Source organism: Nesoenas mayeri, assembly GCF_963082525.1.
Source record: "Nesoenas mayeri genome assembly, chromosome: 1".
Lineage (NCBI taxonomy): Eukaryota > Metazoa > Chordata > Aves > Columbiformes > Columbidae > Nesoenas > Nesoenas mayeri.
In genome coordinates, this window is record NC_137541.1 from 156,445,929 (window position 1) to 156,498,569 (window position 52,641).

A 52,641-nucleotide genomic window follows, 5' to 3' on the forward strand; every position below is an offset into this window, starting at 1 on the left:
GCACTGATATTCTGGGCTGCACTGAACTTCTGTTGTTTGTAAGGTATTTTCTTCCAGCAACTTTCATTTCTGTACTCTTTCAGACACCAATACGATTTTTAGTTTAATTATTTGTTTTTATTAATTATAAAATCTTTTAAAGTATCAGAGTGCGCATGGTGTTTTTTGATCTTCAACTTTGCACATTTATTCTGCTGTGTTTTACATTTTTGACATTATTAAACATATATGTATAGCTTTACAATACCTGATCAAGATTTAACTGTCTGGCACCTTTATACATGTATTAGCCTGTCCTGATACTCAACTTCACATGGATTTTCAAGTTTGCCTGAAATCACTCCAAAATGAAGATTTACAAGAGCACCTATGCATCAGCAATTCCAAGTTACACATTGTAACAATTTGAGAGGTTGAATTTTTCTTAAAAAAAATTAAATGTAAACTCTTGCAAACAATACAGGTAATGATGTCCCGTTACTTTAGTCTAATAAATAAGTTTTTAGCTACTCTTGCAGTAGCTTTAAGGCCTTCATACAATTGAAATAAAGATCAAACATGTTAAAATTCAGTTTACTGTAAAAAATACAGAGCTTTTACAGGTTTGTCGTTAAAAGTAACAGTTAAGAACCTAACATGCATGCAGGAAGCCTTTCCAGCCTAATTCCAAATCCTTGGTGTTGGCAGTTCTGGCACATCCATTGCCAGCAATGGGATGCACAATAAGGAAACCCCTTGATGACAGGAGTTGGGTTGACAGGTATTAAGCCTTACCCAGGTACCTTTACTGATAAATACACACAATTTAATAATCAGCATTCAGTAACGAAAGCATGCGTTCCAATAAAAAGTCAAACTTATATTTTCATGTCCTGCCCCATATAAAAATCACTTGAAGATTACAATTGTTGATATTCTAGAATACACAATAATCAGGTGGATACATGACAGGAAGCCAGTTTTCAGTGAAAGTTGCACAATGAGTCCATCCAAGCAACTTCATTAGCTGAAATAAAGAAAGCTAACATTAAAAAAAGAGAGAAGCTCTAGGGTCATATTTTAAAAATCTTAATGCTTCCAACAAACACTCCATTGATATCAACATCTTACTAGAAATGTCTTATCAGAAAGATAACAGATATGGAGAACTGGTGATCTTTGAATTACTTAGTCCTGAAGGGAAAAAGAAAAACATTCTGTACGATCTACAGGGACTCCAGTGGTGGGCTACAAAGATGATGAGGGGCCTAGAGCACCTTTCTTAAGAAGAGAGAATGAGAGCTGAGTCTGTTCAGCCTAGAAAAGAGAAGGCTGAGAGAAGATCTCAATGTTTATAAATATCTCAAGGGTGGATGTCAAGAGGATGGGACCAGACTCCTTTCAGTGGTGCCAGACAATAGAATGAGGGGCAACGGGCACAGACTGAAGCACAGGAGGTTCATCTGAATATGAGGAGAAACTTCTTCACTGTGAGGGTGCCAGAGCACTGGAACAGGCTGCCCAGAGAGGTTGTGGAGTCTCCTTCTCTGGAGACATTCAAACCCCACCTGGACACATTCCTGTGAGATCTGCTCTGGGTGAACCTGCTTTAGCAGGTGGGGTGGACTAGATGATCTCCAGAGGTCCCTTCTAACCCCAACCATTTTGTGATTCTTTGATACAGTCTTTCAATTCAATGCACAAAAATGTCCTAGGAGTTACAGTAATTTCCATTAATTCTCCATCTATATTCTACTAACAATATTTGTGATTAATAATAGTAAAAATAAGTGATTAAACAGCAACATAATGGGACTTTATACATTCAGAAGATCTTTGGCTAAAGCTGTCTCTACTTTCTTTATGCCCCAAAGTAAGTTTCAGAAAGTAAATCTGCTAAAAATGACAGTTACTCAAAAACTAGCTATTGTAGAAAAAGAAAGAAGAAATCACTATTAAAAATGGAGGCCAACCCACCAAAGCCTGGATAAAGTTAAAATGTTAAGTTTAGTGAGTTCTACAATGTAAGAGGTATAAAAAATTAAAAAATACTTCTTATACCTTACTTTTAAAAGCTTACTCAGCATGAACATAGTCCATTACTTTACACCTTACCTGAATGCAGTTTTTCAAATTGTCTTTCGTTGGCTTTTCTTCTGCAAGTTTTGTGGCAAATTTCAGACCTCTCCCATACATTTTATTTACCAATGCGTGCTTATAGGCAAAAGTCAAAACCTACAATGCAAAAACCAAAAAGAAATTAAGTATTTAAATATTTTAATCTTACCAGGCTTAACAAGTAACAGCAGATTCTGTTCAGGTAGCAGAAGTGATTTAAACAAAGCAAAACATTTACACAAGATAGCTTGCATTTTTCTTTGCAGTAAAACAGATGATTCACAGTAGAAGTTGTGAACGTGAACTTGCTAGAGACTATTTCTGACTTCATGAACATATTTAACTTCAGAACATCTCATGTAACACAGATGTTACTATTCTGATTTTTTTATTCACTACATTTCTAGCTTCTTTGGATTTTCATTCTCTAGAGGCAACTGTATAGTACATATTAAAAATAATGAAAAAAAATCAAGAACATGGCTGGTATATTTTTTTGACCCATAGAAACAAAGACTCAATTGAGAGTTTTGATTCCTCGAAAGTCACAAACTTACTGCAGAAACAAGTATGAATGTACATAGTAAATGAGACATTTCTATATATACACACACACACAGACAAATGCACTTAAGTACAAACAAGCAATGAAGACAGGTAAGCATGAAGACAAGACACAGGTTTTGGGTCAGTTCCTCACTACTGGCAATTTATTAAGAAGTGATTATAAAAAAGCTTCCTCTTGATAACACTAATTCTAAAGAGACAGCTTACAATACTTGTCAACGCTATAACTAACATGCACATATTAATGTGTCTACTTATGTGCTAATGTAAAATAAATCAGGTTCTTAACACCCAAACACTGACAGCATTTAGGGTGTTGCAATATAGTTCATACCATTTCACCAGTTACAGCCCTAAGAATTAGTCCAATTAAGACATTGTTTCAAATATTCCCCTTCGAACACTCATAGCAAATACATTTTTTAAAAAAAATTTTCACTCAAGTTCCTGAATATGGTAGTGTTTCTGTTGTTGGCAAAGTTTATGAAACCTCATATTAGAGTTTGCTATTCATTTTCCTTCACTCACTACAATATTCTTCCTTTCCTCTTACTCCTCCATCAAAAGTTAAATTTTCCCACCCTCCACTTAAAATATCTCATTAAGAAAAGATAAAAACACTTCAAGGATGTTCAGAAATAAATATTTTGTATTACAGCAAAAAAATTTTAAATATTTCTTAAGAATATAAACACTAAGGAATCTGAGTTCCTAGTCCTGCAAGTACTGAAGAACTTGCCTAATTTTTGCTGCCTGAATGCTTCCATTGAATGTTAATCACATGCACAGGTCTTTGCAGAATCGTACTTAAAAGACTGAGCTAAGAAATAATAAGCTAAATTATTTAGCAAGCAAAGGTATAATTTTGAAGCTCTAACGTATTGCCAAGCACTCAAGAGTTGCTCATTCTTCTTCTGTCTTCAAGTATGTATTTTGTTCTGTTCAAGTATTTACTTAAGCTGTTGTAGTTTAAAACACATACATATATGCAACAATGAGCATACAGCACCACTCACACACAGATTTTCCAAATATTGCTATTGGAAAAATAATTTGCATGCTGCATTCTCAATCCAATTATTTTGGATATTTTCCTGAAGCAAAACACATTAGCAAACACTTTGGAATAACTGCTCAGTGTATCCATTAGCAGATTTAGTTCGTTAAACTAAACTTAAAAAAAAAATCCCTTCTGCAAATGATGATAGAACCACAAAACAAAACAAAACCAAACAAAAAATAATCAAATGGAAAATGCATTGGAGCTCTCAGCAAATAACATATTGGAGGCTAACCAGAAATAATGTCACTGCTCTATTAAGAAAGCTCTTACCTGACCCTGTAAGTTTTGAATGGTTATTGAACATCAGTGATAAAGGCAGGAGGAAAGCCACTTGACAGCATTTCTTTCGTAACAGGGCTTCCTAGAGTTTTTGTGGCAAGAAAACAAAGCATTTTACGAAACACCCTTGCTCTGGCCAAATGAAAGTTTGGGTATTTCTAAATGAGAAAAAAGTTCTCTGCTGGACCAAAAGGTTGAAAACAATGCTCCAAGAGCTCTTGATAAAAGACCATAATTTCTGTCTTAGTGTTTGGAAAAAAACCCCAATCAACTGTATACAAATAAAACTACTTAACGTTCATTAGCACTTCAGAAGTTAAGAATAATGCATGAGATGCTTTAAAATCAGAACAGGTTTACAAACAAAAAATGTTAGATAAGAAATAATACTTTTAAACTTGTACACATATTGGTCAAATTAAGCCTTATAATTAAAATATTGTAAGCTTTACAAGACCACAGAAGTGAAGACTATGATTCCTGCATATGAGTAAACAAAAAGTAAACTGGAGTGCTATTAAGATGTAACAGAGAAAACCACTGCTATTGGAATGTGTAACAACAGCAAAAAACCCAACTTGTAGCATCTAAAAGCAGTTGCTAGATGAACAAATAGGAATTAATTTCAAGTATTTGATATTGTTTTCATAATATCAATAAATATAATTAAGGCTAGCTTTTATAGAACACTGGATATAGCCCAAAAATTAGCCAAAGAGTGGTGAACGAAGGGTAATAAGGAAAGGCAACACATAGAACTAGGACACTGGGGGGATAAATCACTGTTAGATACTTTATTCCTCAAGCTAATGCCCTGTAATACTAAGTGTGCTAAGATCCAGACCCACGAAAGTGGTTTAATGTCCATCTCCTAATTAACTGCCTGACTTGCCATTGGCTACATGATGCCTATTTAGGACAGTAAATTGCTGAAATGATCCATCCCAAGACATTTGCAGGGCTAAAGTATTTAAAAGCCTGAAAACACTCTTTAAAAAAGAATACTTTTTAAATCCAGCAACATTATACAACCTATTATAATAAAACTTTTCTAGTATACTAACAGTTATCTATGAAAACAGACTTCTATAATTAGTTAGTTCATTATTTAAACAGTTGATTAAAATGCATCTACATGCATTAAAATACTAGGGTAAGCAATATAATCTATCGATAACACACTCCAACTACTTGCAAGAACATTGAAGTTGTAATGTTTATAATTACCAGCAGGCAATTTTTTTCAGGTTCATAAAAATCTACGGTAATAAACTAAAGTTTCTTAGCTATGTTTGTTGACTCTGCTCTGTTAACTGGCCTATTACAAATAATAGTAATATTCATATTAAAAAACTGACTTTTATTTACAAGAGAGGAAGAGGAGTTAATGGAATCAAGAATCCAGCACCAAGTTATTGGCAATGAGTGAATACAATCAGCTGGAAGAGAAGCTGCATCTGACAGTGCAGGCAGTAAAATGAAAAACAATCCATGCTAAAGATGTTTAGAAGGCAAGATAGAAAGGTCTGGGGCTTTATTTGTTCTTAAACTTATTTTTAAATGTGACTTTTTGCTTATCCCCAACAGCTAATTTAAAGGTTGAGGGGCATTAAATTCTAGAGATAAGTCATTACCAGTAACAATCAGGCAACACCATACTACTACTACAACACATACTACTACTGTAGCTGTTTTGTTTCAAACTGGGGCTTTTGGCCTACAAATTTTAAAGCTATGTTCTAAGTAAAATAAAAATTGCTAACTTATATTCCATTACTAAACCCCCTATGTTAGCATAATTAAAAAATACTTCCTGCATAGAGCTGTCTCAACTGGAGTTTATTTGAAATGCTTTTGTGTACACAGGGGACATAAATATTTTCTTTCACGTTTCATTTAAAATAAATCTTCAGTGATCAAAAGCACTTACTATCAAAAGTCAGTACCAGCTTCCCTATGTACTTGCCACAATATGGGGACAGGGATGATACTTCAATGGAAAACAGGCAGTTCAAAGGCACTAACAAATGCCATGTGGCAATGCCCTGGAGAGAGGTGAAACAAGCAAAAGTACTTGGTTTACTAGAGGGTGAGTAGAAACAATTCGGAACATCATCACTTTTCTGTGTATCTTTAAAAATGACATAGAACATGGTCTGTTTTCAGAATTTCACTTAGAATTTTAATTACTGACATCAGAATAAGCTTTGACTTACAGAAAGCTTAGAAGTAAAAACACTTAGAGCAATGTTCTATCTAAAGCCATATTGGCACTTGAATGATCAGTGCAATATGCAAGTGCCTTATTTCCTTTCTTTCTCACCCAGTTGTTCCATCTTTTGTGTGCCAATGCCAAAAAGGCATGACCACGTACAGGAAGAACTCCACCTTTTTGTTTCCAGCAGCATGCTTTAGTATAAGCTGGCTGCCTCGTGAGGACTCTCATTTGAAGGATGTTCACTCAAGGTCTATCCTGGATCCTACATCACTACTCCACTCTACACTTACACCTCCAAAATCTCTTAAATTCCCCAAAAGGAAATGAGTTAAGCACAGTTAGGAGATAGAGCCAAGTCACAACACTTCATTTTATCAGTCTGGTCTGAGCCAGTCCAGAGTAGCATCATAGAAAGGCCGTTAAAGCCATAACTACTTCTTTTCTACCAAAGTGAATTTTGCTAAGCACAAGTCAGCTGGACTGAAGAACAGAATCAATGCTTTTGCCCTCAGCCTAGCAAAAATACTTGTTTTTTTAAACAGAATCTGTGTTGAAGTCTTAAACACTACTCTGCAAAATTAACTCCTCAACATTCTTTCTAAACTCCCCGTCTCAAAGGAAGCAAGCTACATAGACAGTACAGTTCCGCTTAAACATCAAAACTCCTAATTTTCCTCTACCAGTCTGCAAAATCAAATTATTTGCACTAAGCTATTCATTTTGGTTTTAAAATAACCAAATACTCCACAAGTATAACAATATATTGCATGCAATACCGAGGCAGAGATTTATACAAGTGTTTTTTCCAAATAAACGGAAGCAGCTGTGAAGGAAGATGACCAAAGACTACTAGATACTTAAAACATTCTATTGGCCCATCTCTAGGGCAAAAGACACTTATTTTTATTCAAATAGGAAGCTGAGAGAGCTTTAAGCACAATTCTACTTACAAAACCTGTCTGCCATTAAAAATAAAAATTAATGAATACTGATAACACAGCTTGAACATAAAATGCAGTTTGGCAGAGATGGGTGGCATGAAGGAACTGTAAAGTATTAAGTTAATTTTTGAAGAAAAGTTACAGCTCATGACACACATGTACAGCTATTTTATCACAGTTTACAACAAAGACAGAAGGAATATAACTGTAGTTATTTTTTTTTTTTTAGGCTTTTTTGTGTCAGGCCATATCATAATTATGTGGTCTAAGTCATGAATAGTGATCCTGAAAAAAGCTAAATAACGCATTATTACATAATCGTAATATGTTTTAAGACTTTGAATGACCAAATAACATTCCATCATTGGCAATAAACTGTAGTGCTAACAGCTGAAACAACTATTCTGAACAGTGTAATTGGTAACTACAGCCAGTTCATAAGAAACTACTGGATGGGCATGACACCTGTCAGTAAAGGAAATGAAAGAATATGAACAGTCGCAAGCATGAAACTTCTAGGAAGCAATAAAGGAAAAACAAAAAAGTTTTTCTCTCAACTGAAAATAACTCCCTTCACCTTAGCTCTAATCCTTTTCTCCAAATCTGTTATCATGGAAAAATCATTAGAGTGTTCTACTACCTCCTTTCAAAGCAAAATTCTCAATCCCAACAAGGCCCAAATCACATCATTCTCACTCCTCATTGCTTTCAAAGAGTTTCTAGAAAAATAACGCCTCAAAGTATAAAAGTGAGCCATTAAAAGTCTCAGTTCCAATAATCATATGAAAGCTTTAAGTAGCAGCACGTATTTCTTCCCCTTCAAACTTATTGTGTTGTTGTTGTTAACCTTATCTATAGGTATTGCTGCGATTAGAATTACTGAACAGTACTACTGGAGAGATGAGGGAATACATCCATCATGTGAATACATCCATCATGTGATCTTTAGACACACTAAATTGACAGCCAGCAAAAGTAACACTACATCATTATCGACTGTTGTGGTTTAACTTGGCAGGCAGCTACACACCACACAGCTGTCCGCTCACTCCCCCCACAGTGGGATGGGGAAGAGGATCAGAAAAAAGCTAAAACTTGTGGGTTGGGATAAAGACACCTTAAGAGGACACAAGACGAAGGGAAAAATAATAATAATGATGAAAGAATACACAAAACAAGTAATGCACAATGCAATTACTCACCACCTGGTGATCGATGGCCAACCTGTCCCCAAGCAGCAGCTCCCCAACCAACCTTCCCCCTAGTTTACATATTGAGTATAACGTCATATGGTATGGGATATCCTTTTGGTCAGTTGGGGTCAGCTTCCCAACTTCTCTGCACTCCCAGCTTCCTCGCTGGCAGGGCAATAAGAGAAGCTGAAAAGTCCCTGACTTAGTGAAGCACTGCTCAGCAACAACTAAAACATCAGAGTGTTATCAATATTATTCTCATCCTAAATCTAAAACAAAGCACTATACAGCTACTAGGAAGAAAATTAGCTCTATCCCAGCCAAAACCAGGACACTGTCCAACATTCATGCACCTGGATCACAGAAAGCATGAAGAAAACCACCTCAGAAACTACTGAGCTACATAAATTATTTGCCAAGCAGTCACTGAATCACAAAATTGTTGAAGACAGAAGGGAGCTCCGGTGACTGTCTAGTTCAATCCCCTTGCTCAAAGCAGGACCATGTATAGCAGGTTGACCTACACTGTCAACTGTGTCTGATCAGGTTTTGACCACCTCCAAGGACTGAGACTTCACTCACCTTTCCAGGCAACCCATTACAGTATTTGATCATCCTCACAGTAAAAACTGTCATTATCTCAACCCATAAGCTGTCTCACTTTTATGTTTCAAATTCTCTTCTCCATCCCACTGCAGGGGAATAAGTAAGTGGCTGTGTAGGGCTCACGATAGTCAATCAAGTTTAGATTTTTACTAGTCAATTTGACTAGTAAAATCAAGAGGGAAAAGCAGACAAACATGCTGCATAAACGCGATGGAAGTAATTTCCATATGAAGTGCTACAAACATCTGAAAAGTTTTGCTGGCCTGTCAGTACCAATTTAACCACACAGAAGCATCAATTTTCAAAGCAAGACTTGAGTATGCTGTGGTTAAGGCAGTCAAAAAGACAGGTTCAATCTGTGCAATTCAAATCAGAGTTACTCATTCCATGCCCAGAGTACACAGTTCAAGAGTGCTAGAAATCAACATCTGCCTTGAAAAAAAAGATTCCTGTAACTAAGAGTGATAAACTCCCAACAAGATATCTATATTGACACTTCCTCCACCGAAAATATTACTAACAGCTTAAAGAGAAGTAAACTAGGGATCACTACACTGGAACAGAGTACTGTACTTTCAAATATACAGCAAGAAAATCTTGTGCCAGACAACCTGATTAAAGCACAAAATCTGCTACCACAGGATATTATCATCAGTAACAGATTAGAATAGGAATGCTGAAAAGATGTATGTGTACGTTAAAGAAGTGAAGGTAGCCACCATCAGCCTTCTTGTTCAGGCTTCTAGCTAAAGCACCAGTTCTTACAAGGCAGATTATTTACTGTCAAGGAAATTAAACAATATAGTTACAAAAGAAAAATTTTGAAATTACCAATCTGAAGTGCTCTGGCAATTTAACTTAATTATAAACAAATACATTGGTCACTTAATCTTTCAGTAAAACACTGTCATATGCAAGAGCTAAATACAGCAACTAATTAATAATACTCAGTACGTCAACAGTTAAACATGTGAAGTCATAAACTCCATAAATTACAAGCTATTTAACTAATCACCTACTATGGATTTTTGTTTTCCTTTCAGAATAGCTGTCTTGGATGAAGCAGAAAAAACTTAAATCTCAGGATTAGGAAACTGAAATGACAGGGAAATCTGTGCTAATAATACATGTAATTATTTCTGAGGTTTTCTTCCTTTACCTCTACAGACATTACTGACAAAAAACCACAAAACTTCTCTTGTCCGTAGTGCAGAAGAGGCTACAGAATGCAGGACTGAACAGAGTAGGTACCCTGCATACTTCTGTGTACAGCTAGAACAGCGCAGAGGTTAATCAAAAATATTCCCTGAAAGGTACAGAAAGAAGCAATTCAGTAAAGCAAGCAGCTTTTTCATGGAAATCTGGTACTGTTCTATACCCTTCCCTTAACCTCTACATTCACATGTCCAGAGATGGCCTTACCATGGATTTGACAGGCTTGGCAAAAACTGTGTGGAAAAAGGTTGTTAAGGGAGGACAACATATGGGGACAGCATGAAAAAGTAGAAGGGAGGGATGCATGAGGCTGTGCACACAAAGGCAGTGCATAATTCCAGGAGAAACCATAAAAAAAAATCCAACATGCAAAAGACAAAAAAAACCTGCTCTGCTCTCTTACCTTGCTGTCAAAAAGATCTGTCCATTTTGTTGTTTCCCAGAATGTCTCTGTCAAAGCCTCTGAGCAGCTTTCGTGATCTTCATCTTTGCCTTCTGCATCACTGGAAGCAGCCCCTTGTTGGGCCTGCAGATGAAGAAGTTGGTCAGCTAGCGCGCTTCCTTTTCGACAAAGTGCATCCACTAAAGTAGTCTTCTGTTTTTCCATTTCACTATATTTAAAAAAAAAAAAAAAAAAGCATTGAAAAAATATTAAGGACTTTTTGCAGATACCTCATTAAGAACAGAATCAGTGCTGTACTGAGTTTAAGCTAAAAGCTTTACAGCAGTTAGTACACACAAAATGAAAATAAGCACCAAGATAACTTTAAAAGCATGGCTATTTACTACAAATTAAACTAATTGTAAAACATGTTGTAGAGAGATTATGCATTAAACAACCTCAACCATTCTTCTAAGTCTGAAATGCCTTTGGTGCCTTAAGGCAAGGGCAACTCGGGATTCTAAAACTGAATAAGGCAGCATCTGGAAAAATAGCTTTACAGTTCTTGGAGTCAAATCTACTACTACTGTAAGCAGGTACAATTTTGTTGATTTCAAAGAAACTGCACTCATTTAAAACACCACTGAATTTGGTGTTCAATTCCAGATGTTAGATTCAATCACATGACCTAATGGGTCAACTTACCAAGAAATGTTTAGAATGAAGTTCATTTATGTCATAGTGATTTATGTCATCGCTTTTATATCAGCGATTCTAGAATTATATGCAAATATTCAGGATAGGTACAACAGACAGACTAATCTTACAATTGAAATCTGGTATTTTATCTGAAATAATAACAAATATGCCTGTTGCCTTTTAAGGGCCTAATCTTAAAATGTGCTGCTCTATTTGTGACTAAGACAGCACCATGCTGCAAAATCCACCAGTTATTCTCCGGACTAAGGTGTCACCTTTAAAATACTGTATTCCTAGGAATATATACTGGTAATTCAGAGGAACAATCTAAAATCTAAAAGAAAAACAAAGGATCTCAAAAATACTCTGAAGCACAAGGCCTTTCACAAACAAAATCTTTTGTAAGCAGTTAGTTCCAAGTCTGTTGTCAATTTTTTCTTCAAACACAGATCCAAAAGGTTACAAAGTATTACGAAAAGGCAGGTAGCATTCAAAATACACACCTCTATATAATGATTCTAGTGGTCCCTCTGATATGAGATTAAGCTTGATACAAAAACGTAATACCTCATTTTTTGGACACATTTAAATTCTGAAAGCACTCATTAATTTTACTTAATACTTCTAAATAAAAACTTGCAGGATTCAGTGTTCCTGTATTCTGGAGCTATAATTAAGTAACTAAATAATGTTGTAATGAAGTTTGAAATTACCTGTGCCCCAAAGAATACAACTTATTAAAAAACATTACAGTCATTCAATTTCCTATAAGCAGACACAAAGTATGTAGATTACAGAAATAGGATGCAAGAAAATTATTTACTGGGTAGGTACTTTTTTATAGTAGTTGCATCAGGCCTGGGATCAGTCTTCATGGCAAAATATACTGCTAACGCTGTCTGATCAATATGAGAGATTACAGTATTTGCAGCTTCAACAATTTCATCAAGTCTTTTCATTCGTTCCTAAAAGAAAAATAAAGGTGTTTAGCACTATGAAATCACAATACTTGATTGTTGATTCTACTGACACTAGGATAAATGGGAAGGTCAGCAGAAATAATACAATTCAACATGTCCTTTTCTCCACTTTCTCCAATTTTTGATTCAAAAAAACTGAAAGTCTGCGTTATCAAGATTTCCCAAATAGGTAGTCCATTGCATTGAAAACAAACTAAAACATGAGATGAGTATATGCAAAATGCAGAGTTTACAGAAAGAAAAAAACATTTCAGAAAAATAAAAATCCTCTTAAATAAAAGTAGCAGTTATTAATTTCACTAACAAATATAAAATCAGAATGAAATTAAACAAAAATATTCAAACTACTGACTATCTAAAAAGCTGTTTATCTTGAAGATGAACAAAAAAGCAGATATATATATAAACTTTTCTGTTCACAGTTCCAATTCTTGAGGACAATGATAGATGGTGGATTTATCCATGTCATTTCAAGAGGTTACTGTCCTCAGTTGTCTGAGTAATTCTGGTAGAAGAAACTACCAACCCAGCAGAGGAGTAGAATGGGATGTGTGCTTGCCTTGACAAAAACTATTTAGAGTAACATTGTTGTCGCCTAAACCAGTCAGGAAAAATACGATGTGTTTAACTTAACAATAAGTAAATTATAAGCAAACATACTATAGGCAGGCATATTTTCATTCTGCTGTGGGATTAAGTAAATCACAGTCAGTCAGGAAGGCAGCTGTCAATCTAGTTAGGAATTTCTGCTTTATAGTACTGAGTACAGCTATGGCACTCACTTCAAGACCAAATATGCATGAAGAAAGATTTAGCTGTTTATGTCACAGAGAAGTATTTAGACAAAGATGTACTAAGACAAATCAAGTTCTGGAGTGTTAAATCACCTTTTCAGAATCCAGCTGATGAAGTCTTGCAACATACAATGGAAGATGATTAGGAAACGCTTCTTTCAACTCATTATACATGTCACTGGTATCCAGCCTAGAAGAGAAGAGGACATTGCATGAAAGTACAGATTCTGAATTTTCTTCTGTACAGATGCTTTAAGCTTGTGTAGTCATGACAGCAGACATACTTGGTCATCCACTGTATTTTCAGATCTCTTAAAGCTTCAGCAAATTCTTCTTTAACATCTTTTTCCTTTTCCTGTTCTCTTTCTTTCTCTTTGCTGCCATTTTTACTCTTTGCTGGTGATGGTATCAAATGATAGTGAACTGTAAGGACATCCTGGAGATGGGAAAAGAGACACGTACTGAGAGGAATACAGTACACATTTTTCTGCTGCTACACAAAAGCTAAATCATAGCAAACAACTACTCTGAGTTGCAACTATACACATCCTAAGTAAAGATTCTGAGAGTAAATGTTTTGGTTATTAGGAATTCAGGAAATGCTTTACCTTTTTGTTTCAAGCAATGCAAAGATGTAAATATTCAAACAGCACACGACAAGAAAGCCTAAAATTTATCAAGTTTGACATTTTTGTATTCATAAAATTCTACATGATATTAGTTGGGGAATCAGGAGGTTGGGGTTGGTTTGTTCATCTACAGAAAACCAAATAATTTGGTTAAAAGGCAAAGGAAAAAAAATCAGTTAAAGATCCTAGCCTACAAATCTGGCAATAAACAAATGAATAAATATGACTGAATTATAAAAAGTAATACAATGTTACCATAAACATGAACCATGCCACAGAATACAAAACTTTATTCCTCTCAAGACAATACTTCTTCCATGTACCTACTGAATCAGTTGATGCATACACAGACAACTGTTTTCCATTCTGCTGCTACAGACTTTCCAATTTCACCTCTATCTGTGCTCAAATTAAGGAGACACAAAATGGTTTGGGTTGGAAGAGGCCTTAAAGATCATCTAGTTCCAACCCCCCTGCCATGGGCAGGTACGGTTTTCACTAGATCAGGTTGCTCAAAGCCCCATCCAACCTGGCCTGGAACGCTCCCAGGGATGGATGGGGCATCCACAGCTGCTCTGGGCAGCCTGTTCCAGTGCCTCACCACTCCCATGGTGAAGAATTTCATTCTTATGTCTACTCTAAATCTACCCTTTTTCCATTTTTCCCCTTGTCCTATCACAACATGCACTTGCAAGAATTCCCTCGCCAGCTTTCCTGTGGACCACCTTTAGGTACTGGAAGACTGCTAGGAGGTCTCCTCAGAGCCTTCTCTTCTTCAGGCTGAACAACCCCAGCTCTCTCAGCCTGTCCTCATAGGAGAGGTGTTCCAACCCTCTAATCATCTTCATGGGCTTCCTCTGGACCCCCTTCAACAAGTTCACATCTCTTCTATAATGAGGGCCCCAGAGCCGGACGTAGTACAGCCGGTGGGGTCTCATGAGAGCAGAGAAGAAGGGGACAATCGCCTCCCTTGACCTGCTGGTTATGCTTCTCTTGATGTGGCCCAGGATACAACTGGCTTTCTGGGCTGCAAGCGCACACTGCTGGCTCATGTTGAGCTTCTCCTCAGGGCTGCTCCCAATCCATTCTCCACTCAGCCTGTATTTGTGCTGTGTATTTGTCAAGGTCCCTCTGGATGACATCCAACACATCAACTTCATGACACAACTTGGTGTTGTCAGCAAACTTGCTGAAGGTGCACTCAAGTTGCATTGTCCATGTTGCTGATGAGGATGTTAAACAGTGCCAGTCGCAATATCGACCCCTGCACAACACCACTCGTCACTGGTCTCCACTTGGACATCAGGACATCGATCACAACTCTTTGAGTGTGACCATCCAGCCAATTCCTGAGATTTTTTTAATTCCTGCAAGATTTTTTTAAACCCTATATGCCAGCACAATAATATCACTACAGTTTGAGTTCATGCTACACTAGTAAATAACTACCATCAGAAAAACAGCTACAGCTATTTAAAAGGAAAATCCTTACTGATCTCAGACCATGCTCTGAAGTCTGTTTCCTGAGACGATTTATGTATGAATTTGCAAATAAGCCAACATCAGATTTAAGTCATTGCTTCAAAAACATTACAATTGCTAAGGGAGGCCATTTGGTTGTTTTTGTTTTAGTGTTGCAACTTTTTTATAAAGCCTTTCCCCAAACAGTGGGGGCACATGCCCATTTATTTTACATAGAGGATATTTCACAGAGAAGATCACTTACGCTTAAATCCTCTAAACACCATTACTTTGTTGCAACATTGTGCAAAATACTGTTTTGCATGCTCAGTTGCTGTGGCAATTATATCAATTAATACAAAACACATTTGTGAAAATAAGTTTCCTATAAACTAAGTCAATGTTGCACAAGATGGAGCTATTTCAGGTTACATAGCGGATAAAAAGGTGACTGTCAGAAACTGCTGTGCAAAACCCTGCAGTAACAGACTGCTACACTACATTCCAGAAACTATTCAAAAACACTGATATCAAACAATTTTATTCAGACTGACAGTTTAAAAAGACCAGCAGCTTGCTATGGGTTACTGAAAACAATACTGGTAAGAAAAAGTGACACAAATATTCTCTTGAAACACTTTTTCCACCTACTTAATATGTAGTCGCAGATGAACCACAAACTTTACATTTACATATCTTTTTAAGCCCTGTTTCAGATCACTAATCTATATTAAAGTATAGCTTTCACAGGAACTATCCTGCACATATGCATTTCAAGTATGAAAGGCGTGACCAGGCAGGAGACTCAAGACTTCAGCAAGATCTAGGCCAGATCATGACAGAACAGGTCATGGAAGCAATCATATGCAGTGGACAATATGGACATGAGGAACATGGTATGGGGCTGGCTAAGGTAATGCCTAAGATGCCTAAGAAGTTAGTCCAGTAGAAAAATCTGAATCAGTAGCTCACAGTGTTTTTTTAAAAAGACATCCTCTATCAAAACTGACACTTCCCTAAGAAAGAAACATGCCTTCCTAGAGATATTCTTCCAATATTTCAGGATTTCCTTCTGGAAAGTCCTCTTAGATCTTACTTGGAAAAATGTTTGGAGTTATGTATTTACATGGCTTCTGCATTCTCAAGCCCTGTCTACAAGAGCAGGCTCTACTACCCTAGATTAAGTTTCAAACCAAGTGTAATTATATTATCAAAGTCCCACTTACGTGGATGAACACTTTCATTTAAGAGACAAATTCTATGTAGCTAAACCATCAACAGTAAAATGTCATCTCACCATTCTGCAAGTATTACAAGCTATGACTGTTGAAAGGAAACAATGAGCTTCAGACCTAAGCAGCCTCCTTTTGAAAAAGATCTTACCAAAAAGGAGACACACTCTTCTCTACAGACACCAAACGTATTTCATGGGATAAACACAGTTTAGGTGCTTATCACATTTAATTAAACTATCACAAGATCATAAGATGGACAGAAGGCTTCCTTCTTTTCTCTATTCTATCTGTAAACACAAGCATTATTCATAAACCCTGGCAACCCCCTAGATACCAGAAGACACTGTCATTGTCATTACAGAAACATTCAACATTAGAGATCATGGAGAAAAAAGCCAACTCTTCACAATTCAGCACTTTAATCTGTTTTCTTACTCAAATGTCACTCTAACTGTTCCAGAGCGACAGAAGTACTAGAGTAGTGTACTGGATTTGATATTATATATAGCTATAAAAAGACAGAGGGACAGGCAGAGAAAGGCAGAAAGTGAGCATATTATCTATTGAAAAAAGTTACTAAGGAAACTTCCAAATTAATGAGAAAGCTACCCTTTGCTTATCCTCTGACAAAATTAAGCAATAATCAAAACTTCGGAAGCATATGGGTACACACTTCAGTCAGTGTACTCTGTGCACAGTTTGATAAGACTCAGTGAGTTTATTTTTAACTAGAACTACAAACCACGTACATAAACAAGGATAATGCCCCCAAAACAGTCACCTCTTAAAAGACTTCAACTGTTAAATTTTGTTTAAAGGTTTAAACTTCGATTTTTGTCCAATAGTTCAACATCTGGTATTTTATGTAGAAAAGACATATGAACTATTGCTACTTTAAAGCATTCACAGCAAAATTAACCACAGGAAAAAGCTCCTTGAAGGAACACATCCTTAGTCTCATTTTTCATTTAATAAATACCATGCACATCTGCATACACATACATCTGAATGTGCATAAATAATCTGTATCTACCTTTAGATGCATATGATTTGTGCAAAGTTTCTTATTTTTACAGAAATACTCGTATTTAATTGAAAATGAATTAACATTATTGAAGTCACCAGCCAGGCTTACAGAAAATTAAATCAGACATGTACTTCATCCTATTTTTGAAGGCCTCCTGATTAAACAGGAATAGAGCCTTAATGCTGAAAGGAAGTCATTGAACACATTTCCTTTTATGTTTGACTTCACAATGGTATTTATTAGTTTCCACTAGTACTTATCAATATCTGCACAGTGCATTTCTTGCTTCAAATTGGATGGAAAGATAGCAGAGTAGGGAGAGAGATGTAGAAACTTTCTATGCCTCTGCTAGTAGCTAGATATTGCTGTTCAAAAGCTGCAATATGTATCAACAACAAAAGATGCATCTAACAGATCAGAAAAAGTCAGTGATCTGTTTTCATTCTGCCTATGTTCAGGATGAAACTTGGAGACAGTGGGGAAAAAAAGAATCTAATTTTAACTGGATTACAAAAGTTAGATTGTGAAAGAAGCAAGGTACATTGAACCAATTTGTTTTCCACATGCTTGTTTAGCACATGTCTCCCCATTAGAGACAAATGACACTTCTAAGGGCACATCAGCTTCCCAATCCACAATGGCAGGGCACTCTCTACTTCAGTGGGGATTAGTTCAAAGGAAAAATATCACTGAATTCTGAATTTCATATATATCAGAGGTTCAGTAATCAGAGATAAAGGTTTTTATTTATGTATGTATGTATTTATTTAAGTCCAAACACACTGAAGATAGGAAGACGTTAAGTAAAAACCCATGCCCTGGTGTCCCAGGTTGAGGGATGTGATCCTTTTCTTCTACTCTGCACTGATGAGGACACACTTGGAGTTCTGTGTCCAGTTGTGGGCTCCCCACTACAAGAGAGACATGGACATACTGGAAAGAGTCCAGTGAAGGACCACAAAGTTGACAGATTGGAGCATCTCTCCTATAAGGAAAGGCTGAGAAACTGGGGTTGTTCAGCCTAGGGAAGGCATTTGGGTGGTAGAAGGAATCTCAATCTGTGTAAATATGTGTAGGGAGGTTGTAAAAAGAAATCCAGACTTTTCAGTGGTGCAATGTGACAGGACAAGAGGCAACAGCTACCAACGGGAACACAGAAGTTCCCCTCTGGACACCAGGAAATACTTTTTCGCTGTGGGGGTGACTGAACAATGGCACAGGTTGCCAAGAGAGGTTGTGTAGTCTCCAACCTTGGAGATGCTCAAAAGCCACTTGGATGTGGTTCTGGGAAACCAGCTTTAGGAGGCTTGAGCAAGGGGATTAGGCCAGATGACCTCCAGAGCCCCTTCCAGCATCAGCCATTCTGTGATTCTACAAAAATAGAAGTACTTTTAAACAACCAGAAATGCCCACCATGGATTTCTGGTAGTGTTGGTAGTGTGATGCACATATGTAAGTTCCCTCCCTCATCAACTGACATTGATATATATATATGTATATATATATATATATGTATGTACATGTGTGTGTGTGTGTGTACATACATATATAAAGCTTTACACAGACTAATCACCAGTATCGGAGAAAAAAAACACATAAAATGTGACTTGTAAATGAACACTCATAATCCCACAACAGGGCCTAGACTCATCTGTGAAAAATATGAAAAAACTACACAGTTTTTTTGATTGACTGGGTCACAAAATAAATATATAAACATGTTTTCCATGCTGGAAAACATCATAAACATATGTAGACTTATGACAGGGCAGTGTAAATATTCAAAACTTGTCAACAGGGAAGCCCTCAAGAGCTTCATTCTCAGAAAAATATATTCATTAATGGAGCTCTTATGGATCAATGCTCTGAAATACACTGTATTTTATTTATTTGATCATAGTATGCTGACATCTCTTGTGAGGTAGAAGTAACAAGAACAACAGTTTTTATTTTGGCTTGAGTGGGGATACTGCTCAGATATGAACACAAATATGTTCTGAAACCAAACTTTAAAACCAGACCAAGCAGCCTCCTGGATCTGTTTGATAGGTTTTGCTATGCAAATTGAATTATGATTAGAGTTTACTAACTCTCTTGTTAGAAATCCACTACATGAAAACTTTATACCCTATCAATCAGGAAGCCATACATTCACATGGGATTTTTAATCATCTTTCTAAAAGTGATCTGCATACTTTTCAGATGCAGCATAAAAATAAAATTGCAGCAGTGCACATTAAAATCCTTCTTGTAAAGCCTAATCACATTCCACACAGTTATTACACCAAGACCAGAGTAATCAGCAGGCTCAGTTACCAGCTCACTGTTACACAAAATATCAGATTATGGCAATAAACTGCGTTATGGATGATTCTCATGCCTTACTGCTAACAAGAATCGTGACTAATTGTGACTTATTTGCATGCCCCTCCTGAACACAGTACCTTGAAAACAAAAGAATGTAAATAGATTTACAATATAAGAGCAAAACAAGAGAAGACAGTAGCTTTATAAAGGTAGCCTATTTTTTTTTCTTATAAAGACTGTTTCAGCCTCTGACTGCCAGCAGAATATTGTATTACCTAATGTAAGAATGAGAAAGCACAATATTAAAACACTGCTATGTTAAAAGTTACTCAACTCCCTACCTGAACTATCTTATACATGCTCCAAAATTATTTCTGTAAATTCTAGCACCTGCTACATCACTGTATAAACTCTAGCCTTATAAAAAGTTATATTTAATTTGAGTAGAATCACAAATTGAGAAACTTTTCCATCAAGTCCATCCCTCCTACAAAAAAACCTGCTTTTTTCTGACTGTGATTAAGGTAGCTCTCAATTCAGTAGACTTGTTATACAGTTATATATTCAATTCTACATCAGTGTTATGTTCATATTCAGTTCTTAATTTGCAGATAGAATAGAATAGGGAAAAACACTTGTTACATAAAATCTTGACCACAAGCACTGAAGATTCCTGAGTTTTTAATAAAAAGAAAAATTACAGACCACTAATCACCACATGCGCTTTTACAGCACTTATTGCAGAAGTATCCAGATGCTCACAAGCCTCTCAGCTTTGTATTACAGCAGTGTTTTGTCATTCTACCAGTAGACATACTTAAGGCGCTGAAGCAAATAACTCAGGACTAAGGAGGTAGATGAGGGAGACAAATTAAAAACCAATACTGGTAGACAAATTCTTTAAGTCATACGCAAAAAGACTTAAGTACATCTTTTTCAAAAACTAACATTCAGTACCTTTTTAAATTTTCCTTGTCGCTTTGCTGCAGACTGCCCCTGGGAGTTAGAATAACATACTGTAAGAAAACATGCACACACCACACAGGATGGAGACACCTTCTCTGTACAGTTATGGTTATAACTTCAAGCTACAGATTTTTAAACTTTCAGAGTCAAATCTATCATCAAACATGCTCTTAAAGCATGCTCTTTCAGTTCTTAAAAGTTAATAAAACAATGTATTATTGTGTATCAAGCCAGTTATTCCTGTAAGAAAAGCAAGTGTTGTTAATCACTTAGCTTAAATCAACAAATTACAGAAACTCAGCCTCAAAAGTATAGATTTTAGATTTTGACTGTTTAGTGGCATTGTTCTATTTAATAATAAATATACAGAAATTATGCATATTTTTTCTCACATTGCATCCCATTTGCTTACCTAGAGATAACTGATGCCTAATTGTTCTTTTTTGTCTCCTGGTACATACTAAAGGCAGCAGAAAGTATCTGATACTATTTTATATTGCCCTTTTTCCAGTGAAATACAGCCATGACAGTAGTGCCTTAAACTATGACATGAGACACGCCTCAGCTAGAATTTCTAGCCTCGTGAGCTCTTAGGTATTCATCACAGGAAATCTGACAGGTGATACCTACCTACCTACTTCCCATCCCAGAAATCACTGTATATAACCACATATTCTGGTTTTAAATTAAGATAGATAAGAATTACAACCAATAGATCAAACAAGTGCAGAATTCAAGTTAGGAAAACTATACTACAATTACCGTAATGGATTTACCATGAATTTCATGGAAGTATACTTGCAACCTTGCAGGAATCACAAAGGAATATAAGACTAAGTACTTTAGAGTTCATAATTACTAGGGTTTTCCTCATTGATACATAAATTCTCCTGACAGACATTTTCTAACCTGTAGTTACATACAATCTGCCCAAAGTACTACCTACAACCAAATCAGATTGAATAAACTGAACTGTTGTACTCAACAAGATATAAGGGTATGTTCCCACCTACTCACAGAAACTTATATAAAAACATACTCTAATTTAGTACGTTGTTCAGCCACATCTAGCGATATATGGACAAAGAACTACTTCTAACAGTCACCAGGATTGATTCAAATTTATTCTGAGCTTTGCCATCTATTTAAGAATAGCTAAGGGAATATTCTAAATACCTTAGCACCAGATACACACAAGAGTGATCTGGTTACCACAATCACTGTTGCACTACAGATTCATACAAGTTAGAAAGCAGCTTTTACAGGATGCTGTATTATGACCAAAAAATAGCTTTTTTTTTTTCCTTGCATCATATACAGACATTTTACATCATTCTGTTGGAGCATACATTCATATCAGTAGTTGACAAAATCAGTGTGTGGCAGGTAAGAATATCTGCTTATGCATTTGAGTCAGCAAAGTTCCTACTACTTTGTAACAGTAACATGTAGGTGTTAAGAAAGCACATATTTTTGCTGAAAGTCGTATGCATGCAAAGAAGAGTATAGCTGTTTACTAGAGAATCAACATACACCAACAGATACGCATGTATTTTTCATTCAAAAACTATACTAAACTAAGCAATAAACAAAATCTTTTCAAGGCTCCATACCAAGAAAAAAGCAGTTGCTTCTAGAAATACAAGGATTCAGAGTGAAAGAAATAGAATTCACAATTTAGAAAATGCAACTACATCGGAGATTATCAGATGAAAATAAAAATAGAACTACTTAGAAGTTACTCTGACTTTATAATGAAACAACTGCCTCTAAAATGTGTTATGTTACTAAACCTAGTACTCTTTATTAAAACCATGAAACACAGCACTTCCTAGCATGCCATTTACTCAGTTCAAAAGTTTCTATAAAACAAGCTGTCATCCATTCCAAATACTCACAGCTTTCTTTCCAAGTTCTGTTTTAGACAGTGTAAGAGCTCCTGCAAGATAACATCCTGGTCCTGCTCCTTTAGGTATCCTATTCAAAGAAAGAAAGTTCAGTGTTGAAATCAAGTTCATTAATGTTCCATGTGGACTACAATAAAGAACCCAAAAGAAGACCAACACAAGAGGAACTGCCAAGCTTAACAGGTAGACAATATCAAACTAGAGGTAGCTGGTTAGATGTAGATGAGAAAAACAAGACTTCAGTAACTTACTTGTCATCAGGCAGAGATGTTACAAAGAATGGCTGACTGTGTTTCGGTGGTAATGTCAAACTGTTGGATTTCTTCTTCCCTAAGAGAGCAAGGCTATGGTTTTCATAAATATCTAAGCTCAAGGTACTAGACAACCTGTGAGAAACAATAAACGGAAGGTCTTTGATGCGATCCAGCTCACTGTTCTGTTCGTGACGAATTTGTAACCGAATAGTGTAATCTCCTTTTTCCAGTTTCACAGAATACTGAAAGAAAGAAGTTCTCATGAATGTCAAGAATAAATACTTCACCATTCACAAAAAACTTGGCAACAGAACTATCACGTTCTTCTTGATCCATATAGCTCTAGCCATTTAAAATATGCTTGATTGCCTAGTTTAGAAATCTCTTGAAAACAGAGTGCTTTCAAGACTTGATAACAGCCAAAACACATTAAATTGACTGAAAAAAAAAAAATCCATCATTTTCAGACCACTAAGTAGTCTGGTATCATTTGTTCTTATCTAACACTGTATCAACTGCTCAAATAATAATCAGAATTCTTGCTAGACTTTCAGTTCAAACCTCTAGCAGGTTTGCCTTGATACACTTTCAGTTTACTATGTAACTTCGGGTGCTCTGTGGTTTAGATCAAAGGACATCTTCTACCCTCTCGAACATCGTACCAGCTTTCACACCAAGGGACCAAGTATTCCCCTGACATTCAAGGGTGCAGTTTAAAGAGCTGACAGACGCTTTGTCTCGATTCTGCAAAGCTTTTTATATATTCAGGTAGGAACATGCAGATAACATCATCACCATTTATTAAAAAAAACAACACTGCCTGTCTGTTTAAAAGGCTGTCTGAAGATAACAACAGCATACAAGACAGCCTTTGTGGATACCGAAGCCTCTGATCTATCAGCAGACAAGTCAGACCTGCAGAAAAAGAATGCATCCTTTCCACCTAAAAGGTTAAGGTATCATATTTGTAAAAAACAAAACAAAACAAAACCAAACATAAAGATAACACGAACTTGAATTGACTTCATCAGATGCACCAGTCAAAATCACTAGTCAACAGCTTTTTATAAAAAAAAAAAAATACACCATAACTCTTTTTCCTTCCTTGGAAGAGAAAAAAATCTTAATGTTCTATTTCATGGAAACAAACCTGTCAACCATTATTTTTTTCATCTAAATAGATCACCACTGAACCTGTCTTCTTGTGAAGATATAAGAACATTATAGCTATGCATCAGGACAGGAGTTAACAGTTAGGAGCTAACACCAGGCCTGAGGGGTGAAAAACAACAAAATTTTCACACTATGCAGAAAATTAAAGGTAAAATAAACACATTACTCTGTACCTGGTGTGGATAGGCATCTCCTGAACCCATTTGTCTTTTGTTCTGGTCAAAAATAATCCAGAGTTGACTATCAAATTCAGATTCATACAACAACTCACAAAGAAGTGGACAGCTTGGAGTTACTTCTCCACTCTTAGGCTGTTAAAAGAAAGGCCAAAGCATGTAATCCACTACTGAATAAAACAAGTTCAATCCTTATACACGTATTCAAAACAATAAGTGAACTAAAGTCCATTTCAAACAGCAGCGCCAAAAGAGAACCAAATCCAAATTTTTACTGTAGAGTGTGAATCTAGACATTGTTTCAGACAGAAAGCTAGCTAAAGTTAAAATCTGTTCTTAGAAAAAATGCTGTATTTATTAATTATTAAAAAAAAAAAACAAACCAAAACCAAACAAACAAAAAAAACCCCAAAACACACCAACCAACCACTTATAAGCCTTACCTGATGGAAGTTATAAGTCAAAATCATCTCATACAGTTGACGATTATTTGGTAAAATATCTCTGGAGCCCAAAGGTTTTATTTTTGCACTCACTGGTCTGCAGTTAAACAGCAATAAACAACAGAAGGTTGCTATTAAAAATCATGTATCCTCTATTAAAATTTGTCTTGCTTAACCAGAAGAATATTCTGAATTACAACTGAAACCAACACATGCAATAACACCTCTTAAAATATTGCAACTATCAAAGCAGCATAAATTCCTCAGTTAAAGCCAATGTCAGCTGAATGAAAGTGGTGTGGCATCATTTATGTTTACATTTCATTCACACATTCTGACAACCTTTAATTACATGATAGAAATTTTTCTATAAGATCCTGTCAGCTCTTTCACTGCCAAGAGCACAGACTAGTCCCCAAGTAAAATATCTGTGCTGGGTCATATCATGGATCCATTTAACCCACGTTTCCTAGTCTGGTGGACACCAGATAGACTGCTGACAGAAGAGTTAAGTACAGACTAATACCACACTTCATACATCTCCCTAATACTCACCCTGCCTCAAAGCATTTGAAACTCAAGATACTGAATGAGAAGCCATTCAGTACTTTACTTTCCTGTGTGTTATGAGTCATTACTTCATTCAAGAAACAGTACTGATACCTTAATTTAAATATATAAATATTTTCTTATTAGTTTAATTAATTACAATTAGTTTACTATCAGATGAATGTCTCAAATATTACCAGGAATTAAAAGCATTTTCATTTTCCAAATCAAGAATGAGGTAAAGAGGTATTAAGGGATAGTTTTATTTCCTCACTTAAGCCATATCAAACTGGGTACTTCTGAACCTAACATTAGGTGACATGTTCATTAAGCATCAAACTCCCAGTGACCTCAGTTCCAGTTACAAATATCCAAAAGTCCTAGACAGAGCTCAAGGTCTTCACCCAGAGGCCCAAGTAAGGGAAAGTTTTGAATTACTGACCACTGTGACCACAAGTCTTAAAAGTATTGCTTAAACTGTACGGCATTTCTTTCTCCTCCCAAAGCGACCCACTTTAATAATTGCTGCACTGGTTAGGAATTTTCCAAAGTTTCTCCTCCAAATCAGCATGTGTCAAACTGACAAGATAAACACAACTTCCCACATCAAATTCTGCACCAGATCCTACAAAAATGCTTCCAATCAACCAGAGAGAAGACAGTTTTCCCAGGTCAAAATTGGGCAGGACCTACAATTTGTTTCTTTGTACTTTTAAGTGTCTCCTTTGGAAGCAATGGAATATTTCTGTAAATATGGTTGTGTGGGTTCTTTTTTTTTTTTTTTTTTTTTAATTTGCTTAAGGAAAAGAATTTGTATTGAAAAAAGTCACCATAATTCTCAAATTGTCTTGAAGTTAACAGGAAAGGAACAACAACAAAAAAAAAAGGTAAGAAACTTCGATTCATGCTTCCAAACCCACTTAAAATTTGACAAGAATATTGTTGTTATCCTAAATTTAAGTGTTAACTTGTTACTGTTTTAACTACATATGAGTAGTTTTCCAACTTTCCCAATATAGTTCGCCAGAAACTCTACCTGAGCGTCTGAACCCAGCTTTTGAGATTTATGCAAGGAGCAATATCTTCATACTTCAGCAGGGACTGGACATCAAAGCGTACGATGCCTTCTGAAGCATGCTAAAGGAAGAGTACATAACAATTATGCTTCTGTGCACTTATAACATCAGCTATGGATCATCTGATATGTCCCTCAAAAACACAACACAAGCTGTATTTATCTATCCTATGAGAAATAATATTGTGAGAGTCTGAAAGCTTCACAAGCTTATGTCTATTTCACAACAGCAGACACACTGGGTCTTGCAAAACTTCAGCAACTGGAGCTAAAGTCTTATTTATAATTTTTTCCCCTTAATAATTAAAGTACTTTGTACAGAACTGTACAAGTCAAACTTCGGGCAGGACTGAGTTTTGTTTGTGCATTAGCGATGATTTCATTTGAATATGTAATTCAATAAATACATGTATTATTCATCTAGAATCTAAACACAAGTATTCTATGGTGCTTCCACTTCAAATTATTATTACAGAATAATTTGACTTTGCAAAAGAGAAACAATACTACATACACAAGTGATGTAGTAGTGATAGGTAAAGTGATACACAAGTGATGCCACTGATAGGCAAAATCATTTGAAAACTTTTTTTTCTAGCAGTATCCAATGACGAAGCTGCCAGTAGATCAGCACTCTTAAAATTTATTTTATGAAAGTTACAGGTGCGCAAGAAGGAAGGGCAAAACTGTTTGTATTCACTCATTTTTAACTCTCCATTTTTCAGTTGATCTAATGTTGCTGGGGTGGGGGAAGCTGCTGTGCACACCACCACCAGCTCTTTCTTTTCCTGCTCTACTGGTTCAAGACCTGGTACCTTAGTACAATGCATCCACTCTTTTCCCTCCAGTTTATTCAGCTCTTAGAGCCTGAATACATCCAAATTCACCTGAGGATGGCTATAACTTGCTCTGGTTCTTAGCTGAAAATAGGGAGAAGCCCAGATAAATTAGCATGGTGGATGTTGCTACCTCAGCTCTCAAAGAGGACCCTCTCCTGAGGGAAGAAAAGTCAAGCCAAGCCAAGTTGCATAGGACACCAAAGAACACAGGAGCAAGGCAAAGTACTGTAAATATTAGGATACTGATGTTTTAAGCAACTTTTTTAATCCTTTAGTATCATAAAGCCTTAGAAATCACAACACTGTCCAGCCACTGTGCTTTCAACCTGCCCCAAACAATGAACCTCAAGGTAATTGACACATCTCAATAAACCACTGAGCAGAAAATAAATTTCAATGACATCTTATTCTGAAAGTGGTATTCAGAGTATTGTCCTTTAGCAACTGCAGTCTACATATTCAAGTTCTGCTGTTGTCTCAGCAAAGTTCACACAAACACTTGCTAGTGAAAGTATAGTTATAGTTTTAGCCTCTTAGTATGTCCTTTCTGTTGGTGTTTGTTGTTTCCTTTATATTTTTCCCTACTGATTTATAATGATAAGGCATAGAAAAAAATAATAAATAATGGTAATAGGCATTTCTGTGGGATTGAATTCCTATTTACCTATTTTTAAGAGAAAACATGAACATCTTATGTATAAGGATACTTTTAAGTCTTTCTAAATACAGGCAAGAATGAAGAAAAGCTTTTTTATTCTGACATACCATAGGACTTGAATAAATCAAAATAAACACTCTGAAGACTTACCATGTTTAGCTGAGGAGTAGCACAAAGTACACCATGGAAAGAAATAGTGTAATTAATGCTAACATCACTAAGGCTTGCCCACCACCGAGCAACACAAAATTCAATGGTTTTTCCAGCCTGGATGACAAAAGCACAAAGTTAGACACAAGCTCTCACCTTCTCATTCTATTCACCTCAGCCTCCCTTATACCAAGAAAAAAAAAATTGGAGTATAGCTCAAAAACACCTGTAATGTGCAGTTTACTCCAATCATATATGTTTGTACAGTACCAAATAAGACATTATACTTGGTCCAGAAAACACAAGACAGCTCCAACAAATAATGAAAAAACAAACAGACAAACAACAAAAAACCCCACAAAAACAACCAAACCAAACTCAACACAACCCAAACAAACAAAACACAACCAAGAAAACCAACCCACCAACCAAAACTACAAACAAATCAACCACACAACCCCCACCCCCCAAAAAAATCCCTAGAGTGCCAGGGGTATAGCTGACAGAGAAAGGTACAGCTTTTATATGTTATGTCTTTCTTTCCTATCCTTTATACTGGACAGACAGGTTAGTTCATAAATGAGTTTAATATGTGTGCCCCAGAAAATGTGTATAAGGAAAAGAGCTAGCATTGTTCAAGATAAGCCTGCAGAATCTAAGCAATGTGAATAGAAGCCAGTCGGTTATCACCTGGCTTCAACATCAAGGAGATGTCCTGGGTACCACATTAAGCACTAAAGGCAAAATACGCTGTACTACATCTATACAACAAGTCGTAGTCCCTATTTGAAAGGGAAACAAACTGGTTTGTATAAACAAGAACCAACAAACTGAAGAGATTAACATGTGTTATAAGGGCAATATCAAATAATTAGGAAACCCTAGCAAGCTATTAGAGATCTTCCCAAAACTGAAAACCAGATAAAAATCACTATGCACTAATATATTACTTTCTCTCTCTTCCCCCACACCACCAGCTAAGGGAACTTACCAAGACAGGAAATGCTTCAATCAATGATCCTTTTTCTGGTAAGGATGAAAATTTGTAGAACTCATGACTTCTATATGCTTTTTGTTTCACTAGCTGAACAGCATGAAGCACAAACTTGGCAGTCACATCAGCTGAACATGAACATACTGTCACTTCTAGATTAAAGAAAAAAAGTTTAGTTTCAAGAGCCAAGAATCACAGAAGGAAAGCAGAGACTCACCAGAAAAACACTAGTTTCACAAGTATTAATAATTTGTAGTCTAAGAAGTTATGCAATACCCCAAGAGGCTCCATACATGAATAACACTTACATATCAGTTATTTACAGACCCTTTCAGATTAAGAAATACTAGTTAAGTTGAGAGATCAGTTAAGAGAGATATGATTCAACTAAATGGTGAACATGAATTAGATAGCACAGATGTATAACCTGTACTCAACAAACTACTACTGAATTCCAAATTAAGAGTCTTATCACTAACTTCAGTCTAAATGAAAGATTATTGAAAGGATTATTATTTAGTGATCTCACACAGGAAGACAAAAAAACCTTTTTTTTTCTCTCCCTGCAGAATTATGAGCTACTTGCCCATTATGAAAAACATTTTCTTCAGTTGAGACATCTTTCAACACTACATCCATACACCTTAAAAACCTCAAAGGTCAGAGAGTAATACTTTTCCATAAACATGGGGTATTTCTCCTGTTATGGGCAATGACTTCAGATTGTATTTGATGATTTCTAGGAGTCTGAGAATCAGGATCCTACTATACCAGAAACCATGGGATAACTTAAAATCACTCCTCTAAGAGCTTGGAATCAAATAAATATTTTATGTATTCATGGGTCAAAACCTTCAGTTCTTATTCAGGCAAAACTCAAAATTATTTCAAACGAACTCTGTCAAGTCTAACAGATGCATTTATTTATATTTAATTATATGTGGTAATTTTCCTTACCAGCCCATGTAGCTCCCTGTGGAACATCAATGAAGTGCCTTCGGATTTGACCAGGTTTAAAATGAACATCTGTATATGTCAGGTCATAGCTTGATGATTCATCTACTCTGTATGTCAGAAGAAAACACAAACAGTAGTTATCAAACAAGCTGTGAAGCCTTTTTTTTTTTTTTTAAATTTTTTTTTTTATTTTTACAGTAGTTTAAAATGCAAAAATACTCTCAAAAAAATGTACAATGAGACTATTTAGTCCTCGGCACCGATTGTTTCAATCTGTACTAGTACAGAATCTGACAGCACAATGTATCTAAAAGATTTAAAACATCAGCTCCACCACATTATGCTGACACCCTCCCCATCTCCCCAAAGTCAGAAGTCATCTGAATTCTGATGGACCAGGAAGCTTCAGCCACTGTGGCTAAGCCCACCTGAACTGACAGCCTTCTGGCTGCAAGGACCTAAACTACAAAAAAGTAAATGTCAGTTGCAAGAACCTTTTCAGATCTTTGCTCCCTTATTAATGTTAGTAGTAAGTTCAAGAATTCCCAGAAGAAAGAAGGTGGTGAATTAAACAAGTGGGTACAGAAAACTAAAGTAAACTTAAATCCCGGGTTTACTGACCTTGTGGGTATAACAACAGTTATTGGAACTCTGAACAGAGGGCCTGCATTAGGCATTGCTATATCATATCCGCACACCTAACAAAATAAAATACAGGCACTTAAAAATCTTTGGTCAAGAGGAAATTATAGAAGGCAACTCTAAACTTAAAGCAGTATTTTCAATCTTTGTAGTTATCAGTGAGAAAAAAAATCATTTGACCAGTGCCACCCTAGAAATAGTAAAACAGCAACACTCACCAAGAAAAAAAGAAATATTAGTTTTCTCACTTATTTCAGTCTTTCCCCAGAAGTTTTCAGGCTTTCAACCCACATTTGATAGTCCCTATATCAAAAACTCCACCTAGTTTCAAGGCAGAATTTGTCCCAAACAGCCTTTTTATTTCAGCTATTTTTTTTAATTAAAAATATTTTAATCCTTGATTTCCAGATTTATGATTGAGAAAACACAATTTGATTTCATGGCCAAGTTTTAAATACTATCTCTGAAAATTTGTTCCACTCTCACTTCACCAAAATGTTCCCAGGGGTACCATAGAAGACTTGCAACTCTAAGCATCTTAAGCAAGAGCATTTCTAAAGAGCAAGCTGATATTTTCCTCATTATGATCAACTACAACTCAATGGAAACATTTAAATATTAACATAAGGTTTGGGATGAGGATGAAGATGGCTGGAAAACATTTTTTGTTGGTGGGTTTCTTTTGCAGGAGTAAAGAGGATGATCAGGAGAGAAAATGAGAAATTTAATGGCTTTCACATTAATTTTGTCCAAACTTAAACATAGCCACTTGAAGTCAGCAAAATGCTTCCGCTGTACACAGCCATTACCACCCATTTTTCTCCACCCAAAATGATATGAGGCAGATGTGAGGAAACAAAAAAACAGGTTCTGTCACTGTACCAAATCAACTCCTCAAGGTGAAGCAAAATCTTGGGTCCATATAAGAGTGCAAGGCTACACCACAAAAGATTGGCCAGTCCTTTAGGCACCACAGACAAATATTTAAGACCTCATAAAAACACAGATCTCTATCCTCAATAACATGGGGCTGAGCCTTATAGTCAAAGGTAATAATATATCCAGAGAAAAAAAATCCTTAATGTATTATTTATTTGGTTTGTATTTCTTTATGTTTTTATTTTTAAACACAGATATTCGAAGTCCCATTGGTATGTGCTGTACAACATTGTACAGCATAATTATTGCAAAACCCTGGATTCAGCCTGTATAGTGAAATGGAATGTAGCAGTATTTTCTGGTCTGTATAGCATGTGGTTTGTATGTCCTTAAAAATTACTTCTAAAAGAAATTTAGATAGTTACCACATTAAAAGGAAATGGCACATAATGTTGCTTAGAACACCAATACTTCAATACCTCTGCATAATGTACAATACCTCTGTATAGTGTAGTCCTTCTCTCAGGCCACGTGGATCCACACGGATATTTATGTGCCGACACTGGTTCATAAGCTCTAAATGACTAGGACACTGGACCCACGGTGCATTTGAAGTTAAAGCTAAATGAAGCTGGAGAGATATTCTTTCAGTGTTTTCTGTCCAGAAACAAATTTCAAAAAACATTATAACACAAATGTGAGCATATTCTACTATAACACAGTATTTGTCACTATGTACATATAAGCCAAATATACAGATCAATAAAATGTAATAGGAACCAAGTCCTTTGGGTCCATAGATGTCAGATTCTCCACAAAGGAGAGTATTCTATATTATTTCTTTTTAACTTGAGAAAAATAGAATAGCAGCAGTGTACAGTAAAATAAAGGTTGTACCCAACTTTGAAAGTTCCCCCCTAAAACAGTCAAAGCTGACAAAGCCAAAGGTAAAGAATGCTTCAGTTAGCTACAACATAATCTGGAAGCAGGTATAAACTTTCTTGTATAGATACAAAGTCTTGCCTAATGCAGAGAAATACAATATGAAGCAACTCTACTGATTCTGAAGGTTACGCTAATTACCAAATTACATTCTAGAGCAACCTAAGCAAGAAGTAAAGTCTATTAAAAAGTGCTACGGGTTAAAGCACAGCTTCCAGAAAAGCATCTCAGCTTTAGCTAAATGCTTTAGTGATTAAAAAACAGATTTCTCCTGCTCTAAAGATTAACGACACTTTGAAAAGTCTTTCACATTTTCTAGTCCTAATTAACCTTAGCTTAATTTACAGACATTTCATTACATCTTTACCAAGTAGAGAAAAGAGCACTCTATTATCAAATGTAATTTCCTCATAGGTACATGAGAAGTAATAAAAGCTCAAAGAGAACTTCAGACAGACTGAGCAGATCAGCCTCCCTTCAACTAAAGTTCTTCAAACTCAGTCTTGTAGAAGACACCAGACACAGCACAGAAATAACTGGAGAGGTACTAAGGAAACAACATCATGCCGGTCATCCATGACTCCACAACTTCATTTTAAATTTCTTCAGAACAAAGAGAGACCCCTTTTTTCAGTGAGAGGAAGCATGAAGCAACAGACTCACCCAAAACATGGAAGTGCTGCAGTTATATGTCTGAGGTTACAAAAGTTGTTTAGCTGCATGCCTTCCTTTACCATGAAATTTAGAGTTGTACTTATTCCTTTTATGGTACAGATTCCTATCACGCCACATTATCACAGCTTTTCTGTTTAAAGATTACGCTTTATTTCCCTCCCCTGCATACAGAAGCTCTTTCCTACCTGTATTCTCAGGAAAGACAGGTTCTATGCCAACCCCATGGTCAGAAGGTGCAGCTATCTGGGCAGGATCTCTGAGGTAGATTCCACGGTTGCTGCCAACAGTAACCGTAAAGCCCACGTTATTTGTGAATGATGAATTCTGAATGAGGTAGTCGTAGGCTTTATCAACCTGTTAGACAGAACACATTCCAAATTAACAAATTTCAACTTAATAGTACTTTATGCATGTTATCTTCAGTCTGAAGTGTTCAGCAAGTACAGCAACATTGAAGTTACTTGTGCTACCTGGGCAACACTGACTGCACCTCACACAATACTCAGTATAGACAATGAGACAACATTTTCAGGCTGCAACAGCTGCACAAAAAGTCAAGAACATTAAAAAAGACAAATCTCCTTTGCTTTAAATCCATCGAAAGATGTGTATCAAGTTTTCAGAGATGACTTCAAAGACAAAGAGGACTTCAAAGGTCCAGACCTACTCTATTAATTTAGTGCCTTTCTCATGTGGAGCAACACTAGCTAAGCATTTAAACCTTCTACACAACACAAGAAGCTGAGCAGTTCAAAAGCAACAAGCAATATGGAATGCCCATGTAAGTCTTATATATTGATATAAGAGAACCAGGTCATGAAATCTGGCCCTGGATTTAAGCAAATGAACTGTCACAGTAAACTCAGATGGCAAGTTCACCTTTCTGTCTTAAAAAGACACTATTCTCTGTCGCTTTGTATTCTACTGACTCCAAAAACCTTAAATTCTCTTATACTTCACAGTGAGCTACCTTCACCAGCGGAGATTAGGGCACTCTCTTCCGAGACAAAAACAGTGAACATAAACAGCCTCAGTCTCCCATGCTTTAATCACAGACCACTAAATCATAAGATATGACAGGTGTTATTTCACTTTTCTGCAGCAATGCTGTTTGATATGGCTACCACCATTGTTGTCTTCTGTATCAAACGCGATCTTACAGATGTGCCTAGTGGATGTTACCTACTAAGTTTTAGCATCTCCTGAATGTGAGTTTAGTGATAAGCATTTAACATCTAGCATATTTAAGTATGAGAACAAACTCTCAGTACCTCTATTTGGCTAAGATGGCAGTGACTGCAGGCAAAAAAACAGTAGCAGCTCTTTAAGAATGTAAGCTTATGGATAGGGAGATTGCCAGTCAATACCCCTTCATCACTGAAAGGATCACATTGCAGATTTCCAAGCTACTTAGAAATCAGGATACAATGAACACAGAATTTTCAGTGCAGCGCCAGAGCGAAGTCAATCACACAACTGCAGCTGTGCTGTTTTGTGAATCAGCGTGGGTATCTCCGTATTTCCACTGCCCAGAACTCACAGTTTCAGCTTTTGTCTGCACAGAACAAGTTCCTTTCTCTCTGACAATAGCATAAAAACATTTTTGGACATTAGGACAGAATTTAGGCATCCAAATCCATATGTGGGTGACAAAATCCCACATCCTAGTTGTAAGTCTATATAACTTTTTGTTCAGTCTGTGTCGTTTTTCTACAGTAACTGCATGCTGAAACTGAAAGAGCTGTCTCATTCCTCCTCCTACTACATTCCCTTCTCTCTCAATCATATCTGAGAATCAAGAATCATCTAGAAACCTGCTCTTTGTGGGTTAGTTTTCCACTAGTAGTTACTTATGTTGTCTTTTTTTGCCAGCAAGTACCTGAATAATACCATGTCCTTGTGCAAATACTTCTATGTTTTCAGCTTTCACTGCAGTATTTTCTAAAGCTCTTCTGACAGAATGAACAGTGTAATGAATATCATTGGCTTTGAGTCCTGAAATTAAAAATAAGGGTATTATTAGACACAACAGAAAGTCACAGCTTTTTTTTTTTTCCAGAGGAAAAAGTATCTAACCTCTTTTAGACTATGAATCTATGTTTAACATTGTAGCATATTACCTGACAATACTAATGCAATGCCTCCACATGCATTGGGAGAAGACATGGATGTACCATTCATGAGTTGCGTTCCTCGCAGAGTCCAGTTTGGAACAGAAGCAATAGCACCTCCTGGGGCACTGATACTTACTCCAAGGGCTCCATCAGTGCTAGTGTTAAAACAGAATGGTTGAAAAACAGATTTTTTTTTTCTGCATACTTTTTCTTGAAGTTAATCCATGCACTTAAAAGATAATTTTAGCTTTAAAGAACATTCACAAGTATATTACTTCAATAAATCCATTAACCCATTAAACCCAAGAAAACGCATGCCATTAAGTAGCAATTAAAAATGTCACACTAATCATCAGCCATGACTGCTTTAGAGAGTTTTCTAATCTTTCACTCCTTCGATACTCTACACCAGACTTCAGTTTAGTCAGCAGAATATCTTCTGGGATTTGAATTAGAAAAATGCATGTAAACAAGCCTATTAAACACTTCAATACATAAATCAGTATTTTACACAGCTTATTTAACAGTTGTTATTTTTAAAGAAAAACAGTAAAAGGGAGAGGAGACTAACAAAGATTCATTGCATGTTGCCACTTCACTACCAGGTCAAATTTTGAATTACAATACAGAACCTGAGACAAGGAGAGCAAGAGAAGAAGATAAAAAAAGGGAATGTCGCGATGTGACCAGGATCGCCTGGGCCTAAGTCACCTTCCTTTCTTGCCCAAGCATATATAAGAACAGAGCAGGTACCGATGCCACAGTTAAAGTACCATTTAGTTAATTGTACAAGCCAAATATACCCCATCTTCCTTGCTCTGGATAGACAAAAATTGCACCACTGTGCCTGAGCTACTAAGTTCTTTGGAGAGGCAAGGAGGGCATTTTAGGGCATTTCTATCCCACACTAACAGCTTTGTATGTCTAAAATCAGCCTCAAATCAGGCTACATTATAAAAGACAGTACACAGTAACTGTACAACAAACACGAAGAATTCCAAAGTCTAAACACAGGCAAGAACTCAGGAAGAGATGCTATTCTTTTTTTCTCCTTTTGGCTACCAAATTACTATAAAATAGTCCTGAGGCACAAAATAAAAATTGAAGTTTTCATTGCCCCTAAATTTTCTTTTATAGATCTTTCTAACTTCCTATAATGTGAGGTAGAAACGTTTTTTTTTTCTGCCTACCCACACCTCTACTGGACTCAAGCAAAAACCTTGAGTAATTTGGGCCATCACAGCAACATCCCTGAAGCCATAAGTAACACCACTGCAGTAACAATATTTATTTTAATCTTCAACACCAACAGAGCAGTTCACCACACCAACTTAATGAAATAAGTGTTATGGAAAAAGTCCTCTGAGAAAATAAATTTCAGAAAAATAACAGATTTACAAACAACTTTTAAATGACTTTCATAATCTCTGAATAGCCTTGCACTCATCAAATACACTTTCATGAAAAGTACAGGTTGTGCCAAGGCAGTTCAGAGGTCTTCCCCTTCCCTCAGGAGTTCTATAGCCCAACATACAAAGGCCTTCCAAGAACAGGAAGCCACCTATCCTCTTCCCAGGGGAAAGAAATAGTTTTATTCTTGTATTAATGATCAAGTTTTAGATTTTGAATTGCATAATCTGAACACCAAAATAATGAATTTGTTCTTTTAGTATAACCTACCTAGGCCCTCTGGATGACCAAGTATATTGATTTGCTGGCAGTTTTTCTCTTAAAGAATATTCAGCAACCATCATGTCAGGCGATACATAGGCACCAACACCTGTAAAAAACATTCAAGCATTTTAGAGGTACAATGAATTTTTATTAAAAGCAAAATTAAAATATTTCTATGTTTTAAAATCATTATGAGAATAATTTTTGCTTGACATTTGAAAATGGAAACACATATTTTCCATCTTATTAAATCCAGATATTTTTACAAAGCAAGTGTAAAACAGCATGCTGTGCAGTAACAATGCTGATAGTCATACTGTATAATATTAAAATATTACGTGAACTTCAAAGTTTCATTTTTATTCAACTGGAATATATTCACCTTCTACATTTCTTTCACAACAGATCACTGTGACATGTCTCCACACTCTGCTGCGCCCCTTTGGTTGTGTTTACACTGTTACAAATTACACAAACCATATGTCAATGCAACCTGTGTGAATTGCTTCATGCTCACATGGTTCACAGCTACGCCACCTGGAGTAGATGGCCACATCCACACAGCTCAAACACAGTGATGAGACTATCATTACTTTCCTGTCTATCAGTTCAAAGTGTCCAGAGCATGTAAATGATTATGTCAAAACCTGCTGAAGTTGTATTTTCAGAACACGATGTCGAGGATGCACATTGCATCTGTGCCATGTACTAATTCTGAAGTGTGTGCTGCATTTTCTTTACGGTACAGGTGCTATCAGGATGGTAGAAAACCACCATACCAAGCTAATGAACAAATTTGGCCAGGTCCATGTCCACACTGGCTGAGTGAACTAAGCCAACCTGTCACTACCTTGCTTTACCCTGAAAAACCAAACCAAAACAACCCCTATGTAGTTCCCTCTAGAACAAGGAGCAAGCTACTTTGTATTCAGAGCGAAGTATCACCCAGTCTCTAGAGTGAAACAGCAAGTAAACTAAACTGACAGGACATATAGACTGTAAGAGGAAAGCCAATGCAGACCTGAACAGATCTTGTTAGTTCCAGTTCCAACTCCCAGTCTCAGTAGTGGAATAACTGCTGATTAGCTTTTAGAAAGTAATTAGCATTAATTCTAACAGCCGTCCTGAAATAGTGTCTCTCAAACTTTCCAGTCTACATGCTAATCTCCTCGCATGAGAATCCTGAGATTTAACAAGCACCTTGTTTAACACAGTAACGCAGCAGACATTTTATATAAAAATTAAGACTAGGGAAGCTATCTCCAAATGCTAATCTTATACCTAAATCTTTCACTGAAATATTAAAACATACACTAGCCCATCAGTAATGCCAATCCTTATACCAGTAATAGACTTTCATAGAAGTGGCATCGCAGTTCAAAGAATTCTTCCCCTAGAAGGACTTGTCTAGGACACATCATGGGATTACTTTATACCCAAATAAAAACCTTTGTTTCACTACCAATAGAAATCAGAGTATATGATGAAGACAGAATCTAAAACCGAGATTCTGACAATTCAGAATGCATTACAGGACCTTCCAGAAGATTAATGAGAATCCAACTTACTTATACTTTTATAAGTTGCATTTACCAGCAGCTAATGGTCCAAGTGAAGTGGTGTGCTCAGATGTTTAGTTAAAAAAAAAAAATAACCTTGGAATCTTCCAATAGGTCAGACCACAAAGATTTATTTTGCAAATTTTATACAAAGCCACATCAAATCAAGACCATCTGCCTCCTATCTCTGTTTTATACATAAGTCTTGAACTGCAAGACAACAATCTAAATTTTTATATCTAAGCATGCAAGTGCTTCCCTCAGAATTAATCTTGTAGCCCTGTGTCTTTGATATTTTTTTAGATTTAGTTCAGCAATCAGCCAGTGATCTCAAACATGTAACACAAGTACAAAGCTGGGAAAGACAGAAGCTGAATTCTCTCAAAGTATTTTTTTTGAAACAAATTATTTACCTATTACACTAGATGTAGTTCCACCAGGACATCCTACTGTAGAAAGGCAAGGGCCATTATTTCCTGCACTTGAAACATAGATCACGTTGTGTTTCCACACTGCTTCATTAATTACTTCACAAATTCTCCTGATGTAAGAGAAAAAAGTAAGTCATTTCATCAACAATATCGCTTTCTTCCCACAGAGCAAACTCTCATTTTTAGTAGAATCTCTCTGACCAGTCACAGAACAAGGACTATTATGCAGCCTGCTGCCCGTATCTAGCAGATGTGGTTCCAGTATAGAAACTGACCACGAAAAATATCTTCTGGTTTTAAAAAGGAGTAACATTTTTCTAACAATATTAGGTCTTGAAAAAGCCCCACAAATCGCGTTCCAACTACAAAAATCCTTTAATATTCTAAAATCATTTTTGTATTATAAATCAGTAGTATTTTGATAGGTTTACTCAGTTTTCAAAGGTAGTAGAAAATGTAAACTGCAACAGTTTAATGCATATGAATCATTTGGACCTGGATGATTAATTCTTACTGAGAGTTCATTTATACAAAGCTTAACAAGTATAATTCCATTTCTGTGATATTAAAATACTCTCTATTAACCACAGTAGTACTCACCCAGAATTTGGCCAATGTGTTGCCTCTCCATAGCTATAGTTGACAAGATCACATTTGTACTTTATTGTTTCTATCATCTGATAAAGTAAAATAGAAGCCAAAATACATACTAGTTACAGAGTAAGTCACTTAGAGAATGGCAAAAAACATCTGCTTAAACTGATCTGCTACAGATCTAAGGAAAAGAGATAAATATCTTTTGACTCTACAAAAGAAAATAATTTAATTCACTTCAATCAGTTATTTAAGTGGTATTTTCCCAGTGAACAGAATAGAAAAAGCCACCTGAACAGTCTTATTCTTGCTACGTTCTAAACTATAAATTAGGACATTGCCCTACGAGAAAACCGCAGACATCATTTGTATTGTCTTGAATGTCTGTCCTCAATAACATAAAATCCTTCTTTCCTGTGCAGATTGGTTAAATTCCAAAAAGTCACAAAACCATTATTGTACATCTTCATGTTGCTATAGCAAGATATTCTATATGCCACAAATATAACTTTCTATTTTCAGTTCCTTTTCCTGGGTAAAATTTTTCTCCATTAACTCACTATATGAAAAAGGCCTTGGGCCTTTCATCATTAAAAAAGAATAGTATTTACCTTATTCTTAAGAAAAGAGAGTTAAAACAAATTCAGCCACGTGGGTAGATACTAGTTTAATTCTAGACTTATTTAAGTATTCTATAGCTATTTAAGTAACCATAAAAATATAGTCACAACAGAGAAAGAGGAACTTCAAAAAGCACACAAGTAATTTAGCCCATGTGTCAAGCCAGCCATACACACTGCAACTCTATCATTCCGAAAATACCTGCAAGTGCTCTGTGCAACACAAGTCTTGCTTTATATTAATACATTAGTCTTAAGATATGTTTTAAAATATATTCTGGCTGGGTTTTTTTTTGTTTGTTTGGCTGTTTTTTTGGGGGATGAGGGATGTTAGCTTTGTTTTGGATTTTCCTCCCTCCCCCTTGAAGAACACTGGATTGTTTTGGTTTTTTGGTTGGTTGGATTTTTGTCTGCTTTCGGGTTTTTTTTTGTTTGTTTGTGGGGTGCGTGTGTGTATTTTCCTGGTTTTCTGTTTTGTTTTTTTTTACTGGTTGTTCTGTGGTTTTGTTTGTTTGGTTTTTTTTAAATTTGGAAATATTCTACAACCATAGAAACACAGCCTATAAGCAACTGGAGCAGGAAGTATCCCACAGTATTCTATAATTAAGTCACACTGCTGAGATTAATAATTTATTCAGTGAATTACTCACAGCTCTTATTAGACCAGTGCCGGTTTCCATTGTACTTAGTCTTGTATCGCCAATCTTGATTGCAAGAATCTGAGCTCCAGGAGCCACACCATTTCGTTCTGGTTCTTCTGGAAAGTACCCAGCTGCAATACTAGCCACATGTGTTCCATGTGCTCCTGAGCAAATGAAAAGTTATATCACTATATGGTCAGCAAACTTCGTATATACCAATTTAATATACTACAGGTCAATTAATGTTCTCTTATTGAGCTTTAAGTATATCAATTCAGCTGGCAGCCAGTCACAAGTGGTGTTCCCCAGGGCTCCCTGTTGGGGCCAGTTCTGTTTAATTTCTCTAACAGTGATCTGGACAAGGGGATCAAGTACACCCTCAATAAGTTTGTAGACAACACCAAGTTGGGTGGGAGTGTTGACCTCCTTGAAGGTAGAGAGGATCTACAGAGGGATCTGTACCAATGAGCTGAGGCCAGCTGTATGATGTTCAATGAGGCCAAGTGCTGGGTCCTGCAGTTGGGTCACAACAACCCCAGGCAGCGCATCAGGCTCAGGGAAGAGTAGCTGGAAAGCTGCCTGGCAGAAAAGGACTTGGGGGTGTTGGATGCCTTGAGCCATCCCAAATACCAGAATTCGGACACAATACAAATTACTTCTCACGATACCCACACAGCAGCAAAATTTTCTTGAGATTACTTTCATTTACCTCCACTTGTCACAATGGAAAGGAGGTTTCCATCATCATATATATTAACGGAATAATTCAACATCTCAGATGTTCCAAAAGATCCATATTCCTGAGCCTCTTTGTAGGTTCTCAGCACTGTACAGCTAGTTAAGTCACCACTCTCACTTGTATCTATGCAGGCTCTGTTGACAAACACAGAAAAAGGGAAATTTTCCAGCTGCTGTGAACTTTTGGTTATCTACCCCCATCCCCAACAAAGAGTATCACAAAATCTTCATGAAGTCTGGTTCTCTGTTTATGGTATCTTACTTCTTCAAGTCACTATCTTTAAACCTGGCTGTTTACTCTTACATTCAGAAACTACAAAGATCTCTAAATAAACTGATTTTCAAACGTCACTAAATTAAAATAAATTCGTCTTTGAAAAGCAAGCATATGGAAATTCAGGCAATTTCTTCAAGGAAGAAATTTTATTAAAGATAGCTGTTCAGTGCTGGTACACAAACATTTGAAGTCTCACCCACTGTTTTCTATGACGCACATTATCAGTTAAGAAAAGTGCCACATTACATCCTCCAGTTTGTGCAAAGACTTGTGGTATTTTTTTCCTTATCACCAATGGATACTTAAAGCAATTTTACCCCAGAGGAAAATCCCACAAGCTCACACTTTTTATCATGCTGTCTTCAATAAGACTTCATTTTGCCCCATCTTCATTTGAAATCAGAACTTCGTAATGAAATTCAAGTGACAACGCAGGATTATTGTAAATAAAATAATATTTAAGACATCTATAAAGAAGGTGGATTTAAAACAACAGCTTGCATTGAAGACTGTTATGTGTAGAACAAGACATTTTAGACGAATTTAGGCATTTACCTCCAGGTCTCACCATCATTCCATACTATGCAATCATATACTGGGCCAGGATCACTATATTTTTTCTCAAAAGAATTCAACAGTTCCACTTGATTTTGTAGTTCTTCCTTTATTAGTTTATTTACCTAATAAGATAACAAAAATACAGTTAGGGTATTTGTAAAATTATTACAAGACAGGTATTCCCATATTCCTTTCTGAAGCTATAAGTTTGTTCTTTCATCAAGAACGGAAGACCATCCTAAGAGTCAAACACATCTAGAAGTTCAATGGTCTTCAACAGTGCATTAGTTATTTTTGGCTTATTACATATAACCATATAACTATTTCCAATTTCTGTAACTGTAACATTTAAAGCTTTTTTTTTTTCAGATTGTTTAATGATACATAAGTGGTATATTAAATTAAAATTTACTAAAAATATGCTGCAAAGTATTTGAAGAAATACCCTTTTCATATTTAACAAGTTTAGAAAGTTATCAACATGAATCAAATCAAACAACCATCCATTTAAAGATTTTTAAAATTAATTAGATGATACACCGGTAAGTTCTCTGTCCTTCACTCATCCAATAAAATATTTTAGTCCTCTCAAACAGCAACAAATTGTTGCAAACAACAAGTTTACGAATTCATTTAGATTTATACCCACCTGAGAGGGAGAGCTATGAGCAGCATCAAATTCCTCTTGTTTCCTACAGGCCTCTGCTAGAGCCAGTCTGTGAACAGGATCCCAGAGCTTTTCCTTGCGTTCTTTCTGTAACATAAAACCACGTTTCTCAATATTTGACAAATACATGTCAAAGTATGAAGTATACAAAAATACTTTGAAAATTCTGATTCGAGACACAATGGCTAAAGAAATTCAGTATGATACTATAAATAAACAACTGCTACACAGAAAAAAACCCCAAACCCAGGTATCAGTAATTTCAAAACTTTTTGACTCAATGGACCACTGTGAGGAAGACCACCAGGCCACCTTCTGTTGTTTTTAAAAATCACAGAAGAAATAGATCATGTCAAAACTAAACAAAAAGTCAGTGAGAGAACAGCTCTCAAGCACTGGCTAGCAGCCTATGTGTGTTAGCAAATCACATACTGTTGTTTCCTAGAAAAACTTAAGAATTAGAACAGTGAAATATGACTAGACACCAAAGACAAAATTTAATTGCTTACCTGAATCCTCTCCTTAAGAGCTTTAGGATAGATATCATAGCCATTTTTTATGCCAATGTGATACTTGCCTGAAGGATTTACCCAGTTTGCTGGAATCTACAGAAAAGTATATTCAGAAATAGGTTAACTGATGGCATTAAAAAAAAAAAAAAAAACAAAAAAGCAAGACTGTGTAAGGGAGCTTAGCAGAACAGACTTGCAAATATTGCCAATTTAATTCCCTGTCTCCATGACAGTATCTACTGCACTAAGATTCTATAATATGGTATGGCATTTTCAATCCAGTTCCAAATAAACCAGTATCAATTGATGTAACACTGCCATTGAATGTCTTTAAGTGTCAGTTGCTCTGACACTCTTATTTTTAAAACATACAGTCCCAGCAGCAACTTTTTTTGGGTAGAGGTCTGGGGAAATCATAGCACTATAAATGAAAAGAAGCACCCCAGCATCAAGGTGTATTATGGTAAGAGGTCATGACAAACATCTGAACGTCTAATCTCATATCTCGCTGTAGTTTAGAGTCTCAGTAGACCAGATCCACTGTTCCTAGTAACATCAAAAGAGAGCAACAGGTTCACCCTTACAATCCTTTTCTGTGCAAAATTCAGACAAAAGCTGATAGTATGGAGATAATCAAAGATTTGAGGCCCACACATCACCTCATCCACCTAACCAGCCAATTACGAACACTTCAGTAACATCAGCAGTTTTATGTAGGTGAAACCTCTACTAGGTCTCATCATACCCTTTCTGAAAACTCTATGCCACTTTTGTTCTATTCATAGCAATGATGCAGCGAGCCTATAACTTAGTCCTCACACATTTTTCAGTATCTAAGACTATCTACCATAAGCTTAATACCATACTTCTTATAGTTTACACAAATGTAGAAAATCCTAGCACTTCTAAAGACATAACCACGTCTGATATTTTTAAAGCATGTTAGTATGTTTTCTTCAGCCAACTTCCAAAACTGTATCAGATATTGATTAGAATAAAGAGAAATTATCAAGCCCCAAACAAAACTCTGTATACACCTCCATTCAGCTACAGAGAATATTCAATATTAAGACATATACCAAATGAAAGACATGTCATATGAACACACAATCTGTATCAAGATGAACAAATGAAGTATTAGTTTTGGATAAGATCTAGTTCAAAGGAAGTTAAGTTCTGCAGAAACCTAAATAGGTCTTAAACTTGTTGTTAAACAAGAACAGAAAAAAAAAAAAAAAAGATACCCAGTGGTGTCTCTGTAGCACCTAATACTCACCTTTAAAGTTCTTCCAGAAAGACCAGTAATTTCTCCATCTTTAGGTTCTACAATGGTACATGTAGTTACATCACCACTGCCTGTTGTATCGATTATATCAATTATCTTGGGTTTCCCATCAGTTGTAACCTGAAAATATGAGCACAGAAAAATTGAAAATGTAGTTGATTACTCTCCAGCATACAAACCAGGAAACATTTAATTTTTTTAAAGAAAAATATCAACTAACTTCCTTGAACACTCAACCTTTAGCTGAGTGACATAAAAATCAATTTGAAACTAGTTTAATTTTCAGTAAACTAAGAGCAACATGTCCATATTTCTGGTTTATACAAATTTACTAACTCATTTCTAAAAATAATTTATGAGAGAAACAAGTAAGAACATTGTATCAATAAGCCACAGGCACCTCAATTTAAAACTAAGCCTAAATTTACAAGACTATTTGCAAAAACTATTTGTGTTCAAGCAATTTGCTACATTGCTTCTACCTCATGACTCCAGCCAAATTTTGAAGTAATGAGTGCACAACTCTAATAAAATGAAAGGTGCTGAAGTAAATGCTTGAAGGGCAATATGAATTCAGAGGGTTGGAACAACTCTGCTGTGTGGACAGGCTGAGAGAGTTGAGGTTATTCAGCCTGAACAAGAGAAGGATCTGGGGAGACCTTATTGCAGTCTTTCAGTACTTAAAAGGGGCCTATAAGAAAGATGGGGTCAGACTTTTTAGCAGGGCCTGCTACAACAGTGGTAACAATTTTAAAATAAAAGAGAGGAGATGCAGACAAGATAAAATGAAGACATTTTTTACAACAGAGTGGTAAAACACTGGTACAGGTTGCCCAGAGAGGTGGCAGATGTCCCATCCCTGGAGACATTCCAGGCCAGGCTGGACAGGGCTCTGAGCAACCTGATCTAGTTGAAGATGTCCCTGCTCATTGCAAGGTGGGTTGGACTAGATGACCTTTGAAGGTCACTTCCAACCCAAACTACTTTATCATTCTATGAATTAGCCATATGCATCTGTTTTTACAGTTCTACATTAAAAATTTGTTTAGAAAAAAAAATCAATAATCTTCCCAAGATGTCCTACACAATAACTATACTGACAGTGAAAAAAGCTTCTTGTTTAGAAAAGCTGTAATATTTACTGGTTTTTATCATTTAAATATTTAGTATTGTTGCCCTCATTCTCTATCAATAATTTTTATGCTTGACATAACATATGATTTCAGCAAAACTACCTGCCATATACTCCGCATTTGTGAATTCAGCTGCTGGAAATTAACAACATGATCAAGCTGCTTCATAAAAGTCATTCTATTGCTGCTAAAAAGACAATAAGGGTCTATGTTTTAACCACACCTCAACAAATAAGGATAAATACTTCCAAGGCCTTAAATTCTCATGGTTTAAAACAAAAACACCCCAAAAAACACTCAATAAGAAACCCCCAAACAAAAAAAAATAACAAGCCACCTCCTCTACAAATAAAAATAAGTTTAAACTTTTAGAAAAAAAAAAAAAGAACCAAACCCCAAAATCCCAAACCCATAGCAAGCATAAAAAGGATAATGATATCCATTTTCTGGAAGGTAAAAAATACTGCTTTTAAAGAGGCTTGATAAGGAAGAACTTCCATTATAGAAACCAACTTTCTCACTCTGTTCACAGAAAATTCCTGTTCAGTTAAAAAAATTGTTAAAGCACATTAACCTGGTAAAACATCTACTGAACAGTTACATAGTAGTGAAAATGTGCTTAAGAAACACAGTGCATAGGCACTCATGCCATATAATTTTCTAGTGTTTATATTTAACGTCTTCAAACACCAGTCTTCACTCACAGAATGGTCAAGTGCTGCTCCAGTAACAAAGCAACTGCAAGCCAAACCTGAGACTACCAGAATCGGACATTTTTCAATATGCCTCCAATCAAAGAGAATTATTCAGTGATCAAAGCACAAGAAAACAAGAATCAAATGTAATCCAAGATGACCTGTTTGAAGTAGGCAAGTTATACTGCAACAGGTGGCCAGACCACAGATTTATGCTGCAGCAAGCTTAGGTAGTTTTAAAAGTTGATATCTAGCCAGGAAGATGATGTGCAGCTCCTACACTATACAGCTCTTTGCCTCCTGGCTGAATAGCAGGTCCACACATGCACAAAAGTTTGAACAACCAGAATGAACAAATCGGAGTCTTTCAGTCAGACATGAGAAACTCCCAGTTTCCGGTGCAAAGGTGCAAGGTTCAACTCCTAATGGCAGCGATCCAGAGAGGTTCATGGTCATTTAGTGCAAGTAACTGATATGGCTTCTCCTGCTGACAAGAACTGTTGTTTGGCGTACTGCCCCCCAGTAGTAATGCTACAGTGAACCTCAGAGTTCAACTCAGTTTTCATTTTCAAGTCCTGTAATTCTGAGAAAATAATAATAATAAAACCAAAATAATAATAATAATTAAAAAAAAAAATAAAAAAATCAAGTGAACTTGATCAGTTCCCCTGTGTGAAATACTGAAATAATGAGATTGTTATAGATGGTACATTTTAGTACCTTTGGCATTAAATTTCAAAAAATGAAGATTTATTTTATACAGTTAAAAATATTTTATAGTGTATTTATAATAAAATCCACAGTTTTACATTTAATATAATGGTTTGCTCACAGTCATTTGAAAAAAAAAATATAGTTTATAACCGAAAATGATTGTTGTTTATACATTTTAGTTTGAAAAACATATACTTTCATGCCAGCTCTGACTTTGTAAAACAAATAAATTAGTAAATTGAGCACATAAAAAATAATCTATCTGCACAATCCTGGCAGCTGATCAGTATAACAGAAGTAGAGGAGCAGCAGTACTTATGACAGTCTCAACTTAAATGCAAACTCAGATTTATTTGAGCATGTTTTTCCTAGACCATACAATGTTACTGATTCCAACTAACAGCTACTGCAGCACCAAGAGATGACCAAGTCCTTCAGCACTTCAGTCATGGGACAGTTGATCATCATCACAAATACATTTCAAGCAATTTTTTTAAAAACTCAGTGCTAAAAAGCAAGTCAAACCAAACTAGCTTCTATTGCTAAAAAGCTGTCTCGGAAAAGTATTAATTTTAGTAAAGAATAATTCCAACAGGCACTTCACAATACACGCAAAACTGCAAGAAGCAAATGAATTGACTTATCCATTGAGAAATATAATACAAAGAGTGACAACAGCAACAGGGAAAGCACAGGGTGGAGTTGAACAAAGACCAGAGACACACAACCACAATGCTCCATTAAACATACCTTACCCGCCCACCTAAAATTTCACCAAGTACTCTGCCTTAATGAGGAATTAGGAGCCATAACTCAGCAGGTAACAAGAGGAAACAGATTCTGCTAAAAGGGCTGAGGCAGAGGAAAACACAGCATGAAAAAAGCAAACTGAACTTTACAGTTGGCATCAACAGGTGGAGTGTATAGCAATGGAAGATAACACGAAAAGAGTTCCCTAGAGGGCACTGACTATGAAAGATTCAGAAAGAAAACTAAGTACAGGTTAGAGTAACATTTTGTGTGGCAAAGCAAGCCAATGAAAAATGAAATAGATGTAAGAAGGTTTGTTAAGCACAGTAACTATTCTCTGTGTAGTTTGTAAAGCAGCAAGTGTCCAGGAAAGAATATAAACATAATGGCACTTTGCTGTTACACTCTGTCCCCAAATCTTTTTGTCCCTCAGCAAGTGATCATACGCCAAACATTTATGGTATCAGTGTTTACAAACAAAAGTACAACCTCAAATGAACCTACCCAGGGATGAGACACTAAAGAGCAGCAAAGCATGAACTGTTTTGACTAAAACCTCCACTGTATTCAAAACCGGGTAGTTATTTTTGCCTGTAATCATTATTGACATTAACTCCAACTCAAAGTTGGAGTAATACCTATTAAACTTGCTACATATAACACCTTCTCCTCCCTCTAAGCAACTGACTAATTTCTCATAGTTTTAAGTGGATGCCAGGCCAAAAACTGACAATAAGAAAAATCAGCAGCAGAAAAGGCAAGGGCATTAAGATAATTTAAAACAAACCAAAACTTCCTCAAAATTTGAAACTACTTGTCACAGCACAGCTACGCTGTCTCGCTGTCTGTGCCCAAGACTCTGTATTAGTCTGTGGAAGCAAAACGTAAACTTCCCAATACTCCATGGAATAAGGACATCCTCTTGCTGAGAAAAAACACAAAGCTATTCTACAGACTGTGCGTTGCCTACGTTCTCCTTTATATCTCCCTGTACAATAAACATCCTAATTCTGTAGCTTAGCAAGTAGCCTAAGTCAGGGGTATTAAGTGCACAGTGCGAAAAGAGGACAGTTTATTTACATGTTTCTCTAATGTCCTTGCAGACTAACTTTCATGCATTGCAAGATGAATTTTTTCCCCCCCCAAAGTTCTCTACAAATCTTTTACTTCAATACCTGCAATGTTACTCTCCACATAAAGAAAACAGGTTGAAGAAAACTGTTAGAGTCAATACTGAGTTCATGATGGTTCGTAAAAATCCTTTATTACCCCTTCGGATACCTATTTGAGAACAAAGTTCCCCTCTAATGCCCATAAACTCTTGTTTTTTGGTTGACCACTCCTCCTTTACAATCTCTAAAGATTTAGACTTTTTGCTTTCATATGTGAAGCTTCAGAAACGTGCACATCCCATTTATACTCACATCTTCCTAATTGTCTTTTACTATTTCCTGATCTGCCTATGTTATTATCTTGCTTGCTTTTTGGCTAGCATTCTTTAAGCTTCCTAATTACTATTCCACTTAGCCACAACTTCTTGCCAAAAGCAGAATGTTTCATTCCAGCTTAAAACAATCAGTTACAGCTGACCAGTGTGTCCTTCCACTCTACCTGTCCTCTTCATTTACCTGAACTCCATAAGGGGTCATTTCAGAACACGGAACTAAACATCTGCCAGGGTTAGGTCCCTGAACTACGTCACTTAAGAGTAAAATCTGCGCCTGTGCCAAAAAAAAAGGCATAAACCAAAACAGGCCGTGCTTGGCTAAATTAATAAAGGATGCAGTACCTAAACAAGTTGCATACAACTCTCTCTGAATAATTTCTCAAGGCTTCCTTTGCCACACCTGAGAGAAAACATGTTGACAAGAAACCGGAAGCAGTAGCGATATAAAAGGTCACATACAAACTTACATGATAAAGAAATGTTAAGGGACAAGAGTCAAAAGAAATAAAGAGGTGCTGGGAAACTCCAAAATCAAAATCACACAGACAGAAACCCACAAAACTGAGATGGAGCTCACAATGGTAACCACTGTGCAATCTGAGCTGCAAAGCCAGCAGATCCAAAAAAAAAATAAAGCTGGCAGAACCAAATTTCACACAGATTGTTATTGCAATACAACACACAAAAAGCACACTGAGATAGAGAGGCATGCAAATTCTGCCAGAAATACACTTTTCATGTAAAATATCTAAGTGGCTATTTCCAGACTCCAGCTACCTACTGTTGAAATAACGCTAAGGCTTAACAAAGCTACAGAGTATTATTTTGCAATGAGTTCTACGTGAAAGACGACAGCCAAAGAGCATAAAAAACCGTCTATGAATGGCTTAAAAGGAGGATCCTTAAACAAACACCCGAAGTGACCGGTGCGGGGCCTCGGCTGCAGGATTCTTGTGCCCTCCCGTACGGGAGCCCACGCTCACGCCAACGCACGCTTAGCGGGAAGAGGCAAACAAACAAGCGCCCAGCACCGCCTTTCAGGAGCCCCCCTCCGCTCTGGCTGCCGCCTCGGGCCTCCCGAGGAGCACAGAGGCTGCTGGACGATCGCCCCGGCCCCGCACTCCTCCCCGTCCCCCGGGAGCGCGGCCGCTGCCCGCCACAAAGCCACGGGGGCAGAGTCCGGCAGGGCCCGGCTGCACCTCCCCCCCGCCCCCGAGGGCCGCCCGGCGCCGCTCCCCCAGGCCGTGACTCAGGGCTCCTTCCCACCCGTTATGCCCGTTACCTGCATGCCCGGCGCCCCTGGGTCCACGCCAGTGTCCAGCACGGCCAGTAGCACCCCCCGCCCATCGAAGTCGGGGAAGCGGGCGAGAAAAGCAGCGGCGCCGGTCTCCTTCTTGGGAAGGAGGCCGTGGAAAGGAAACGGCTCCTCCGTGGCGGCCGCCATGTCGGGAAAGGAGTGACGGGGCCGCTATACACACACGCGCGGCCGGCAGCGGTGGCTGTGGGGGGGAGGACAGGCGAGACCGGCGGGAGGCGCATGCGCCGTGCGGCACCACCAATCCGCGGGGAGGCGCACCCGCTCGCGGCCCGCAGAGAGAGAGCGCCAGGGCTAAACCGACCAATACGGTCACGCCGGAGCTGGACGGGGGGGAGGGGCTCTCGGTGGAGGCAGCCAATGAGAGAAGCGACGTGCTCCACGCACGGGACGGGCAGCCGGGCCCGAGGGGGCGCCGCGGGAACAGGGCGTGGCCGCGCGAGGCGAGGCGAGGCGAGGCGAGGCGAGGCGAGGCGAGGCGAGGCGAGGCGAGGCGAGGCGAGGCGAGGCGAGACGGGGCGGTGCGGTGCGCGGAGTACCCGGCGGCCGCGTCCTGCGGTGACGGGGAGAGCAGCGCGGGAATCCCTGGTACTCGCCGAGAGCACGTTCGAGCCCCGCTTGCCCAAGGGCGGGGTGGCTGCGGCCTCTTCGGGATTTGGACACACCTCATCGCTGTGGGGGAAAGGGACCTGGGGGTCCTGGTGGACAGCGGGATGACCGTGAGCCAGCTCTGTGCCCTTGTGGCCAGGAAGGCCAATGGCATCCTGGGGTGTATCAGAAGGGGAGTGGTTAGTAGGTCAAGAGAGGTTCTCCTTCCCCTCTACTCTGCCCTGGTGAGACCACATCTGGAATATTGTGTCCAGTTCTGGGCCCCTCAGTTCAAGGACAGGGAACTGCTGGAGAGAGTCCAGCACAGGGCCACAAAGATGATGGAGTGGAGCATCTCCCTTATGAGGAAAGGCTGAGGGAGTTGGGTCTCTTTACTTTGGAGAAGAGGAGACTGAGGGGTGACCTCATTAATGTTTATGAATATATAAAGGATGAGTGTCATGAGGATGGAGCCAGGCTCTTCTTGGTGACAACCAATGCTAAAACAAGGGGTAATGTGTTCAAACTGGAACACAAGAGGTTTCACTTAAATATGAGAAGAAACTTCTCAGTGGGGGTAATAGAACCCGGGAACAGGCTGCCCAGGGAGGTTGTGGAGTCTCCTTCTCTGGAGACATTCAAAACCCACCTGGACACATTCCTGTGTAACCTCATCTAGGTGTTCCTGCTCTGGCAGGGGGATTGGACTAGATAATCTTTTGAGGTCCCTTCCAACCCCTAACATTCTGTGATTCTGTGATGTGCCAGTGCTGCAGTGTGGGGGTGCGCGAAACCCTCCCAAGTCAGAAGCAGAGCCGATGTTCAAACATTAACTTTTTTTTTTTTTTTTTTTTATATTTACTTTTGCTGATTCATTGTCTGGGATGAAAACCTGTTCTGTGGTTGCTGTGCCTGCGGGAGCACTGTGTCTCCATTACTGCGGGGTGACGTGGCTTTTGTCGTGTGTAGCACGGGACTTTGATGCTTGTGCAGCTGTTCGGCAAAGAGAAAAATTACGAAGACTACCTAAAGTCTATGGCAAGCTCCTAATAAAATTTTTGGTGAAGAAATTCAAGGGAGAATCTCAGCTTTGAAGAGGGATTTTAAAGTTAGTTTCTAGCCTCCATGGCTGTGTGTAGGCTTGCAAAGAAAGCTGAGCTTGTAAGGAACCGTTGAAGGAAAAATGGTGTTTTTACAAACTGGGGACCGGGCACCTGACCCCAGCTGGGGGAGGACTGAGAGACATCTGACTATGAATCCTTAATGTAACGCAAAGTCTCTTTCAACTAATTCCAGAATGCAAAGTGATTCCTGTATTTAAAAAGTTAAACTAGGGGGAAGGGTAGCCAAAGAGCCA

At 37.2% G+C, this 52,641-nt stretch overlaps 1 protein-coding gene across 4 annotated transcripts; it reads right to left on the reverse strand.

The window, feature by feature from the left end:
- Nucleotides 1-873: 873 nt before the first annotated feature.
- Nucleotides 874-50,858, reverse strand: TPP2 (tripeptidyl peptidase 2). Of its 4 annotated transcripts, XR_013922062.1 has the most exons (31): nt 50,664-50,858; nt 44,634-44,762; nt 43,355-43,450; nt 42,828-42,932; nt 42,176-42,300; nt 41,315-41,478; nt 40,615-40,769; nt 39,351-39,427; nt 38,733-38,860; nt 36,767-36,866; nt 35,093-35,241; nt 34,852-34,967; nt 33,158-33,326; nt 31,855-32,012; nt 30,456-30,532; nt 29,835-29,941; nt 28,875-29,029; nt 27,884-28,000; nt 26,198-26,298; nt 24,613-24,709; nt 24,167-24,304; nt 22,818-23,062; nt 22,558-22,636; nt 20,651-20,689; nt 13,319-13,470; nt 13,128-13,224; nt 12,095-12,225; nt 10,583-10,790; nt 3,998-4,088; nt 2,095-2,214; nt 979-1,006 (listed from the first exon to the last, which is right to left on the reverse strand). XR_013922062.1 is itself a non-coding variant. In XM_080343423.1 (30 exons), exons 1-30 carry the CDS (start codon nt 50,823-50,825, stop codon nt 917-919), a joined length of 3,786 nt encoding a protein of 1,261 aa, XP_080199549.1. In that variant the 5' UTR covers nt 50,826-50,858; the 3' UTR covers nt 874-916. The 4 variants fall into 4 exon arrangements, 3 of the variants coding, with proteins under 3 accessions (XP_080199549.1, XP_080199550.1, XP_080199551.1); XM_080343423.1 differs by lacking the exon at nt 3,998-4,088 and having other exon boundaries at nt 874-1,006; XM_080343424.1 differs by lacking the exons at nt 3,998-4,088; nt 20,651-20,689 and having other exon boundaries at nt 874-1,006.
- Between the last annotated feature and the right edge of the window lie 1,783 nt (nt 50,859-52,641).

Bases quoted from the DNA above. Each gene is read 5' to 3' on its own strand.
- TPP2 (XM_080343423.1), bottom strand. From the start codon at position 50,825: ATGGCGGCCGCCACGGAGGAGCCGTTTCCTTTCCACGGCCTCCTTCCC. The intron at 28,001-28,874 runs GTAAGTTCCCTT...TTTGTCATCCAG, and splicing joins TTGAAGCATTTCCTGTCTTG to GCTGGAAAAACCATTGAATT. The intron at 23,063-24,166 runs GTACAGAGTAAT...TCTTTCTTTCAG, and splicing joins GAGATGCCTATCCACACCAG to TATTCTGTGAAACTGGAAAA.